The following is a 72089-nucleotide window of genomic DNA, read 5'->3' as shown; positions in this document are numbered from 1 at the left end:
ATTGGCACTCAGTGAATTGAGGGATAACACCAAATGCATCAGTGGCAGTATAGGGGACCTTGGACATGTGAGAGAAACCTGCAAAATTGACAGATGGAGACCCAAACTTGTTACCACTACCACTGCTATGAGTATGACTACATGATTCAGGGGAATTATTGAAATTTTCTCTGTTATAGGAGCCTGCATTAGATTGCCCTTGCTAGTGTCACTGTCCTTGGCATATGATCTTGCATGTGAACTCGTTTTCTTCTTGAATTTGTAGTCTGGAGGATAGCCAACCAACCTGTAACAAATTGCTTTTATGTGGCCTGTGAGGTGACAATGATCACAGTAAAGATAATTTTTTCTACTCTTGTATAAGGAACTGTTTCCCTGATAGTTAGTGTGTATGTTAGAGCTGCCTTTGCCACTAAACAAAGCTATCCCTTCAGCAATTTCGGAACTGTGAGAAGGAGAATTCAGAGATCTTCTACTTTCCTTATTGATGCTCATATCACATGCTTTATTAATCGAAGGAGTGGGAAGCATCATCATGATGTGGTTACTGGACCGTGAATAAGACTCATTGAGACCCATGAGAAGTTGAAGAAGACGTTGATACTCGAAGTGTTCCACATATTTCTTAGACTCAAACACAATTACAGCCAGGACAAGGCATTAACACATCAAATTAAGCCCATTGTTCTCTTAGTTTGGAGAAATAGGTCGAAACAGATGAAATTCCTTGAGTAAGGGTAGAGATTTGTTTATGAAGGAAGAAGACTCGAGTTCCATTCACTTTATCAAATCTCTCTCGAAGATCAATCCACACCATACTGGCACTCGTAGCATATACAATCCCACTAAGTAATTCAGTACATACAAAATTCATAATCCATGAAAGGACTATTGCACTACATTTCTCCCACAAATCATGGAGGGAGACATCAAATTTCTCCTTAGGATATCAACCATTAACGAATCCTAATTTGCTTTTACCTAACAGACTAATTCGCATTGAACTACTCCATAATGCATAATTTTCTTGGCATGTCGAAATTAGGGAACTACCTAGTGTGTCATTGGGCTGAAGAAACAAAGGATGATGTTGATCGATTGTTGCCACAATAGGGATGACTTCAACTCTAATGTCCAAAATCGCAGATGAACCAGTATTCACCATTGTTGAGGATGCTGAATTTCTCAAATAGGAAGATTGGAATAGAATTGCCTATTTATGAAGCTTCTACTATGCAAAGATAAGTGTTGAGACAAGACACAAGACTCCTCAAAAGAACTACTACGAACAACTCATAAAACTGGAGTTCTACGGAAGATAGGAGGTCTTACTCAAAAGCTGATGAGTGGATGAAGTGATCTCAACAGCCTCTTGTTGAGGATCCTAAGAACCTGTATCTGCATCATTAATGGACGTAGGTCGAATGACATCGGTACATTGAATGTACGAGTATGTAATATAGTTGAATAACAAATAATTGAATGAAAAGACTGCAATAGATATAGATATATACTCAGCTGAATGTGAATAAATAAAGAAGTGAATCATTAAAACTTTACAAAAATACTTACTCATCTCTGAACTCAACATATTAAGTGATATAATAAAAATACACTTTTAACTCTATTTGGGAGATTCTCTAACTGACAATCGTCACTATGAGCTACGTCATGATACATCGTCTCGCCCACACTGCCAGAACTATCATATACCATGCCGGGGTATAGAACTTCTCAACTAAGTGGATCCACTAAGCAATAAGGATTCATCTAAAAAGTATAATCTTGTACTCATGTTGGCAAGACATGGTTTATGAGGATTTTGAGTTGTCTGAACTCATCCCCATATCGGTGCTCAATACTACTCCCAATAATATATATACTCATGCTCAAATGTATAAAACATACTCTTTCTCTGGTTTGAGATAATTGCTCAAACTATCCTCTTGAAAGAGGTAACTACTTTGTACTAAATCTTTCTGAAAACTCTTTCAATTTTCTCAAAATAATACTCTCTTTCTTCACGTAAGAAATGAAACATTTGTGAAATACTTAGCTCCCCTATACTCTTGCTCAAATCTTGGTTAAAACTCTTTCTCAAACTTCTCTTTACTTTCTCAAAAAACTCAGTTTAAAACAAAAATGTTGGCTTTAAAAGATTCTCAAAATTTATAACTCAAAATAGGGTCCATGCTTAAATATAGACATGAACGAATCAATTCAAGGATCTCAATAACAATATAGAAAACTCAATACTCATAACTCAACAATACTACTCATCTCAAGAATACTCAATTCAGAGGGTTCATGCTGAAATATAAACATGAACGAATCAACTCAAGAATCTTAATGCATAATATATAGAAATTCAAGAATTAGGATTTAAATTTGAAAATGAATCAGGAACTCAAGAACTCAAAATCAACTCATCTCAAGAATATTCAAATCTAGGGATAGAACCCTAGATTACTTTTTTACTGATTTGAAAGTAAATGTAGGGCGTGAGGAAGAACTAATCCAAGACTATGATAGCCTTACATACCTGGAAGAACAAAGTTTTTGAAGAATCTTGAAGAAGAACTTGATTAGAAGCCTTGAAACCCTAGCTTGAAGGAGAACAATCAAGAAAACCTTTCTTGAGATTCTTGAATTTGTTTCTTGAAAACTCTATGGCCAAGAATTATGGTTTTCATTAATGATTAATAATTGTATGAATTTGAGTTGAAAAGAATGATTTTTTTGGAGAAGAACTTACCTTGAAGAAGAATCTTGAAAAAGATTGGAAGAATCTTGAATGGAAGTCTTCTTGTAATACTCCGGAAATTAGTAGACCTAGCTAGAGCTTGATGTTAGGGTTAGAGCCTTGAATATATCATCCCGTACCTTAAAATTTATGTATTAGTGTTAGAACGTCAAGGTCTAAACCCCAAGGACCAACCCTAGGTCCTTGAGGAAAAGCCTCAAAGAGGCTGCCTAACAGTGACCCACGGAGGGCACCCACACCTCGTGGGTCAGCCCACGCCCCGTAGATGGGAGTCGTGGGTCTAGCCTGCCAAACCAGCTCCCAGAACCAGCCCCAGACCCCGACTCACGCTTTACCAGCATGGGCCGTGGATCCATCCACGGTTCGTAGGTGAGGGGATCGTGGGTCACACTTGGATGGTGTCTTTTGGGAATTAGTTGAGGGGTAGTTTAGGGTTTTCCATTTTAATTAACAATTAAGTGACATCATTTTGTATTATTTTAGACTAACTATATAAGTGTTTTAAGCCCTAAAACTAAGTCATCTAAATCATAACTACCAACTTCCCAAATCAAAATCAATTTCCCCCAAAATCTTCTCTCTAGAACTCCAAGGAAGAAGAAGAAGAAAAAGATAAAGCTAGGGTTTGAAGTAGAGGCCTTTTCCACTCAATTTCGTAAGGATTCTTTATTGAGGTATGGTAGTCCTTGATCCATGGATAGTTTTCATCCATGGAGTCCCTCCAAACTCTATTTCAAACATTGTAATTTCCCAAAAAACTTGGGTTTTACTCCAAGTCATAGATTCCTTTTCAAAAACCTTTCAATTGATTTAATTACTTTATATTATGATTGAATTGTTGTTTTTTTTTATGGTTTTATGATGAAATCTCCCAAGAATCCATGAAATCCCATATTTCCCAAATTATGTGATGTGGGTGATTTGATGAATGAAGAATACTATGAGATCGTGCTTATAGTAATTTAGTTAGTTGAATCATGTTATTATCCATATCTAATGTTGTAAATCTAGATGTATTGGATGGAAGATGATCATTGACCCAAGAAGGCTAAAACATGAGAATTATACATAATGTAGACTCATGGTATATGCTTTATGAACATGATTATAATTTAATTGTTGTGTTGATTGAAAGTTCATTCTCATAAACACATAATGAACATGATGTGAAAGTTTTACTCACAATATGACGATTCTAAGGTTGAAAGTCCATTCTCACCTATTGAATCTATGAGTTATTTTACGAATTGTGTTGGATGGGGAGTTAAGGCACTCTTCCATGCAAGTAAATTCAATTCAAGACTAAACATGTAATTGTGGGAAGTAATTCTTAGCACCGAGTGGATATTGAATATGAGATAGAGGCTCTCCCGTTAAGAAAGGTCGAGTTTCTAAATTTAATCTCATGAGATGGAAGCTCCCCCGCTAAGAAAGGTTGGGGTTACTAGTAACAATCTCCTTATCTCATAACTATGTGCCCTCATAGGTCTTTAGCTAGTGGATCCACCTAAAAGCTAATACATTTTAGTTCTACCTTAGTCAAGTAGGACACCTCTTTCGGTGTAGGGCATGACACCAGATTCCATGTTAAGCTCACATGGTCTATGTCGGTTAAGGCTTATTCCCAATGTAATAAAGAATATGAATTATTAACTATGATTGCTCAAGAAGCTTTACTTAGCATGGGTAGGATTATGGGATCTTGCTTATGCATGGCACAAATAGACTTTGAGGGTATTCGTAGAATGTTTCCATTATGTTTGTGATGATCTATATATTGAATATGCTCATGACTTATGCCTTCAAACTAATTTTTCATGATGAATCTCAAACTTGGTAAAGTGCATGCTCTTCAACTAAAATGTCCCTTTTTAGCATATTTTCATGGTTTTGTGCATGACTATCATACTTAGTGCAATTTTTGTACTAACCCATATTTTCTACATTTTCTCCTAAGTGTGGGTTCCGGTTCTTAAGGCGATTAGCTCTTGGTTCAAGCTTGGATTGACTACTCTCCTCGCTTGTGGTGAGTCCTCATGATTCGAGGACAAGACTTTTCAATTAAAGTTTCTTTTTAGTACTTTCTCTTTTCGGATTATGTTATTGGGGCTATGATCCAAGCCTTTCGGGGTTCTACATGCCTTGTTACGTCTAGGGGTATCCTTGGGTCGTGAAAAACTTGGTAATCAGAGCAAGGTTCAGAATGATTCTAGGATTATGTCTCATAAGCCACATCTAGTAGAGTCTTGTTCATGAGTGTGAAGCATGCCATATTTATTAATGAGAGAATATAAGATGTAACACCTCGCAATTTATAATAACTAGGAAGAAGATAATAATTGGAAATAGTCATTTTTGGAAAAAATGAAAATCTGAAAATTTGTTTAAGTTAGGAAAAGTTGAGTTTTGGTCAACTTCAAACGACCATAACTCCTAGCTCAGGATGAGTTAGGTGAAGTTCCAGATATGGTTGGAATGATCTTTCCAACGCTTTCAAGTTTGCGCGATTCCGAGTTTGTATGGGTAAGTTATTCCCTTTGGAAGTTGGGCTGTTGGATTAAGGAAAGTCTAATCCGGATTTTTGAAGGGTAGATTAGTCTTTTCCTTACCCAATTAATTTCATTCGTTTTAATGAATTAATGAAGGGTCAAATCAGAAGGAGATCATTTTAGTCAATTGGAAAATACGCTAGGGCTTGGAGAAAAGAGAAAATAAGGGAAAGGAGAAGAGGAAAAGCAAGAATTCGCCAAAAATGATCGATTTTGGTTGTGGATTCGCCAAGGAATTGGTCTTACAAAGTATGTGAGTCTTTCATAGCGTTGGGTTCGTTCACCCACGTGCCAATCATGTTTAGTTCAACAAAATTTGTCCCTAAAAGAGTTTGAAAGTTGATGTTCTTGACATGTATTCTTGAATTTGAATGTTGTTCTTGAATTGGGATGAATTGAGGAGTTTCTGAGATCTTTGAGTCAGATTATAGAGTTGTTTTGAGTTAGGTTCTTGAGTACATATGCTGGGTATTGGAATCTAAAATGAATTTGAGAAAGATATTCGAGTTTAGGCGAATTGGGGCAGTAAAACGGAGAAGGAAAAAGTCCAGCGTGATCTGGCATGCAAGCTCGCGTCGTGGACTTGCTCCCCCAGTGACCAAAAAGTTTCTCCTCGTCGTGATTAAGACGCGGAATCCTCTGTCTCAAAATTTAATTTCACAAGTAATTATTTAAAACACCTCCGCGTCGCGGACTTGTTCCAAGACAGTGATTTCGTGACTTTTCTCATGTTTAGCTATCTAAAATCATTCCTAAACATCATGAGACCTTTTCTATCACAAATCACAATCCTTGAATCCATAATTCAATTCAAGGACCAGTTAAGAGTCAAGTCAAGAGCAGTTAAGATCAAAGTCAAGAGAAGTCAAGAGTCAAGTTAAGAGAAGTTCATAAAGTTTTCCAAAAGTCTTTTGCAAACGTTTTAACCTTGTTTTAAGACTTAAGTTTTGAGTTCAGTAAAGAGTAAAGTTGAAGTTTATTTCTTCAAAAGTATATGGGGACTAATTATTCCCAAAGAGATTTAAAATGTTTTCACATTTAAATAAGAACGGAAACTGAGATTTCGAAAGAGCCTTCGAGCTAGTTTTCATAAAAGAGTAATCGCTTTCTAAATGAAGCAAGAGGGGAAACTTTGATTTTTAAGATTGCCTTTGAGCACTAATCTCAAATCATAGAATAAGTATGTTTTTAAACATAAGAGCTAATATTATTATATTTTTGGGAGTAGTATTAAGCACCGATATGAGGGAAAATTCAGACAACTCACAGCCCCCATAAACTATGTAACCATCATGGGTAGAAAAGGGTCATACTTTTTAGATGATTCCTTTAGTATTTTTTTAGCATAGACTAGTGGATTCACTTAGTAGTTCAGGTCCTATGCCCTTGACAAGGTATATGATGTTATGGCAGCGTGAGGGAAATCGTTGTGCGATCACAATAACTCTTACGTGATGGTTGTCGATTAGAGAAACTCCCACAACAATACTTTGTATTTTTATAAACATCATTTTATTTGTATTTTTACATACATCTCAGAGTTATTTGTGTCTTTTCATACACACAGAATTGACAACATGTTTTAAACAACTTTTCTTTATATTGCTTTTGTTTTAAACTACTTTATATTGAAATGAGTTCAGTTATGTTGAGTTGAGTTGAGTTAAGTTGAGCCAGATAAGTCTTTCAGATTCTTTTCAAGCCTATGTTGTGTTTAGCATTCCAACTCACATACTCGTACATTCAATGTACTGATGCCAGTTAGCCTACATCATATTATGATGCAGATACAGGTAACTAGGATCGGCATCCGGTGCACCGTTGATCCAGTTGAGCACTTCAGAGTCAGTGGTGAGCCTCATTGCATTCAGGAGGACTCTTTTATTGCTTTTAGTTCTTTTCAGTATTTCATTCGTTAGGATGATCGGGGATTCTGTCCTGACATTCATCTCAGTTGTTTTAGAGGCTTCATAGACAGCCAGATGTTAGTTCTTTAGTCTTTTCATTGTCATTATTCCATGTTGAGACTTGAGTTTGCCTTAATGGCCAGTTGAATGTTCTTTTATAACATTCTAGTTTATTATATAAACTTATTTTGTTGAGTTTAAGTCTTCCACTGAGTTAGTAAGCCAGACCAAGGGTTCGCTTGAGGCCAGTAATGGTCTTTGAGTGCCAGTCCCCCCTGGGTGTAGGCTCGGGAAGTTAAATGTTGAGGAACAAGAGTTACCAAATGCACTTGAAGTGCAACCTCAAGGAGAAGTCACCAATGCTGAATTCAGAGAAGCAATAGGCTGAGTCAAGCTGTGACTAACCAGGTTGGACAACAAAGAGGGGCTGACACTTCGAGGATCCGCGAGTTCTTAAGGATGAATCCTCCAAGTTTCACTGGTTCAAGCACTACTGAGGATTCGAAGAACTTCATTGAGGAGCTGAAAAAGGTATTTGATGTGATGCATGTCGCTGATACTGAGAGAGTTGAGCTAGCTGCATATCAACTGAAGAATGTCGCTAGGACTTGGTTTGATCAGTGGAAAGAGGGTAGAGCTGAGGATGAACCACTTGTGAGTTGGGCCTGTTTTGAGGAAGCTTTCTTGGGGAGATTCTTTACCTGAGAATTGAAAGAGGCCAAGGTACGTGAGTTCCTTACACTTAAGAAAGATTCTTTGAGTGTTTATGAATATGGGTTGAAGTTCACCCAATTGTCCCGTTATGCTCTGGAAATGGTTGCTGACATGAGGAGTAGAATGAGCTTGTTTGTTGTTGGGTTGGCTCACCTGTCGAGTAAAGAAGGTAGTGCCGCAATGCTGATAAGTGACATGGATATCTCAAGGTTGATGGTCTATGTGCAGCAGGTAGAGGAAGAGAAGCTGAGGGATAGAGAGGAATTCAAGAACAAGAGGCTAATACATGGAATGAGTCCGGGCAGCAGAAGAGTAATTCCAACCGGTCATCCTTCCAATATGAACAGAAGGGACCTGCTCTATCATCTGCTAGAATTCCTGCACCTAAGAACAAATGTGAGTACAATAATCAGAACTTTAGAGCTAAACCTGTTTATTCTCAGGGTAGCGTGGAACAAGGGGGTAGTAAGCCTCCTGCATACGCCAAGTGTGGTAGGAACCACTCAAGTATTTGTCGTGAGGGATCCACTGGTTGTTTCAAGTGTGGTCAGACTGGGCATTTCATATGAGAGTGTCCAAAGAACAAGCAGGGAAATAGTAATGGGGGCAATAGAGCCCAGTCTTCTTTAGTTGCTCCACCAGACAAAGCTGCACCTAGAGGGGCTACTTCTGGTACTGGAGGAGGAACAAACCGTTTATATGCTATCAACAGTCGCCAAGAGCAAAAGGATTCACCAGATGTTGTCATTATATGATCCAAGTCATTGACTTTACTGCTTACGCTTTGCTAGATCCAGGAGCGAGTTTGTCTTTTGTAACTCCATATGTTGCAATGGACTTTGATGTTATTCCTGATCAACTTAGTGAACCATTTAGTGTCTCTACGCCTGCTGGTGAGTCTATTCCAGCAAAGAGAGTCTATCATGATTGTCCCATTTTCGTCAATCACAAGAGTACCATGGTTGATTTAATTGAGTTAGACATGGTAGATTTTGATGTCATTCTTGGTATAGACTGGCTTCATGCCTGTTATGCCTCAGTTGATTGTAGAACTCGAGTAGTCAAGTTTCAGTTTCCAAATGAACCAGTCTTAGAGTGGAAAAACAGTTCAGCGGTGCCTAAGGGTTGTTTTATTTCATACCTTAAGGCAAGGAAGTTAGTTTCTAAGGGGTGTGTCTATCACTTAGTCCGAGTTAATGACTCTAGTGTTGAGACACCTCCTATCTAGTCAGTCCCAGTAGTAAAAAAGTTTCCAGAAGTCTTTCATGATGATCTTTCCGGAGTCCCTCCTGAGAGAGAAATAGACTTCGGTATAGATATTCTTCCAGATACTCGTCTTATATCTATTCCGCCATATAGAATGGCACCACCAGAATTTAAAGAACTTAAAGTGCAGTTAAAAGAGTTTTCAAACCTTATTTAGGTATGTTTGTTATCATCTTCATTGATGACATACTAATTTATTCAAGGAATAAAGAAGATCATGCTAGTCATCTCTGAATAGTTCTTCAGACTTTGAAAGATAGAGAGTTGTATGCCAAGTTCTCTAAGTATGAGTTTTGGCTTGAGTATGTGGCATTCTTAGGCCATATTGTGTCTGGAGAAGGAATTAAAATTGATACTCAGAAAATTGAGGCAGTACAAAATTGACCTAGACCCACATCTCCAATTGATATTAGGAGTTTCTTGGGTTTGGCTGGCTATTATAGAAGGTTTGTAGAGGGATTCTCGTCTATTTCGTCCCATTTGACCAACTCAGAAAACAATGAAGTTTCAATGGTCTGAAGCTTGTGAGAAAAATTTACAGAAATTGAAATAGAGGTTGATTACTGCCCCAGTTTTAACCTTACCAGAAGGTGCTCAAGGTTTTTTGGTGTACTGTGATGCATCTAGAGTTGGTTTGGGTTGTGTCTTAATGCAGAATGACAAAGTTATAGCTTATGCCTCCAAACAGTTGAAAGTTCATGAGAAGAACTACCCAACCCGTGACTTAGAGTTGGCTGATGTAGTATTTGCTTTGAAGATATGACGTCATTACTTGTATGGTGTGCATGTTGATGTATTCACTGATCACAAGAGTCTTCAATATGTGATCACTCAGAAAGAGATTAATCTTAGACAAAAGAGGTGGTTAGAATTACTCAAGGATTATGACATGAGTATTCTTTATCACCTAGGTAAGGCTAATGTTGTTGTTGATGCTTTAAGCAGGTTGTTTATGGGTAGTACCGCCCATGTTGAGGAAGAAAAGAGGGATTAGCAAAAGATGTGCATAGACTTGCACGATTAGGAGTCCGACTAATAGATTCCACAGAAGGAGGAGTAGTGGTGATGAATGGGGCTGAATCATCATTAGTGTCAAAAGTGAAAGAAAAGCAAGACCAAGATCCCATTTTGCTTGAATTGAAGGCAAATGTTCATAAGCAAAAAGTATTAGCTTTTGAACAAGGGGGAGATGGTGTATTGAGATATCAAAGTGGGTTGTTTGTACCAATGGTGGATGGACTCCGAGAGAGGATCATGAAGGAAGCTCATAGCTCCAGATATTCCATTTATCCGAGTTTCACAAAGATGTATCGTGATTTGAAAGAGGTGTATTGGTGGAATAGCATGAAGAAGGGCATTGCAGAATTTGTCGCTAAGTGTCCAAATTGCGAACAAGTGAAAGTAAAGCACCAAAGGCCCAGTGGTTTGGCTTAGAATATAGAACTTCCAGAATGGAACTGGGAGATGATCAATATGGATTTCATCACAGGTTTACCAAGGTCACGCAGGCAGAATTATTCTATTTGGGTGATTGTCGATAGAATGACAAAATCAACCCACTTTTTGCCGGTAAAGACTACTCACTCAGCAGAAGATTATGCTAAGTTTAATATTCATGAGGTAGTAAGACTTCATGGAGTCCCAGTCTCCATTATTTCAGATAGAAGTGCACAATTTACTGCACAATTTTGGAAATCTTTTCAGAAAGGCTTGGGTTCAAGGGTGAACTTAAGTACTGTCTTTCATCCTCAGACAGATGGGCAAGCAGAGCGCACTTTCCAGACATTAGAAGATATGTTGAAGGCCTGTGTGATTGATTTCAAAGGTAACTGGGATGATCACCTACCTCTCATTGAGTTTACTTACAACAACAGTTACCACTCTAACATCCAAATGGCTCCTTATGAAGCTCTTTATGGGAAAAGATGCAGATCTCCTATTGGATGGTTTGAAGTTGGTGAAGCTGGGTTGATAGGACCAAATTTAGTTCACCAAGCTATGGAGAAGGTGAAAGTGATTCAAGAGAGGTTGAAAACGACACAGAGTCGATAGAAATCCTACACGGATGTTATAAGAAGGGAGTTAGAGTTCGAAGTAGATGATTTGGTATATCTCAAAGTTTTACCCATGAAGGGGGTTATGAGGTTTGGTAATTAAGAAGGGGAAGCTTAGTCCCCAATATATTAGACCTTATAGAATAACCAAGAGGATTGGCAAAGTAGCTTATGAGCTGGAGCTACAACAAGAGTTAGCAGCGGTTCATTCGGTATTTCACGTCTCCATGTTTAAGAAGTGCATGGGTGATCCTTCATTGATCATACCAACTGAAAATATTGGGATCAAGGATAGCTTATCTTATGAGGATATTCATGTTCAGATTCTAGATCGCTAAGTTCGCAAGTTGAGGACTAAGGAAGTAGCATCAGTTAAAGTCCTTTGGAGAAACCAATTTGTTGAGCAAGCTACTTGGGAAGCTGAGGAGGATATGAATAAAATATATCTACATCTCTTTGAATGCGGAGAAAGTGCAGACCCAAGTACTAATTCCCTTCTTAGTACTCTTTAAATTATGAGTGAGCATATTGTTTGTTTGCATTTGCTTGTTGGGGGTTTTGAACTTGATGTTACCACCCTTAGCCTAGTAGCAGTAATCTCATTCGAGGACAAATGTTCCCAAGGGGAAGATATTGTAACACCTCGCAAGTTGAAATAACTAGGAAGAAGCTAATAATTGGAAATAGTCATTTTTGGAAAGAACGAAAATCTGGAAATTTGCTTGAGTTAGGAAAAGTTGAGTTTTGGTCAACTTCAAACGGCCATAACTCCTAACTCAGGATGATTTAGGTGCAGTTCCAGATATCGTTGGAAATCTCTTGGAATGATCTTTCCAACGCCGCCAAGTTTGCGCGATTCGGAGTTTGTATGGGTAAGTTATTCCCTTTGGAAGTTGGGTTGTTGGATTAAGGAAAGTCTAATTCGGATTTTTGAAGGGTAGATTAGTCCTTTCCTTACCAAATTAATTTAATTCGTTTTAGTGAATTAATTAAGGGTCAAATCAGAAGGAGATCATTTTAGTCAATTGGAAAATACGCTATGGCTTGCAGAAAAGAGAAAAAAATGGAAAGGAGAAGAGGAAAAGCAAGAATTCACCAAAAATTATCGATTTTGGTTGTGGATTCGCCAAGGAATTGGTCTTACAAGGTATGTGAGTCTTTCATAGCACTGGGTTTGTTCACCCACGCGCCAAGCATGTTTAGTTCAACAAAATTTGTCCCTAAAAGAGTTTGAAAGTTGATGTTCTTTACATGTATTCTTGAATTTGAATGTTGTTCTTGAATTGGGATGAATTGAGGAGTTTTTGAGATCTTTGAGTCGAATTATAGAGTTGTTTTGAGTTAGGTTCTTGAGTAGATATGATGGGTATTGAAATCTAAAATGAATTTGAGAAAGATATTCGAGTTTAGGCGAATTGGGGGTGTAAAACAGAAAAGGAAAAAGTCGAGCGTGATCTGGCATGCAAGTCTGCGTCACAGACTTGCTCCCCAGTGACCAAAAAGTTTATCCGCGTCGCGGTTAAGATGTGGACTCCTCTATCTCAAAATTTAATTTCGCGAGTAATTATTTAAAACACCTCCGCATCGCGGACTTGTTCCAAGACGGTGATTTCGTGACTTTTCTCATGTTTAGCTATCTAAAATCAATCCTAAATATCATAAGACCTTTCCTATAACAAATCACAATCCTTGAATCCATAATTCAATTCAAGGACCAATTAAGAGTCAAGTCAAGAGCAGTTAGGATCAAAGTCAAGAGAAGTCAAGTGTCAAGTTAAGAGAAGTTCATAAAGTTTTCCAAAAGTCTTTTGCAAACGTTTTAACCTTGTTTTAAGACTTAAGTTTTGAGTTCAGTAAAGAGCAAAGTTGAAGTTCATTTCTTCAAAAGTATATGGTGACTAAGTATTACCAAAGAGATTTAAAATGTTTTCACATTTAAATAAGAACGAAAACTGAGATTTCCAAAGAGCCTTCGGGCTAGTTTTCATAAAAGAGTAATCGCTTTTTAATGAAGCAAGAGGGGAAACTTTGATTTCCAAGATAGCCTTTGAGCTAAGTTTTTGAGCACTAATCTCAAATCACAGAATAAGTATGTTTTTAAACATAAGAGCTAATATTATTATATTTTTGGGAGTAGTATTGAGCATAGATATGGGGGAGAGTTCAAGCAACTCACAGCCCCCACAAACCATGTAGCCATCATGGGTAGAAAAGGGTCGGACGTTTTAGATGATTCTTTTAGTGCTTTTTTAGCATAGACTAGTGGATTCACTTAGTAGTTTCGATCATATGCCCTTGGTAAGGTATAAGATGCTCTGGCAGCGTGAGGGAAATCGTTGTATCATCACAATAGCTCATACGTGATGGTTGTCGGTTAGAGAAACTCCCACAGCAGTACTTTGTATTTTTATATACATCAGTTTATTTTTATTTTTACATACATCTCAGAGTTATTTGTGTCTTTGCATACACAGAGTTGACATCATGTTTAAAATATCTTTTCTTTATATTGCACTTGTTTTAAACTGCTTTATATTGAAATGAGTTCAGTTATGTTGAGTTGAGTTGAGCCAGGTAAGTCCTTCAGTTTCTTTCAGATTCTTTTCGAGTCTATGTTGTGTTTAGCATTCCAACTCGCATACTTGTACATTCAATGTACTGATTCTTGTTGGCCTACATCGTATTATGATGCAGATACATGAAGTTAGGATCAGGATCCTGTGCACCATTGATCTAGTTGAGCACTTCAGATTCAGTGGTGAGCCTCTTTGCATTCCGGAGGACTCCTTTATTGCTTTTAGTTCTTTCCAGTATTTCATTCATTAGGATGATCTGGGGTCCTGTCCCGACATCCATCCCAGTTGTTTTAGAGGCTTCATAGACACTCAGATGTTAGTTCTTTAGTCTTTTCATTGTCATTATTCCATGTTGAGACTTGAGTTTTCCTTAATGGCCAGTTGAATGTTCTTTTATAACATTCTAGTTTATTATATAAACTTATTTTATTGATTTTAAGTCTTTCGCTTAGTTAGTAAGCCAGGCCAAGGGTTCGCTTGAGGCCAGCAATGGTCTTCGAGTGTCAGTCTCGCCCAGGGTATAGGCTCGGGGTGTGACATAAGATGTTAGGAAATTTCACTTTCTTCATTACTCTTAAGTCGTGCCTTAGTGTTTAACTCTATAAATAGTCACTCTCATAATCCTTATCTTGTGTCTTCAGGAAATGAATACACGAAAGGCTAACGCAAGAAGAGGGGATGGTGATAATGTGAATGAGGAAGCTCTTTAAGGTAATCAAGTTCCTCAAGTCAACCAAGCTCCGATTGATCCTCCGGCTATGACAGATGTGGAAGTTAGGTCGGCTTTTCTAATGTTGACCCAAGCCAAGACGACTCAAGCTCAAGTCGTGACAACTCAAGCCCAAGCCATGACGACCCAAACCAATAGAGATGTTAGTCCTTGTGTGAACCCTAATTTGAAATCCACGGCTTATAGATTGAGAGATTTTGCTAGGATGAACCCTCCCGAGATTCTTGGTTCCAAAGTGGAAGAGGATCCCCAAAGGTTCATCGATGAGGTTTGCAAAGTGCTTGATGCTATGGAGGTGTCTTCGGAGGAGAAGGCGGAGCTAGCAACCTACCAACCTACCAACTAAAGAATATGGCTCAAGTTTGGTATGAACAATGGAAAGGTGAAGACCCGTAGGAGCAGTCCCAATAGGATGGGATTCGTTTAAATCGGAGTTTTTTGATAGATTCTTTCCCCTAGAGTTGAGGGAACGAAAAATTCAAGAGTTCAAAAACCTTCGACAAGAGGGTATGAGTGTGAAAGAGTATGCTCTAATGTTCACCCAACTATCCAAGTATGCTCCAACCATGGTGGCGGACTAAAGGGCTAGAATGAATAAGTTTGTGATGGGAGTGTCCGACTTGGTAGTCAATGAATGTCGTTTGGTAATGCTTATCCCAAGTATGAATATTTCAAGTCTTATGGTCCATGCCGAACAAATTGAGGCGCAAAAACTCAAGAAAATGAATAGGGAGGTGAAAAGAGCTAAAACTGGTGATGGGAACTTCTCCAATACTAAGTACGATGGGCAAGGTCGACAAAGGTTCAAACAAAGGTTCATTTAGTACTTCCCCAATGCTCAACAAGGATAGGGTGTCTAAACATACGCCTCAAGGAGGTTATGATAAGGGAACTACTATGGCAAAGCCTACTTGTGCCAAATATGGAAAGAAACATGATGGTAAATGCCTAGCCGGTTTGGGGGTGTGTTATGGTTGCGGTAAGAGTGGTCATCAGTTGAAAAATTGCCCAACCCTTACGGCCAAGGAGAGAGAAGATAAGCAAACTCCTCTACGCGGTTCAAACTCCAATGCTCAAAAGCAAAACCGCTTCTATGCTCTTCGATCCTGAGAATACCAAGAGAGTTTCCCGGATATGGCGACCGGTATGTTAAAAGTCTTTTCTATTAATGTATATACTTTGTTAGATCTCGGTGCTACTTTGTCCTTTGTGACACCTTTTATGGCCATGAAGTTTGAAATACTCCCCAAAGTGTTATTAGAGTCTTTTTCGATTTCTACCGCAGTTGGTGAGTCGGTAGTGGGTAAGAAAGTTTATAGAAGTTATCCCATCTCTTTGTCTCATAAAGTCACTTTGGTGGATTTAGTGGAGTTATACATGTTAGATTTTGATGTGATTTTGGGTATGGATTGGTTGCATGCATGTTATGCCTCTATAGATTGTAGGACTCGGGTGGTCAAATTCCAATTTCCAAATGAGCCAATTTTAGAGTGGAAAGGAGGGAATTCTATCCCTAGAGATCAATTTGTTTCTTGCCTAAAATCTAGGAAAATGATCTCGAAAGGGTGCATTTACCATCTTGTTAGGGTGAGGGATGTTGAGTCTGAAACCCCTTCTCTAGAGTCGGTTTCGGTAGTGAATGAGTTTTCGAAAGTTTTCCCCGATGATTTACCTGGTATTTCTCCCGAACGGAAAATACATTTTTGCATTGATTTTTTACCGAATACGCAACCTATCTTCATTCCTCCTTATAGAATGGCTTCGGCCGAGTTAAAAGAGTTAAAAGAACAACTAAGGGATTTATTAGACAAGGGTTTTATCCGACCGAATATCTCTCCTTGGGGTGCTCCGGTGTTGTTTGTTAGAAAGAAAGATAGGTCTCTTAGAATGTGCATTGATTATTGCCAATTAAACAAAGTGACCATAAAGAATAAATATCCCCTTCCGAGAATTGATGACTTGTTTGATCAACTCCAAGGGGTTAGCTATTTCTCCAAAATTGACCTTCGTTCAGGTTATCACCAACTAAGGGTGAGAGAGGATGATATAACCAAGACGACTTTCCGAACTAGGTATGGGAACTATGAGTTCCTTGTAATGTCATTTGGCCTAACTAATGCACCGATGACATTTATGGACCTAATGAATAGGGTGTTTAGGCAATTCCTCGATATGTTTGTGATCGTGTTTATTGATAATATTGTGATCTATTCAAGGGGTGAGAATGAATATGTGGACCATTTGAGGATTGTGTTGCAAGTCCTTAAAGACCACCAACTATTTGCAAAGTTTAGTAAGTGTGAGTTTTGGTTAAGGTCCATAGCTTTCCTTGGTCACATAGTGTCAAGCAAGGGTATTGAGGTAGATCTTAAGAACACGGATGTAGTCAACAGTTGGCCTAGACCTCTAACTCCTTTCAATATTAGAAGTTTTTTGGGTTTGGTCGGTTACTATAGGAGGTTTGTTGAGGGGTTTTCCTCCATTGCTTCTCCGTTGACGGCTTTGACTCAAAAGAAAGCTAAGTTTGAGTGGTCGGAGGCTTGTGACAAAAAGCTTCAAAGAGTTGAAGGATAGACTTACTTTCACTCCGGTGTTGACCTTACTGGAAGGTACCGATGGTTTTGTTGTATATTGTGACGCCTCTAGAGTGAGGTTGGGATGTGTGCTCATGCAACATGGTAAGGTGATTGCCTATGATTCAAGGCAACTTAAAGTCCATGAGAAGAATTATCCGACCCATGATCTTGAATTAGCGGCGATAGTATTTGCCTTGAAAATATGGAGGCATTACTTGTATGAGGTCCATGTGGATGTTTTCACCGATCACAAAAGTCTTCAATATGTGTTTAGCCAAAAAGACTTGAATCTCTGACAAAGAAGATGATTAGAACATTTGAAGGACTGTGACATGAGTGTCCTTTACCACCCTGAAAAAGCTAATGTTGTAGCGGATGCACTTAGTAGATTATCCATGGGTAGTGTGGCTCATGTAGAAGATGAGAAGAAAGAATTAGTTCGTGAGGTGCATAGATTGGCCCGGCTAGGTGTCCAACTAGTGGATTCCACCAAGGGTGGTTTCACAGTTTATAATGGCTCTGAATCATCCTTAGTGGTGGATGTGAAGTCTAAACAAGACCTTGATCCTATATTAGTTAAATTGAAAGAATTTGTACTCAACAAGTCTATTGAGACTTTCTCCCAAGGGGGAGATGGGGTACTTAGGTACCAAGGTCGATTATGTGTTCCGGATATGGATGGGTTAAGGGATAAAATTTTAGAGGAGACTCATAGTTCTCGGTATTCTATTCATTTGAGAGCCACCAAGATGTACTGTGATTTACAGGAAGTCTATTGGTGGAATGGTATGAAAACGGATATTGCGGGATTTATAGCCAAATGTCCTAATTGTCAACAAGCTAAGGTTGAGCACCAAAGGCCGGGAGGCTTTTTGCAAGATATGCCAATTCCTACTTGAAGTGGGAAGAGGTGAATATGGATTTTATTGTGGGTTTGCCTTGTACTCGAAGGCAACATAATTCTATTTGGGTCATTGTTGATAGGATGACCAAATCAGCCCGCTTTATTCCCGTCAAGGTTTCCCTTTCAACGAAAGACTATGCCAATTTGTATATAAGACAGATAGTGAAGTTACATGGAGTTCCTTTATCTATTATTTCAGATCGGGGTACTCAATTTACTTCACACTTTTGGAAGTCATTCCAAAAATGGCTTGGTACTAAGGTGAAGCTTAGCACCACTTTTCACCCTTAAATGGATGGTCAAGCGAAACGCACCATTCAAACTTTAGAGGACATGTTTAGGGTGTGTGTTATAGATTTTAAGGGTAATTGGGACGACCACTTGCCATTAATAGAGTTTGCCTACAATAATAGTCACCACTCAAGTATCAGTATGGCTCCTTTTGAAGCCTTGTATGGTAGGAGATGTAGGTCTCCGGTTGGTTGTTTGAGGTAGGTGATGTTGCTCTTATTGGTCCTGAATCGATTTATGAGGCTATTGAGAAAGTTCGGCTCATTAGAGAGAGGTTGAGAACAGCTCAAAGTAGACAAAAGTCTTATGTTAATGTGAAGAGAAGGGATCCAAAATTTGAAGATAATGATTGGGTCTATTTGAAAATCTCACCTATGAAAGGTGTGATGAGGTTTGGCAAGAACGGGAAACTTAGTCCCCGATATGTGGGCCCATATCAAATCCTGAAGTGTATTGGGAAAGTTGCCTATGAATTGGACTTGCCAAATGAGTTGGCACCGTTCATCCGGTATTTCATGTTTCTATGCGAAAGAAGTTTATTGGAGATCCAGTATCCATTATCCCCCTAGAAGGGTTAGGAGTTAATGAAAGTCTTTCCTATAAAGAGGTCCCAGTAGAGATCTTTGACCGTCAAGTCAAGAGATTGAGAAACAAGGAAATAGCTTCTGTAAAGGTTTTGTGGAGAAATCATTTAGTTGAGGGTGCTACTTGGGAGGCCTAGGTCGACATGAAGTCACGATATCCTCATCTCTTTCCTTCTACTCATATTCAAGCTTGAGATAATTAGTTCATCTTGAGTTTTAGTGCTTGGGAGTCATGTGTGTTATATGAGCTTTTCATGATTTCCTTATGTTATGTATGTTCCTTGTGAAAATTCATGTTAATGAGAAAATAAGTTTTCATGATTTATGTTCCTCATGTTGTTGTGCATTTAGTATGAATTGCCTATTTGACTTCATGAGATGTGCTGATGAACATGCTTTGGTATGCTTTTGAGAGTAATTGCATATTGGCTCCATGATGTTGTTTTAAGCATTATATTAGTTGGAGAAGTTAGTTTCTCCTATGAATATGAGAAATATTGAGTTTTATGCATATTTGGGTTGTTAGATGTAGTTCCTACTCCCTTGTGTTGCATTGATTATATTTTGAGATTGAGTTGATGTTTCCTCCTTTGAATTGTGCATTATTTTTATGTTTCATGCATGATGGGCTGCTAGTCTTGAATCTTTATTTATGTAAGGTGTCTAGATCATCATTCGAGGACGAATGTTTCCAAGGGGGAGATATTGTAATACTCCGGAAATTAGTAGACCTAGCTAGAGCTTGACGTTAGGGTTAGAGCCTTGAATGTACCATCTTGTACATTAAAATTCATGTATTAGTGGGTAGAACGTCAAGGTCTAAACCCCAAGGACCAACACTAGATTCTTGAGGAAAAGCCTCAAAGAGGCTGCCTGGCAGTGACCCACGGAGGGAACCCACGCCTCGTGGGTCAGCCCATGCCCCGTAGATGGGAGTCGTGGGTCTAGCCTGCCAAACTAGCTCCCAGAACCAGCCCCAGACCCTGACCCACGCTTCACCAGCATGGGCCATGGGTCCATCCACGGTTCGTAGGTGAGGGGGTTGTGGGTCACACCTGGAAGGTAGTTTTTGGGAATTAGTTAAGGGGTAGTTTAGGGTTTTCCATTTTAATTAACAATTAAGTGACGTCGTTTTGTATTATTTTAGACTAACTATATAAGTGTTTTAAGCCCTAAAACTAAGTCATCTAAATTATAACTACCAACTTCCCAAATCAAAATCAATTTCCCCCAAAATCTTCTCTCTAGAACTCCAAGGAAGAAGAAGATAAAGCTAGGGTTTGAAATAGAGGCCTTTTCCACTCAATTTCGTAAGGATTCTTTATTGAGGTATGGTAGTCCTTGATCCATGGATAGTTTTCATCCATAGAGTCCCTCCAAACTCTATTTCAAACATTGTACTTTCCCAAAAAAAGTTGGGTTTTACCCCAAGTCATAGATTCATTTTCAAAAACCTTTCAATTGATTTAATTACTTTATATTATGATTGAATTGTTGTTTTGTTATGATTTTATGATGAAATCTCTCAAGAATCCATGAAATCCCATATTTCCCAAATTATGGCTTTGTGATGTGGGTGATTTGATTAATGAAGAATACTATGAGATCGTGCTTGTAGTAATTTATTTAGTTGAATCATGTTATTATCCATATATAATGTTGTAAATCTAGATGTATTGGATGGAAGATGATCATTGACCCAAGAAGGGTAAAACGTGGGAATTACACATAATGTAGAATCATGGTATATGCTTTATGAACATGATTATAATTTAATTGTTGTGTTGATTGAAAGTTATATCGATACGCGGTATGGCCCACAATTTCTTTGCAAGTGGTGAAATCCTTTATAGGAGGACTCTTGATTTAGGTCTTCTCAGATATGTTGATGTTAGTTAAGCTGCAAAACTTCTAGAACAAATACATGTCAGAGTTTGTGGTACTCACATGAATGGACTCACTTTGGCGAGAAAGATCCTCCGGGCCGGTTATTTCTGGATGACTATGGAGCATGATTTTTGCAAGTTTATGCAGAAATGTCATAAATGTCAAGTGCATGGCGATTTGATTCGAGTCCCGCCTCACGAACTCAATGTTATGAGTTTGCCTTGGCCTTTCATAGCTTGGGGCATGGGTGTCATTGGTCCAATAGAGTGAGCCATCTTGAACAGAAACATATTCATTTTGGTTGCCATTGACTACTTCACCAAGTGGGTGGAAGCAGCTTCATATAAGTCGGTGACCAAGATGGTTGTAGCTGATTTTGTTCGCAACAATTTGATATGTAGGTTTGGAGTGCCAGAATAAATCATTACTGATAATGGAGGGAATCTCAATAGTCACTTGATAAAAGAGATATGTGAACAATTCAAGATTACTCACCGAAACTCAATCTCCTATCGTCCCCAAATGAATAGAGTTGTAGAAGCCTCCAACAAGGACATAAAGAAGGTTTTGAGGAAAACGATTGATAATCGCAGATGTTGGCATGAGATGTTGACGTATGCTTTGTTGGGTTACCAAACGACTGTCAGAACATCAGTTAGAGCTACTCCATATTTGCTAGTATATGGAACAAAATCAATTATACATGCAGAAGTTGAAATACCTTCATTGAGAATCATCCAAGAAGCTTAATTGAGTGATGTTGAATGGGTTCGTAAGAGGATTGATCAGTTAACATTAATTGATGAGAAGAAAATTGTTGTTGTTTGTCATGGACAACTGTATCAACAGAGAATGATTTGTGCTTTCCACAAGAAAGTAAGAGTCGGGATATTTGAAATCGGTCAGTTGGTTCTCAAACGCATTTTCCCTCACTAGGATGAGTACAAAGGGAAATTTGCACTAAATTATCAAGGACACTACATGGTTCGGTAAGTATTATCTGGAGGTGCCTTGGTCCTGTCAGAGAGGGATGGCACCGAATGGCCAAAGCCGATCAACTCAGATGTTGTCAAGAGATACTACGCGTGAAGTTTCAATTTGTATTTCTATTATTTCCTTGTAATCATTATATTTGCTTGTAATTACATTGTTTAGAATCTATCCCTATGTAATGAACTACGCCTGACCTGAGATATGTAAGCGGCCTATGTCGGCCTCGGTCACCCCCATTTTATCCCTTTTAATGTTTTCTTTTGTATCTGAACTACGTTCGACCTAAATTCTCAAGAATGAGATACGTAGGCGGCCTATGTCAGCCTCGGTCGGTTCCCTATTTCAATCTCTTATTTTTGTTAATCTTTGAGGGGAAGCTACGTTTGACCTGATTCCTGCCTCAACGGGATACGTAGGCACCACAAATGCTCGGTCATATCTCCCGTAAGATTTTTATTTCTCTTTACAATAGAAACTGAGACAGAATTTTTGAGAGGGACTAAAAAATTCTCAAGAAGAAGATTTTCTCCAACAAGTCATGACTGGAGTTACTTTGAGATTTGCAACTAGGACAAATTTTTTGAAAGAATCTCAAAAATTCTTCTGTGATTTACTCACCAACAGTTTAAGATACACCAAGACAATTAACTGGGACAGAAATTTTTAATAATGACCTCAAAAATTTCAATAAGGTTCGTTGGAAGCTGGAACAACTTTGAATACTTCCCAGCAAGCAATTAGATAGGCTTTGAGGCATCAACTTCAAAAACATTCACTAAGCTTAACGTGACATGACACTTGTCAGTGATCTTTTCCAAATATTATATTTTGAAAATTTATTTTCCTTAAAAACCTTCTTTCATGCTTCAATTATATTGCATAAAAATTTCTTGCTTATCTATCAAGAAGCGGGAGATCGGAGAAATTATCGGAGATATCAAGACAAGAAACAGACAACCGAAGGAATCGACACATATCTGTTCATTTTAAACTAACAATTTTTCTGTGGATGCAGGAAACATTTTATGCTGCTTATATCAAAGATTTGAGAATATGACTAACATTATTTCATTCAATTCCCAACAAGGCGAAGTTCATAATGAACGTGACACTATGTTCAGAGATGAAACAAATGAAAACCCCGAGGAAAGACATTTTACTGTTTTCCATCAACTAAAGAAACTTGGAGGACATCATCTGCATCATATTCTCAGACATGATAATATTACTATCCGAAGAGTCATTTATATCATATTGTCGAATGAGATGATACCATTACTCTGAGGGTCATTTTTATTTTTGTTGTCGATTAGGACAATATCGCCACCCAGAAGATACCTCGAAGATCATCTATGTGCTCGGTGAAGCATTATCTTTGTTCGGTACCAGAGAGGAGTCACAAAGAGAAAGAGTCATGCATTGCATGAGAAGGAAATCATGCATTGCAAGAGGAAGAAGTCATGCATTGCGAAAGAAGGAAATCATGCATAGCAAGAGAAAGAAGTCATGCATAGCAAGAGAAGGAAATCATGCATAGCAAGAGAAAGAGGTCATGCATCGCAGAGAAGTCATGCATAGCAAGAGAAAGAGGTCATGCATAACAAGAGAAAGAAGTCATGTATAGCAAGAAAAGGAAGTCATGCATCGCAAGAGAAAGATTCATACATAGAAAGAGAAGAGTCATACATCGCAAGAGAAAGATTCATGCATAACAAGAGAAAGAATCATACATTACAAGAGAAAAGAGTCAAGCATCGCAAGAGAAAGGGGTCACGCATCGCAAGAGAAGAAGTTATGCATCGCAAGAGAAAAATTTACCCGTCACAAGAAGATCAATATCGACTGCATCATCTTTCTTTGCAAAAATGACATCAAGAGAATCATCAACAATGACATCAAGTGAATTGCTAACATATTACATCAACCTATTTTATTAATTTGACATCAAAGAAAAAAAGAGTACATTGAGGATTATATTGCAAATATGGGTCACAAGCTTTATTTGCTTTACGTCAAACTGGAGGAAGATGACATCAAAGGTCCGAGGAGAGCAATTAAGTGTCAACACGGTGATGACGACATCAAAAGGATGCAGCACAACGTGGAAATTTTTCTTAGCAGCGAACTGGGACATAGCCCAAAAAGGAGTGTCAAACTCTTAGGGCACGAGTAGAAGAGCGACTTCCACCACGATCAAACCACACCCCTATCAAAAGGCATGTGGGTTTTTCCTCAAGTTTATCGGCTTCAGTTTCACATTCGAAAATTTTTAGGTTCACCGGAAGCAACTTTCCAATCCGAGTGACAATGCACCAACAACTTTTGAAATTATGCATGTACAAGTTCTTAATTATGGGTGTGAAGTGCACCACATTCATGACTAAGAGGTTGCAAGCCTTTTTTTCATACTCGACTTATTTGTTGTTCTTCCCAACCGAAGGTCATCTAGCATACTAAATTTTCTTTTCAACCGACTGAGTAGAACTACAAGCAGCCTGATTCCCTAAGTTAAGGGATATGAAGGTGGGATCAGTGTTGAAAACTCGGTTGTACTCCAACATTCGCTCTTAAATCTTACTCCCAAGCGTTCCGATTTCTCCATAATTCGGTATCGGGATGACTTTTGAATTCTTTCAAAATCATGCATCAAATCAAGCATATAGCCTGAGATATGTAGGAAACCCATTTCCAAGGTTCGGCCATAATTCCTAAAGTCCGTACAAAAGCCCTTTTTCTGAAAGATGAATATGTGGTCAATCAAAATTGGATTCGTCAATTTCATTCGCCTCGAATTTCTTTCATCAATCCAAGTCAAACGAAGGACAGTTGTTGACACCCAATTTTGGACCTCCACAATATAAATTAATCATTCCGAGCTTCCTCAATTTCAAACGATTTAAAATAATTAGTTTTATAAAATTTCAAAAAAATAAAAAAAACAAAAAATAATAATAATATAGTTGCAAGTTATTTAAAATAGTTTTGTCACTTTTTATAATTTTTCATAATCATGTATATAATTAGTATATTTTATGATTATTTGAAAATTGTCTCAAAAAGATTTAGTTAAATATTTGGTTAATTAGTTTAGTTATATAATAGTTTATATTTCAAATTATTTAGTTTATATTTGAGTTACCTATTTTTTTCGTTAATATTAGGAAGCTCGTTGACTGATTATATTAATTCGTCTTACTTATTTATTAGTCGGGTTTGCTAAGTAAATTCAATTTGGCTATGTTCACATTTTAATGGACCAATTGCAATTCACTTGGCCCATTTCTATCACTTTCTCAATTATTCCTCCAATCCATTCATTAAGCAATTCCCAGCAACCCCTTTCCAAATTCAGTCAATCCAACCCCTAAAATGACCTGACCCGACTCATTCTTTATTTCCTAGAAGATCCAGAATTTTCCAACGTTTAAAGCAACATTACAGCAACAACAACACCAATTCCTCCACCAACCCAGCCCAATCTTTCTCACAAAATACCCAGCCCAAAAATACATTACACTACAGTACCCACCCTACCCCTACTCGTTCTTCTTCACGCGTACAACCCAGAACATTCTCAGCGACAATAACTTCTTCAAATCCCAACGGCGTCTTCACGCTCAGCCTCCAAACTCCGTCAAAATACACGGGAGAGCAACGAAAACTTCACGCCTTGTGTGCATACAACAAAGCTAGCACAATTTCTTAGTCGTCTTCCTCCAATGTCCCTCTCAATTTGTACGACTCCAGCAGGAGCAGTTCGTGTGCTCGTCCTTGGGGCGTGAGAGTGCTCCACGTCATTGCTTAAGGACGAGGAAGTCGATCCCAGCCGTCCATCCCCCTTTCCTCTTCCGGAATGGTTTGAACCTTTAGGAAGAGATGTATCCCTTGAATTGTGAAAGGTTTTGGAATTCAAATTTGTGGGACTTGAATCCAAAATTGCCCTCGTCCCTTTTCCCTCAAACGTAAACCTAGATTTTCCCCTATATATACTTCCCCTCCCTCCATTGTTAAGGGTTGGAATTTTATTTAGCAAAAAATACAAAGAAAGGCTTGAGTATTAGTGTTTAAAACATAAGCTAAACACATTTCGAAGGCAGGCGATACAATAGTTTTTTTTTGTGTTTAGGTTCAATTTTTTTGCTCAAATTTCTTATCCACTGTTCGTGTTCGATTGTTTGTGGTAGGAAGATCGGCTCTTTGCCCGTACCGTCTCTGTTTTGCTACCTCGAAAAATGTAAAACTCCTTCTCTGATTTGAACTCCTCTATTTTTTTGGTGCCCGATTTGTAAATGGAAGTTGCTCTATCTATTACTTTGCTTCTTTGTTTTCGAATGTCTTGAGTTTTTCTTTGTGATTAATCACTAATGCTTAATGGTGCCCTGTTCGTTTTTCTTAGTTGAGCATGTTTAGTCGTTGTGAAGCATGAAGCGTGTTATTCCGATTGTCGTTGTTTTTGTTTGCAAGTGTTAGCCAAAATCATGAGATTAGCTCATATGGAGTTCTAATGTTGGTACATCTTTTTCTCATTTGCACTATTTTTTCCAATATGTCTTGTTTGGAGATTATAGATTGCATTATGCAATTGTGTATTTAGGTGTTTTGATTGTAATTTGTATTTTTCAGGTAACATGTTTGCAAACTCGTTTACGTCCAAATTTTGAAAAGAAATTCATGTTACTCGTCTTTTGGTCCATTTTTTGCTCGATGTTTTTAGTTTTTAGAATGTAGCTAAGAATATATTTGTCTTATTTTATTTCTAAGCATGGCTAGTTTTGTTTAATGTTGTTTAAACTGCCCGTACTTGGAAATTTAAGTTATTATCTTAGTTATCCTTCGTCTTTGTATCTATTTCATGATAAAATGTACTTGTAATTTTTATAGCGTCACGTGAATGTGGCTTTAAGTTTGGCTTAATTGTTAGGTGTTTCCTCATACTGTCTTCCCGAATGATATCTGTTCGTTAGGAACTGTTGAATGTCAATGCTTAATAGTAGTTTGCATGTTTCTTGGTTGGTTTGAAATTTTTGGGAGTAATTGAAAAAAATCAGTAGCATTATTTAGTGGTTGTTTTACCTATTATTTAGTCTAAATCTAGCTTTGCATAATAGATTGGTCTTCTTTTTTTGTATTTTATTTCTTTTAGCTCAAGCCTGCAATCTTTTTTTTTATATGTAGTCTCTCATCTATTGTTGCTAAGTTGTGCAAATCCTTAGTTGTCCTTATTGTGAATTTACCCATTCAATGTGTTAAAATTAGTTTCTTATCTTTTTTTTTTTTTTACTGTTTTAAAGAGCATTATGATGTTTACTTATCTAATTTCATTCAACTTGTCGGCAAGCTTGTTTTCTTCTTTATTTTGAACCTGCCGATTAATTGCTACGTATCCAACTTTAATTTATTCGCTTTGCCTATTTGAAATATGTTTAACTGTATTCCCTTGAATGCATTGCGATTTTATAATTGAGGAGTCCTATTATCATTTCGATTTTATTATTATTGGAGGCTAATTCTTTATTCTCATTTTTGTTGCATGTGAAATCCGTTTGAGGTCCATATGGAATCTATTTTATCTCCCCGCATTTTCCTGTTGGGCCATGAAGGCCCAAAATTCTCTTGTCGAGTCAGCCAAGCCATAAAAATCGATGAACATGTCTCGGAGTTGAAGTAATTTGATGCAGAGGAGAGTTGAAGTAATTTGGCCCACTCTTTATATAAAAAAGAGATTGTATTTTGTTATTTTGGGCCTAAGCCCATCATTTCACTTATTACTACCTTGTTAGAATTTAGAACAGGTGGAAGATGGACCTAAGGCCCAAAGATGTAAATTTTGAAATTTAGTCTAGGATAGGTACAAAAAAGGGGCAAGAATTGAGCCGAAGGCCCAAAATGAAAATAGGCCCAAGTACTGGCCCAGGCGGACATATCCAGACTTGGGCCCAAATTCTCGTTCCCTGCCTATTTAACTGCAATTATGTGTTTTATTTGTTAAAATTGATTTCAAGGTTTTAAAAATTCAATTCCCCAATAAGAGTGCATTTCGAGTAAACACTTATATTTGTTCTAAAATTAAACAAAGTTATCACTACTTCAAGAATATTTATGAGTTATGTTGGCCTAAATAATTTTTTCCTTGCCCTTAAAAATGGTTTATAGTTTTAAACTATTTATTCGCAACTTAGACAAATATGCATATTACTTAAAATTTTAGCCAAATATTAATTTTCGGATAACCGCATATTAGCGGATATTTCGGGTGCTTCAAACCCTTCCCGAAATGCTAATAAGAACCCCGAACCCCTTTTAAAAGTTTTCATTAGATTTTCTGTTTTAGTCTTTTGAAAATAATAGTTTTCTTAATTTCACTTTAAAAATTAAGTGGCGACTCTTTAAAAATCGCATTCTTTTAAAACCCGATAAAACACAGTGTACTTATCAAAGGATTTCTGACGAACAACACCACATGCACTAAAAATGTGTAAAAGATGAGCAAAGATCTTTGGTAGTATGCTGTTTTTTGTAAATCATTCTTCTTACTTTACAGAAGATGCATTTCTGGTTTCTATAGTAGTCTGAATATAATGTATGTCTGTCATGGAAACATCTCTTGAGTCCTAAATAATTTAGGCAATAGTAAAGCATATCTACATACATGACAAAAGTATTACAACTTGTGGATGTATATTGTTGTTGTATCCTATTCTCTGGTTGTTTCTAGTGCTTTTTTTCCTTGAATGGTTTTATTTTTGTTCGGTAGCATTTTTTCACGGACAGTTTAAATGTTGTTTTTGTAATTTTTTTTGTTGGGTTTATGCAGGCTCCTCCTGTGATTGTTTTCTCATCTGCATGTGCAAGGCTAGCAGGTTTGAACTTTACTTCTTCCAAGCGTTTACCTTCGTCTACTCTGTAAAATAACTTGTTTTTTGTTTTACTTATTATTGTTTCTAGATTGTATGTTCCTCACATGAGTAAATCTTGAATGTATTCCCCTAATTTTTTCCATTTGACGTTCTTTTCCATGGTTGAAACCTTGCAGGTGGTGTTGTTCCAGCATTTGCACAGTTATCATCTTCTTCTTACCACACTGCGGTCTCATCTTTCACGTTACCGTCTACAGCCGCACAAGATGAAAACATGGATCTAGAACTTCTTCAACTTTGTAACTCAAACACTGAGAGGAAATGCTTTTACTATCAGGAATCTTGTGCCTTCTGCGGGATCATCTCCTAGTTGGCAACATTCTGTCCTCTCCTGTTTACTAGCTCCGATTGTGTTTAAGTCTGCTTCTGTCTGGTGGAATTAGTCAAGTTGCACGCAAGCTGGTCAGACATCACCAATGTCTACTTTTGCTTCTGTTTGAAGTTTTTTTTTCTTTCCTTAAAGAATATATTACTTGTCCATGAAATGAGTTTGTTTATTTTGTAAATTCCAACCTTAATATTTCAGTGAAGGTAGAAATGTTGCACAGTTGTTTGAGGAAGTCAAGTTCTCATAGCTCAAATAGGCATGTTATTTTTGTTACTAATCTTAATGTATTTGGAATTCCATTATCATGTTCGATTTAGGGATTTCTCATATCAGTTGTCTGCTTATTCTATTCTACAAGCACACTGATTCAAGACGGAGTTTGAGAGTGAAATATGAACTAATAGTGAATGATTCTCGTGGCGAAAACAAGAACACTTGTACTTCTTCATCCACCAGAGAAATTAGATTCTGCATGTTCTGCTATTGTTTCGAGTGACACGAAATCAAATCCATTAATTTAAAGAGAGAAAATTGGTATTCAATGGATATTATTACAATAGAAAACATTTAATGTTGTGGGAGGCATAATAAAACTGAAAAGTAGATCCATGAATCTTGCTTGAAGTAGATGCTTAGTTCTTGTGCATAGAGCTGCATATTTTACGAAGTTGAAAGTCCAGCCTTATTCTTAAGAAACTCCATTTGGAACCTCAGTTACAGTCATCTTGCTAGTTATTCCAATTAACTTTTGAGTTTCCTTATCCATCTCCACGTTATCCTTTTTCATTCTCTCTGCAACTACCATTGGCATCTTACCCGTATTCACATAAGTTCGGAAAAGTGCATTATATATCTCTGTATTCACATACTTAGCGTGTTGAAGGGTAACTAGCAACTGTTCTGCCACCTGAATGTCGCCCTGCTTTTCAACTGCATGAGACATCTCTCGAACCATCTTTGCATCCGGATCCCATTTTGAAACCCTGTAATAGTTTTTTTGAAAAATTCGAGAACTTTATCCATTTTCCTTTTACTTCAAATAACCCCGCGTAAGAAGCTCCCAAGTGGTGCAGCTAAGAGATATGCCTTTCTGCATCATTCAGTTGTGAAAATCGACAGCCTTTTCCATCTCATTTTTGTTAATGTAAGCAACAAGAATTAAATTTGCAGTCCTAGTATCCTTGGTCACAGAAACAACTTCCCATTCAGTGAACAAATTCATTGCTTCTCCAAATTCATCCAACTTCAGTAAAGAAGATATAATACAACTATATTCTGTATCATTCACTTTACGGAAGATTGACTTCATCTCCTTCCATATTCGGAAAACTTCATCCTTGTTCTGTAGATTTGTATGCAAACTAATGAGAGAAGCATATACAGTTTGAGCCTTCCTGGAAATCGTTTTCTCCATTTCTCGCAAAGTTAAATTTTGCTTTATCCTGAAGTGAGATTTTAATGTAGATGTTGGTTAATGTGCTAAATGTTATCCAGTCAGAGTCCAATTTTGCCTTCTTTAGCTCAAGTAACACTTCCTCTGCAGCTTCAACATTATTCTGTGATGCAAAAACTGCCAACTCCAGATTGTATGTGACAATATCAGGAGAGGTATTTTTCTTCAATTCCTGAATCAGGCCTGAAACTTTCTCTAGTTGCCCTTGGGATATGTATAAGGTAAGCATATGATTATAAGGAAGAGGGTACTTCAAGAAACCGCATCGGACATTTTTTCCATCAAAGACTCAGCTTTAGCAGTGTCCTTATGCTGGACGTAGGTGTGGAGAAGGGCAGTATATGTGGTCTGGACCTTCAGTCTATCAGGTAGGTCTTCAAAAAACTTCTCTGCGCTGTTCATACCATGGACTTTTGTAATCAAGTCCAAATAAACTGCATAGTCACCAGATAATAGTTGGATATCATCTTGTACCCTCATCCATTCACAAACCTGTAAACATAACCCCATCAACATTGCAGATTTCAATGCTATTGAAAGTGGCATGTCACCTTGCTTTTTAGAAAACTATGAGACACTTAAAGCAAGAGCAAGGACAATAATTGATTTTAACAAAACTAGAACAAATAGTAGAAAAATAAAATGCATATTTGTATTAAGCTTTTACAACATGCATTCCGCTCATAACTGGTTAGTGGTCACAGTTCATATTAGCAATAATCTAAGGAATTCCAAGAGGCTTGAAGACTCTAGCAATTCCTTCTATAGGGGAGGAAACCCTATAGCAACTGGGGATACTATAAAAAGCAATTACTTTCTCAATCATGCGACACCATTTCTGGGATTGGTAACTCCCTTGTTCAGAATCTAAGGTTGCACCGTGTACAATGACTTCGTATTCAGTAATTTAACCACATAGAATAATTCACTTGAATATTCAACAAAAGAATGGATAATTTACAGTTCCTACCCTAGCCCATCCATCATTTGCAATTTTCATGGCAAAATATAGAAGTTAGGTAGAAAACAGTCAAAGAAAAAGTATTCCAGTGCTGCAATACACTACCATTATAAGCCTAAGAAAGAAATGATTCAAAGTAAATCATGAAACAATTAATGAGAAAAAAGAGAAACCTCAAGGGCATATTTATATCGTTTGTGTTTTCGCAACTCCCGCACGATGCGATTGAGCTCATACTTGCGGACAGGGTGCCCCTCTTCCTTCCACTTGCTTTTAGCAATGACAACACTGCGTTTTGCATAGATCAAGCTCAAAAGCCTCCTCCCTAGCGTGTCTCTGCCACAAGTACTTGTGGCAGTACTGGTGCCACTTTCTAAACTAGTGATAATGCCACTTCCACCTCCTGATCTTGTGGACTTCATTGTTGTCCCATCTTCAGTCGATAAAGGGCGAACAACAACATAAGATCTCCAAACCAAACGGAGCAACATTTTTATTACAGACACACTTTGTATTACCTGCTTTGACAAGAATATCAGACATGAGATAGATATCAAGACAAGCCACATTTAGAACACATTTTCAGATATTTGAGTCTAACAATCTTTGTAACAGCAAATTATACATCAAATGTACTTTTACCATATTTTTATTTTTTATACTGGTCAACTTGCTTACACCTCGACTACTCCACCGGGTACCAATTATTTCCCACCAACAAAGGTACCTAGTAACTTTGTCCACCTAGACTTAGGCATAGGCAGATGGGAAGAAATATATAAGAGGGGAGAAGCACACACCTCATAGTCAACATGCAGCCACAACAATAGGGTTAAATTGAACATTCAATAATCTGAATTTCAGGGTAAATTGGAGGCTTAACATGTGGATTCCTATTTTCCACCATCTCAAACTCTACTTTTTGGTACACTTCCTCTCTTCACTTCTCTTGATTGTTTTTTAGTCTACCGTTGTCAGGTTGGTGATTGTGAATGATCACTCTCATCACTTCATTCATCTAAGTTTGAGCATCAATTACTTTCGGCTTGTTCTTTGGTTCTGCTGGAATTTGACATGAGACCTCATGATTCTCCTCCCACTTAAATGTTCTTCACCACATAGTCTAAATCAACTTATTTGGAGTAATAGTAAATGTACTTTCAGACCTTATATTGATCTATTTCACTTTGAATTTTTAATACTAAATCCATGACCTTAACCACTCTTTCTCATTTCAGCTACAACATTGCCCAATGACTCCCCAGCTAAACATTTTTCTTCCATATAAACTTCAAATTTCCACATTTTTCTGAATTATTGCCATTTTATCATTGTAAGCATAAAACATGATTTTTAAATCTTTTTAAGCACCAAATGAACTTTCCTTTCTTCGCTAATCCAGTACCAACCGGAGATTTTGATACATTTGATTAGCAACCACAAATACATGCTATAAATTTGAACCGAATGAAAGAACTTAGGCATATCAAGGAATTGCAGTCATTAAAAAATAATAAGCAATCATAATTCAGAAGAAAACACACCTACTGTGCGAGTGTTTAGCAAGGTCAATTTACTTGCCGGTGAGAGAATTAGGATTTAGGGTTTAACACTTTAATCTCCGGTGCACAGTTTCAGGCATTATATTTAGTCTTTAAATTTGTTCAAGTCGACCTTCCTCCGGGCTCCGGACTAACAAAATTAGACTTATTTTGACGTGAATCCACATTTAGTCAAATTTTAATATGATATCAAACATCGGATTGGGATATCATACAAAATAAAACTAATTATGACTATCAAAATATACTATTGAGTTAGGTTGAATTTTTAATTTTTGATTTTTAGTGTATAAAAGAAGTAATTTATTGTCGTGGTTTTGTATAGTTGTATATAGATTGAATTCCCCCCCCCTTCTTTTATACATCTTTTAAAAAAAAAAAAAAAAACTCAAGTGTACATTATCGCTATAACCAAAGAAAATGTTCTATTCTAAAAGAAGTAAACCAGTTCTCAAGTAACCCAAATCTTTAACAAATGGTGAGAGAATTATACTTACTAAAGATACACAAACACTTCGTTAAGTTGCAATTTTTTTCTATTTTTCTTCATTATAAAACAAAAATTGACACACACAACATATAACACTTCGGTGCATGGACCGTCGCACCAAGGAGCTCACTTAAGCTTTGATACACATACAGTAATTTAAATATTCAATGAAAAAACATGAATTCACATCAACTTAAATCCTCAAAACCCTCCACACAAATCCATCCTTAAAGGTGGGGTGGGAATAAAGACTACTGCGATAGAAGTGAATATAAAGTGTATGGAAATGCGAAAAATGACATACTGTAAGTAATATGGAATAATCAACACAAATTCCATACCAGTATCAAGAAAATCCGTATACTATTCAAGATTATCATACAGGTTCGTAATAGTACAAGATACCTAAAATAAATGCAACTCATACAACAACTTTAGCCCAAGCTCAAAAGACATAAAAGCATCAATACAAGCATATTCAACTTGTTCATACACCAATTCCTCTGCATCCCAATCACTCATCGTAACATGATACAACTTTTGCATCACTTTCCCAAGAACTTTATGCGCCATTCTCTGCAACCCAATTCTCCCATACACTTCAATTTCATAAACATCCATCGCCAGCTTGTTCAACGCGACTGGGTTCGCCACAAACAACGTTTAATTCTCGTACAATTTCACACAATCGCGGTTAGCACTCACTCCCAAAAAGCTGAAGTTAGGGTTTCTAAGGAAAAGAAGAGAGAATTCGGGATGTAATCTGCGTGAATTAGTTGGAATACGATGTAGCAGTGGCCGACGCAGAGCTGGAGGAGCGCAATAGGCCCGCCACTCGACGTCGAGACCGACGAGGAGTTCGCGGAGTCTTTAACGGTGAATTTGAACTATTTGCCGAATCCATCGATCTACTTCCGAACCTTTCTTTGTAACTGTTACTTCGATTTGGTCTCTGTAGAAAGGAATACTATAGAATGTGGTGTGGGTTCAAGAGATATTGGCCATGCTGATGATATCTTGAGAAGAAGACTGCGAATTTGCCATTGTTGGAGTTGAATTGGGAGTGAAATTGTATGGTGAAATATTAGAATTTTATTGCAAAATTGTGATATTGGAAAGAAAGATAGCGCTCAAATGGTTGTAGTGTGTATGGAGTTTATATAGAATTTGAGATTGTTGAGTTGTATCGGCAGAGAAGGGAGCTTTGCCGCGGTAGTTTGGTTAGAAGCCAGTAATTTCAAAATAAGTTATTTCAAGATAAATTATTTCATCATAATGATAGAAATAGTGAAATAAATAATTCAAGTTAATATCTCCAACCAAACATGAGATAAAATAATCCTACATTCTATTATAGGAATTATTATACTTTATACCCTCCATCAAACGATTTCTAAGTATCTAAATTGTTATTTATTGTGATATATATTAATTTTATATATGTAAATTTTATAAAATTTTGAAGATTTTATGTTTGATATTGGGCAAAATTATAAAATTTAAATTATATCAAATAAATCGTAGAGTATACATTTTCTCCCTTTTTGATCATGTGACTTTATATTTGAATGAAAATAGTATTTTATATTGCATGTTCAACTCACTTAGTACATTCTCTTTTTGTAATGTAGATAGTCGTAGAATGACATAGAGCGAGAAGAAAATAAAAGACAAAATGGTGGTGGAGGTGATGATAAACAGAACTATATGTATTAGAAAGTATCGATCAACACTTATTCGCTGAAAAATGATACTTTTTTTATTATAGGCAATTTTTTTTTAATACATATATAATGATATTGTCTTCCATTAGAAAAGTTTGTTGGGGGAGTCCGAAGGGTAGGGGGTTTTCTTCGAGGCTCGAGAGATGGAATAGATAAGTCCCGACAAGTTTGAAATTTGCCGCGGATTTACTTTTTATATTTTAACAACTTTTTAGTAAAAATCTAATTACTTATGATGAAAATGGTGATGAGGAGAGACAAATAGGAAGAAGAAGAAAAAAGTTAAAATTCAAAATTAGGGGATAGTCAAATATATCTTAAACTAATTATGCTAAAAGTTTAAATTTGTCTTCGTTTGAAAATGTTTATCCATAATTATATGACCTATGATTTTATTGGGGGCAAAAATTTTACCATTAAAAAATAAAAATAAAGTTATTTTATTTGATATAGTTTAAAATTATATCTAATATCAACTAGCAATGATAAAATGCCTTTGAACTCCATGATTAACGCAAAGACAAATTATTTCATTTAACATAATTTAGGAACAATTCTAATGACTTACGTCATGAATATAAGAGCAATTTTTTTACATGCATATGCCGCTGGAAAAAACAACTAATTATGTTCTATCTATTTTTCTAGTTGAATGATTTATCCTTTTCTTTTATTATTATTTTTATCAAGATTTATCCCCCCCCCCCCCCCCCGGCCCCTCCTAACTCAAATTTCCAGCTAGGCCCAAATAGTACTTTGACGTTTTATAAATACTATAATATAATATGATAGGTGAGATTTAAGGAAAATAAAGTGTATTTATATTCTATATCTATTTCGTATCAGTGAGAATGTTGTTTTTTATAGACCACCCGCTTAGATAAATCATTTCAAAATAGCTTGAAGAAAGAAATACATAAATAAAACTAATAATAACAATAAAATAATGTGAATCAAAGAGTACGAGTTCAATATAACTTAAAAACTTTAATCAAAATGTGTAAATTTACAATTCAAATAACACCAAGGAACTAGTAGTGTTCATTCACAATCCTTATATGTAGGCCTATGTACCGGTCAGTTCAATTTGATTTTGATGTTTATCGATTTAACTTATTGATTATTGATTTGTAGATATTCTAAATTGTTATAGAACCACAAAGACATCACTTTATCATTATCAATTTAATTGTTAAAAATGTACACATTCTTTTAAAATTGAAGATCACTTAGAATTAATGAGACTACTCAAATGAACTATGCAAATGAATTATATTTTGCTAAAAAATAAACATAACACCTTGTAAAATAACAAATAGTTCGAGATAGTTAAAAATAAAAGTATGAATCTAAATCACAAGTCAAAAATCCTATATAGGAATGATATAAATAAAATTTATTAATTTACTATTGGTTAGTCAAGAAAAATCCTCAAATCATTGAGAATCGATAATTGGATATAAAAAAAATCAAAATTATTACTAAACGAAAAAATGAATAGCCTATTATAGATAAGTCAATATTTTTTAATTCGAACTATTAGTTTTGATTCGATTTTGAACATATCTACATATTCTACCTCTATTTATGAAAAACAAAAAAAGTAAGGGGGTCAAATCCATAAAACCCCAAAAGCATGGGATAAAAAAAGAAAATATTATAAAAGTAAGCACAAAATGAGGACCGTACGATTAATAAGATCAACGGTGAGATACAACCAAGTGTTACCCAGTCGGAAAAATAACAAATTTGCTCATTTCCCCACAATCTCCTCCTAACAACGCCGCTTTCCCGATTCCGGTAAGTAGGGTTTAGCCTTTTTTCATTTCGAACACATATCAAATCAATCGGGGAATTTTGACTGCTTAATTCAGGTACTCTTTTAGTTTGCTTCTTCGTTATTTTCTGTATTTTGTTAATATTGACATACTCATTTTGTATCTGTTTTGCTGTTTGTATTGGAATTTAATCGATAATAGTATGATTGTTGTTCGAAACAAGGTTGCATTCTATTGTGGTTTGCATATTTTAGAATTTGAACCTAGGTTCTCTTTGAACGATAGTGTTTTGTACTGTTTATGACTTTATGGTATTGATTGTTCTGCTGTTGATTTATTTGTAACAGTTGCTTAAAACTGCATTTCATGCATCTGCATAGAAACAACATGACTTTCGAAGAATTCAGGAAATATTCATGTCTCAATCTACGTATAACTAAAAAAATCATAAGAGAGCTATAGTGCCTAAAGTGTTCTCGGTGCAGGAATTAGATTGTCAACTTTTATATAAGCGGAACTTTGAGGCTGGATATCATGTATTCCATTTTATGTTTGAGTGGCTAGCCAGAAGAAAATGAAGAAGTTAAGAAGTATAATGTGGTGTGACTGAAAGCTTATGAATTACAGATATGTAGTAAATAATCCTTGAAGGTTTGTTGATGGGAAATAATAAATTTGATACTGTGTGATTAGAGTTTAGATTAAATTCAGATGACAATTTTTATTAGACAAAAACACAACATGAAGTACAATAACAGAAAGTTTAATTCAGGCCTGGAGCATTTGTTTATCACCACTAACTTTTAGTGTAGACTTACATTACAGCTTTTTTTTAAAGCTGGTTTGTTAATAATACAAATTACTTCTGTTAAAAAAGGTTTAGTTTAGACCGGGATAGCAATAGCAGGGGAGAAGGGAAAGGTACTTCAATCAGCTCAATTTGATTGAAACTTTGATGTTATCCTTGATATAGCAGTGAGCAGCCCAAACTCAATTTTGAAACCAAACACAGATTGATCTACTGTCTTTGTTTCTGTTTCCAAATATTCCCAGTGCCAATATAGGGTGTGTTTGGTATGAAGGAAAATGTTTTCCATGGAAAATGTTTTCCTAGAAAATGTTTTCTTGGAAAACAAGTTGGATTTTGACTTATTTTCCCATGTTTGGTTGGTGAGTAGAAAATATTTTTCGAAAAAGATTTTTCTGTGTTTGATTTATGAATGAAAAATGTTTTTGAAAAATTTCTTTTATTTTTACTAGAGTAGAATAAAAAGTTAAAAATTAAAATTTTAAAGTTAAAAATATTTTTTAAAAACAAACTTAAATTTTTTTTTGGGGGGTGGGGGGGCTGGTAGGGGTTGGGTGGGTGGGGGGTCAAGGGTAGGGATGAAAAAATGAAATTTTGAAGTCGAAAATATATTTTAAAAACAAACTTAAACTTTTTTTTTTTTGGGGGGGGGGCGGGGGGGGCTGGTAGGGGGTGCGTGGGTGGGGGGGTCGAGGGTAGGGGTGCAAAAATGAAATTTTGAAGTCGAAAATATTTTTTAAAAATAAACTTAAACTTTTTTTTTTGGGGGGGGGGGGGGGGCTGGTAGGGAGTGCGTGGGTGGGTGGGGGGTCAAAGGGTAGGGGTGAAAAAATGAAATTTTGAAGTCGAAAATATTTTTTAAAAATAAACTTAAACTTTTTTTTTTTTGGGGGGGGGGGGGGGCTGGTAGGGAGTGGGTGGGGGCGTGGGGGGGTCAAGGGTAGGGGTGAAAAAATGAAATTTTGAAGTCGAAAATATATTTTAAAAACAAACTTAAACTTTTTTTTTTTTTGGGGGGGGGGGCTGGTAGGGGGTGGGTGGGTGGGGGGGTCGAGGGTAGGGGTGCAAAAATGAAATTTTGAAGTCGAAAATATTTTTTAAAAATAAACTTAAAACTTTTTTTTTTTTGGGGGGGGGGGGGGGTGAGGGGTCAAGGGTAGGGATGAAAAAATTGAAATTTTGAAGTCGAAAATATGATTTAATATTTTTGGGGAGTGGGGGGGCTGGTAGGGGGTGGGTGGGGAATGGGTAGGGGAGTCGAGAGAAAGGGTGAAAATATGAAATAATATTTTATAGAAACAAACTTAAATTTTTTTCTTTTTGAAGGGGGTGGGGGCTGATAGGGGCTGGGGGGTGGGGGCAAGGGTAGGGGGTAAAAAATAAAATATTGAAATTAGAAATATCTTTTAAAAACAATTTTTAATATATTTTTGGGAGGAGTGGTAGTAGGGGGTGGGAGTAGGGTGAGGGTGGGGTAAAAATGTTGAATTTAAAAACAAACTTAAAATTTTTTTTTTTAGGGGAGGGGTGGTTGGGGGGTTGGTTTGAGTGTAGGGACAAAATAAATTGATTTTTTCAACAATTTTTTTTTAAATTGAAAGTTGGAAGAGAGTTTGGAAAATGTTTTCCTTAAGTTTTGAAGGGAAGTCATTTTCCTTAAATTTGAGGAAAATGAGTTGATTTGGAAAACATTTTCCAAAACATTTAACCCAACCAAACATGAGAAAATTAGAAAACACACACCCATAATGTTATGTCCAACACTATGATCTTTTAAGGTTTATGCTTGGCTGTGGGTGATGTAATGGTCATGTAGCTGAGAGGTAAAAGAAATGGAAAGCCGAAAGCCTAGAATGTTCTTCTCAGAAAATCATGTGGACATGTGGAGAGAGAAATATGAGAGTCTTTGAGCTAAATAAATCTCTGTAGGCCACATCTACAGGAATTCGATATGTTTTATGTACATATGGAGCTTATTGGACATTCCCAATGAATAAGTGATTACCTAGAATCTCTATATTGGAACTGCAATCTTTAAGATGTTTTTCTGTACATCTTCTGTATGGATTAATCCCTTCTTCTCAATGATGTACCTTATCTGTAAAAAGTAGGCTGCTTATAGTACAAAAATGCATTTAAGGTTGCTAAATTGATATTGGATATATTACCATAGAGAATTTTGTAGTGAGTTCTGTATGTGTTATTTGTTCTTGTCTGTGTTAGTAACAAATATACTCAACTGGTTTAGCACCAACATTAAGCATCACGGTGTTATTTTAAAGGACTGAGACTAACATTTTAAGCTAGCGTTTGGCCATAGATTTCCAAATATTCTTGGCAAATATTATTTAGGTGAAATTTCACGATGTGTTTGGCCATAGTATTTGGGAAACACATTTCACTTTTTTAGAAAATATGATTTATACCCGTAAGTTTTAAAAACTATCAAAACTAACAATAAGTTTGTATTACAAGTCAATTGGATCTTCGTTGCAACAAATAACAAGTAGTGTCCATGACACTGGAGCAATGTGGTAGTTTTGGAGTGAGTGCACCAAGCATCATTCCATACATCGTGAAGTAGAAAAAACACTTGACTTTGTTACCTTGAACCAGTGTTCTTAAAGGCGAGCGCCTCTCGCCTTTGGCGACAAGGCGAGGCGAGGCGAGGGGTTTGCGCCTATTTCAGGCAAGGCGTGGCGAGATCAAAAAGGCGAGCCAAGGCGAGGGGTGACGTGGAATTGGCGATGCAATAGGCGTCGCCTTTTTCTTCTTTTTTTTTAGAAGTCTGAATTTTAATAATTAAAAAGCCAAATAATCAAATTAGGGTTTTTTTTGGGTATTTTTTCAAACTTATGACGCGACTGCTGCTCCTCATTTCGCGACCGGAGACTTGAAATCAATCCCTCGACTGGAATTAGAGTTCGCGACTACTGCTGCTGCGATTGGAAACTTGAAGTCGACTGTCGCGACTGCTGCTGCTGCGAGTTCGCGTCTGCTGCTGCTGCTCAGCTTGAAAAAGTACAGAGAAGAAGAAGAGGAGGAGTTTTTTCTTGAAAAGTACAGTAAAGTACAGAGAAGAAGAGAGAAGAAGAAGAGGAGGAGTTTTTTCTTGAAAAGTAAAGGAAGTACAGCTTTTTTAGTATCTTTTTTCAAAAAGTAGAGTCTTTTCAACTTTTCTTGAAAAAGAAAACTAGAGACAAAGAGTTTCTCTAGATAAGTGTGTCCTTTTTTATTTATAAAATAAATTATACTTTTAATATTTATTATATTTTCTCTCTTCTTTAACAATTATACTCCTCTTATTTTGTATGTAATTATATCAAAATATGCAATTCATTATTATATATATTTCATAAATATTTTTAGTAATATTTTATTATATATATATATATATATCACTTATTTGGTATTAATTGGCGCCTCGATTCAAAAAGGCGAGCGCCTCGCCGCTGCGTGGCGAGGCAGGCCCTTGTCGCCTTTTGTCGCCTCTCGCCGTCCAAAACACTGCCTTGAACTGAATGTTCATCATTTTCATCAACAATCATATCATCACTTTCATATTCATCGAATATTTCATCACTACTTTGGTGTTCACGGAAAAAAATATGTAATACAACACAAACAACTACTATAGAGGGTGTTTTTGTAAAAAGATAAAAGTTTGGTGTAAAATTTCAATTTTTAAAAGATCTCAAATAATGAGATTTAGCCCAAATACTAGAAAAAACTAGTATTTGGGAATTTGGGATATTTGCCAAAGTATTTGTCAAATAATGACAAATTGTATGACAAATTGTATGGACAAACACTATTTGCCAATTATTTCCCCAAATATTACTTGGGAAATCTATGGCCAAACGGGTCTTAAGCATATAATTCTGCTCAAGTGTTTGTGTTACCTTCATTTTAATTGAACATGTGCACTATTTCTTTACTTGCTATCTTCTAATATGATATTTGTGCTTCCTTCATTCTAATCGAACCTGTGTGCAGAGATTCTGTAGAATTGATGATGACAAATGAACCATCTTCTAGAAGAGACAAAGAATCTTATAACAAAATGAACAAAAATAGTTTTAGTAATATGAGATGTCCACATTGCACCGGTCCTCTTTCTAAGGAGATGGTAAACAATTGATTCTTGTTCTCTTTTTTATTTTTAAAAAAAATTGTGTGTTTTTTCATTGTATTTCTGAGTGTTAATACAATGTTATATGTATGAGTGATTCTCTCATTCCATTGCAGGAGACAAGCGAGTGGACAGTTCCGCCTCTAATCCGGGATAGCTTTTCTATGGTTTGATATCAATGATTTACATTGACACTACTTTATTTTTCCAATTCTTGAATGATAAAATCTGGTTCTCTCTTTATTTTATGGTGCACAATTTGAATAGACCACTGGATTTGACAAATTAAATTGCATATGCATAATGTAAAGCATTAGCAGTAAAGGAAACTTTGAAGAATTCATACTTGAAAAATTGGTTATAGCGGGAACCATTGGTATTTGAAGTTGAATTGTTAAATAAATTTTAATTCTTGAATGTTGAAACATATGACAGTTACATAAAATAAAAATACCAACCAATGTTAGAGATGTTTTAAATGTTATCTGAATCCCTCCCCCCCCCCAATTTAAAAAGTGTTTGATGAAATCGCCAGTAGAAAATCTATAGCATAAATTGGGACAGTTTTAAAATTTTTGCCTTAGCGGTTTGTATTTTATTACACTCCGATTTGTTACTAAATCTGCTTGTCCTAATTCATCTCCCCCCCACCCCCTTCCTTCTTACTTAACTACTTCCCTGATATTTCAGATTGGTTCTGCAGTTGGTGGTACTACAAGTGCATTCTATGGCTTCAACCATGGAACTTAGCAGCAGTATTTTGACCATCTTCCTTAGTTTCTTTTTGTATTTGTATCCTTGCTGCTAACATGCTCTATGTATTTATACCCCTTGCAGAGGTGAAATATTCTGTATTGATTATAATCTGCTTTATATGTAGCAAAACGTATATTGGTGATTCATATAGCCGACTTCAATTAGTTTGAATGAATATGTAATTGTTGACTTGTTGTATAATCTTCTTCATATAGCAACCCAACCATGCTGTAACATGATGAAAGTAACTCTATGAAAATAAAATGGGAAGAATTTTTGCATTAGTCACTCAGTGGTTCTATCACCTAAAACATTTCTCTCTTAGGGCTCAACATGCCATTTGGTTTACCTATATTATCTAATGGAAGATGCCAAAGATATAATTTTGGTTCTGGAACTTTATTTTTGTATATGTGGAATGTCCTTGTTTGCTTCTATATTTGTTTTCTTTACAATGTTCAGAAATTCCTGGGTCACTTAAACGTTCAATCTAAGTTGCAAATGTCTCCTTACCTTTTGAGGAATATGCCTCAAATTTCTGGGATTTCAAAGTTTGACTAATTATAATTACATTTCAAAGCATATCCTTTTCCTTAGTTTGGGAGGAACATGGAATGTCTTATTCTTTTAATGATAATCCAAGAAACTGGAAAATTCCATGTTTTGTTCTGTCTTTTTATAGAAATTGCCTTTGGCATCTCCTAAGCTCCATTTCCAAAGGTTTGGACTTAATTTAGCATCTGGTTGGCCATCTTACGTGATTTGAGGCTAATTAACATCAATTTTTCCTAATTGAGAAATTGCAAATTGATGGGATATCAACATTCTTCTGCTGGTGTTCTTCTTTAAGAAGAGTATTTAAAGAAGCTCACACTTTTAGCTTCATATAACTCCCTCTTAGGCTGTGGCAACTTTCTAATCATTGATAATCAGTTCTTATAAAATCAATTATCGCATAAATCTTGCCTATCACAGAAGAAGAGGAAAGGAACTGTCGAACTCTTAACAATTTAGTTGAACGTTTGCTGTAAATTTCTTTTACTGTTGATGTTCTAATCATCTTATTAGTAGTTAAGTACTATTTAGTGTTTACAGTGTACGTATCAAAGGATTTCTGACGAACAACACCACATGCATTAAAAATGTGTAAAAGATGAGCAAAGATCTTTGGTAGTATGTTGTTTCTTTGTAAATCATTCTTCTTACTTTACAGAAGATGCATTTCTGGTTTCTGAGGATAATGTATGTCTGTCATGGAAGCATCTCTTGAGTCATTGAGCCTTTTTTAATCAAGTTCATATCTGTACTGGAGCCTAAATACTATTTTTTTCCGACTTTATATGGTGGAATTTGTTTTTTTAATAGACATGTCAAATCTGAGATGATTCATTTATGTACAAATACTGTGCATAATTTTTTTTTAATGGACCTGGTATCCACGTTAATGTGAAAATGCTGTCTGAATGACAATCATATTAATGTTAACCAACATGTCTTGTCTCTATCTTATTCCTCTGATTCCTACTTGCAGTGATGCCGATTGTCAGAAGGTGGGTTAAAGGACCTATGTGGTTGCATTTCCTTGTTGGTGTAAGTTACCTTTTTTTTTTTTTTTCTATTTCCTTATATTGCGAGATACAAAGGGTATACTGTACAAAGAGGCTTAGAAGAAGTTTGTAATGAATTCTCAGTTAAGCTTATAGATGCTAGCATACATTGGAACTACTAAGTTTAAATGCACTAGACTTCCATTTTGTAAATTCTATATATTGTCAGCACTACCTTTGAGTCATAAATAATTTAGGCAATAGTAAAGCATATCTACATACATGACAAAAGTATAAATACTTGTGGGATTACAGTGGATATGTTGTTGTTGTACTCCTATTATCTGGTTGTTTTTAGTGTTCTTTTTCCTTGAATGGTTTTATTTTTTAGCTGTAGCTTTTTTCATAAACAGTTTAAATGTTGTTTTTGTAATTTTTTGTGTTGGGTTTATGCAGGCTCCTCCTGTGATTGTTTTCTCATCTGCATGTGCAGGGCTAGCAGGTTTGAACTTTACTTCTTCTAAGCGTTTACCTCCCGTCTATTCTGTAAAATAACTTGCTCTTTGTTTTACCTATTATTGTTTCTAGATTGTATGCTCTTGACATGAGTAAATCATGAATGTATTCCTTTTTTTTTTTTTTTTTTTTTTTTTCCATTTGACATTCTCTTCCATGGTTGAAACCTTGCAGGTGGTGCTGTTCCAGCATTTGCACAGCTAGCATCTTCTTCTTACCATGCTGTGATCTCATCTTCCACATTACCACCTACAGCCTCACAAGATGAAAACATGAGAAAATTTTGAACTTCCTCAACTTTGTAGCTTAAACACTGAGAGGAAATGTTTTTACTATCAGGAATCTTGTGCCTTCTGCGGGATCATCTCCTAGTTCGCGACATTCTGTCCTCTCCTGTTTACTTGCTCCGGTTGTGTTTAAGTCTGCTTTTGTCTAGTGAAATTAGTCAAGTTGCACGTAAGCTGGTCAGACATTACAGATGTCTACTTCTGCTTCTGTCTGATGTTTTTTTTTCTTTCGAGAATATATTACTTGTCCATGTCATTGAGTTTGTTTATTTTGTAAATTCCAATCTTATTATTTCAGTGATGGTAGAAATTTTACACAGTTTTTTGAGGAAGTCGAGTGCGTGATAGTTTTCATAGCTCAAACAGGCATGTTATTTTTGTTACTAATATTTATGTATTCGGAATTCTATTATCATGTTTGATTTAGGGATTTGTTATATCAGTTGTCCGCTTATTCTATTCTACAAGCTACACTGATTCAAGACGGAGTTTGAGAGTGAAATTTGAACAAATAATGAACTATTCTCGTGGCGAAAACAAGAATGTTTGTACTTCTTCATCCACCAGAGAAATTAGAATCAGTTGCACGTCAAACTTTAACTAGTTAAATGGCATGAAGATGTTAAAATTGTGGTGCCTGTCACCTTCAAAGCCTGCGGCAGCCGCTTTATACATATATATCGTCCAGTTTCCTGGTTGTAACTCTGCTGTTAGGTGTAGGATAATGACGTTGTTTTTTGCGAACTTTGACATTTAGATTCTGGAAACTCTGCACTTGATATTTGTTCCCTTAGCAGGAATTTCAGTTCTAATTTCTTTAGCCAGAATCTGATTGTTTCTCATATTCCAGATGCTTTCTACATGATGGATGCCATTACCAACTTGCGCCTCTAGATATGCTGTTGGGGTCCTCATTGGTGATAAGGTAAACAATATGTTGTTGATGGCTTAAATGCATCTTTAACTCCCTCATGAAGTTTGATTGACTAGTAGTTAGTCTTCTGCAGTTTCTGTATGTGCTTATGCATTTTTCAGTTGTTGTCCTTTTTCTTTTTAAAAATCTAATCAGGACCATAACAATGTCATGGATGCCATTACCAACTTGCGCCTCTGGATATGCTGTTGGGGTCCTCATTGGTGATAAGGTAAACAATTTGTTGTTGATGGCTTAAATGCATCTTTAACTCCCTCATGAAGTTTGATTGACTAGTAGTTAGTCTTCTGCAGTTTCTGTATGTGCTTATGCATTTTTCAGTTGTTGTCCTTTTTCTTTTTAAAAATCTAATCAGGACCATAACAATGTCGAGTAGCTACTCTCTCAACTTCCAGTGTGATCAAGTCAATTTTATATCAGCTTCAAGTTGAAGCAAATCATCCGCTGTCAAATCTGACTCTACTGTTATCTAGCGGTCTGGAACTGCTACAATAGTATAGTGCTTCTGGCTCTCTTATTCACCCCAAGTTCTGCCACTAAGGGGTTGTTTGGTTGGGAACAAGTTTTCGAGGGATTCATTATTCTGTGATAAGTTATTCCACCATGTATATGGGATAACTTATCCCATCACTATGGTATAAATGGTGGGATAAATAATCCAAGGACTACCTAATACCTCCAACCAAATGCAGGATAATAATCCTGCATTTTATCCCGGGATTATTATACCTTATACTTCACACCAAACTATTCCTTAGTAGTAAAATGTTGTCACGTTATTCTAGCTATATTCTTTTGTTTCTTATATACATTGGTGTGAATAACTTTAACTAAATTTCTGGGTTTGCTAATAGTGATTTGAAGCTCATTTCTGCAGTCAAAAGTAAAATATTAAAGCTTACTAATGTTCTCCATAGTCACTCTTGCTTCCCGTTTGTTATGCAGTTACACCTCAATCCTGTTCATGCAGTTGTACAACTCCGGCCATCAAAGTGGAATCTTAAGGAAAGTGAGTTGAAGAAGAACGTTATCGCCAACAATGATGAAGAAAGTGTTAACTGAAGACGTCAAGGAGAAAAGGCCCGTGGGACCATCAAAGAAGCAGGTTCATTTCATGATTTTCTCTTTGATGACAGCTCCTAAGCTCAACTTATATGGACCTTGTATATGACCACTTTTCATGTGATATTATGGCACAGATCTTTGGCTAGCACTTAAAATATCATATGTCAAGGACTTCCCATTTCCTGCTTTACTAGGTTTGCCACATTTTTGGATAATAATGATAACGGGAATGCCTAAAGATAGGTCTTCAGTGGTTAAGCAGTCTGCTACTTCAAGTCTTACTTTTTCTTGTATGGTAAATGCCACACCTACCTGCCTTTCCACTTCGCCTCAATTGGTGACTCGAGTCAACCCCAACTTTATTGTTGGAGGTGGAGAATCTTTTGCAACTAGGCTATCCTTCCTTGATGTTGTACAAGCTTTTTGTAAAAGTGTGTTTCTTTTCCCTTGATTTATTCTTGAAACATATACCTTTTGTGTAGAAAAAACCACCTGGGATAGAAAAGGATATTGGAGAGGTATGTGCACCTGTGAACATGTACTCACAAAATTTCTGCTTTTCAGTATGAACTAATAACTCTCCATATTGTTCTTTAGCTTGAGTGGCTGCTGATTTTTCACCTACATGGTTTGAATGACGTTTCTGTTGCAAGTGTTTTCTATTTATATTTGCTCAAGAGCAGTTAGCTTGCTTCACGCAGTTGCAAGTATCATTCCAAACAGTTTCATTGATGCAGATCCTTGTGAAGTTATTAACATCTGTTTTTTTCCCTGTTTTAGCATTGGTTACATCTAAAATACCATGGGGTTAGGAGTGACATTTGAGCCAGATATCTGCAGAAAATGGCCATGGAGGAAGGCTCTCCAGTACCATTTTCAATGAGCCCGTATGTGTGCTAATATGGTTTATTTTTCTTTGCTTGAACGATATTTTTTTTGGGCAAACTGCTGCTGTTCAGGACAACTAAAAGAAGCATTTTCCCTGCCTCACAGCATACATTTATCTACTCTCATTCTAATACCAGTGTTCTTTTCTTATTCGATACGCAGGGTTGATTATTTGAATGCCTTTTGTCCTGGAAGACCAACTGACACCGACAGATTAAAAATTCTTCGAACAAGGTATTGCAGCCACTCTAATTGGTCCTTCACATCGTGTGTTTTGACATTGAAAGGTTTGGAGGAGCTGCTAAGGACAAAAACAAAAAATTTATTTACATCTATGATCATATAGATCGTCTTCTTCTTTATTGTTGGGTGTTATCATCCTCTAGTATTTCACTATTGCTGGACCATTTCACTGCCTGCAAATTATCTTCTTTTCTTTTCCATGGAAATTGCTAATTACTGTAATGCATTTCCTTATTTCTTGCTTTCTTTCTTTGTATTTATTTATTCACTTTTTGCATTCTGTATAATGTTGAGTTGAGGTTTGTGATTATCTTTGATTACTTGTTCATAATCTAGTGTTTTTAGTTAGCAATTGACTTGTCTTTGGTTGATGGACTGGTAATTTCCTACAATGTCAGAGATCAGATTCACATAGTAATTAAGCCTAGTTGCAACATCAATGAATGTAATTCTCATATATTAAATTTGTAGATACATTTTTCTGAGCTGGGGAAAAATCTCTCTAATTAAAGAGGGGGCACAGGAATACTCTGGCTTAGACTCACGGGGAGTAGCGAGAATGTATGAAACTGGAGCAAATAATATTTAATTAGGAGAGAATGTAAACACAAGAAAGGCATGCAAGCTATTAATCACTCAAACATTAAGGTCTAGCTAATCATTGGCAAATGTTGTGCCATGGATCTATTAGTAGCAAGTCTATTATTTTTTCCCCCGACTTTGATGGTTGGACTTGCTCTATATTTTATGTTAAGTACATATTGGTGTTCCCTCTAAGAGACACTTCAAAAACAGTCTAGACTCTAATTTCTCTCGGTCCTGTCAGTGTCATAAAGCCAAAAAAAATTAAAAATCTCTGATCTACTCAGAGGTAGAGCAAAGATTTGAAGCATATGGGTTAAGTATTCTAGTTTGAAGTTATTGGGTTCTTAATTAATAATTTATAATTATTCAATGAACTTTAAAATAATACAGAGTTTGAACCAAAGCTACTGTGATTGACTGAACTTGTAACCGAAACTCTAGCCCCGCCCATGGGTCTGCTGGGGCTATGAAGGTGTAGATACTAACTCCATGAAGTGGTAAGTTAAGCAGGAAAAGGAGGTTACTCAGACTTGAATTGCATGGCACAATTGAAGTGTGCCTTTTACCGAAGAAAACGTGAATCATGTAAATTGTAAAGATAACATAACATAAACACAAACAACTCTATGGATAAATCAGAGGTCCTTACTTTGAGTTTCACCGTCACTATTATCAAAGGAGTTTCGTTCTGTACGAGTTTACCAAGGGTATCTTAATTAAAAAGTCAGTTTTTGGCAGGAGGCCTGAATTCCTTAAAGCTGCAACACCAGCACTAAAATCATTAGCTGTCGAGAGGCCTGACCTGAATGATTGGAAGCTCAAGGAACATCCTGACAAGAAATTTGAAAACCTTTACGGTGATGTTGTGAGAGAGAAGCAAGCTACCTGGGAGTGCTTGGGGAAACAGATCAATGATGTTTTGCCTGGAGGAAGAAACAGGCCTACTATGAAGAATCCTTTAAACCCTAATGCCGACATTCCTGCATAGCCAAGTGGTGATAAGCCCACTTCTAGCTCACTTTTGAGAACATCTATGTCCGAAGAAATTCGAGAAGCTTTGCCAAAGGCGCTTCAAGAAGTTTTTAGAACTTATAAGGTTTGCAGGTGAGATCGCTGAAAATGACTTGTTAAATTTCTGCCTTTGTTGTTTAATATCCAGTGAACAGTGATTTTGGGTATTCATCTTAGTCACACAAATTGTTAGAGTCTGAGAGTAAGTAGGTGTCTGGCCATGGATTTCAAATAATTCACTTTTTTGGAATTTATGAAGTTGGAGTTGGTTATACTTTTTGCAAAGGAGAGAATAGAGCACTTTATTTGATGAAGACCGAGTTGGTAAATAGGTTTGGAGCACTTCTCCAAATTGTGATAAATTCGCATGGCTGAATGATTTCTTGCAGAAACCTGGGTCAATGAGGTGGTTTATTGACCTTGGTTTGATTGCTCTAAAATTGGCGATCATGTCTGGGCTTTCTAAAATTGCTTTTGCTCCCTCCAACTTCTGTCACCTGTTGTCTCCCTAATCTTGTCTCACTAATAAGTAATAACATCACCCTTCGGGGTGGCCCAGTGGTTTGAACTTGGGACTTCCATGTTGGAGGTCTCAAGTTCGAAACCCCTTGCCAGCGAAAGCAAGGGGTTTGCCTTCTGGGTCGAGCTCGTCGCACCAGGCTTGCCTAGTGCGGGTTACCTCTCCTATGTGGTTTGCGAGCTATTGCATAGGAGCGGGGGTTTTACCCTGTGCGCACCCAAAGGGTAGCGGCTGCGGGTTTCCCTTGCCATCAATAATAAGTAATAACATCACCTTTTTAATGGCTTTTGATATTATCCTTTGGATCTTATGGAATGTGTAAATAGGTGGTTTTTTAATCTGCCCTGTAAGTCATTTACCTCTTAACACAATTCTTCCTGATTTCACCCTTCCTCTATTTGATTGTTTCATCCCATGTATGACCAGTTTTCTAAAAGGATGAGATGGTCTAGTTATAGGACACATTTCTTTGCTTTCAAATATTTTAATACGTTTGAGCAGTGTTGATCCATTGTCCCTCAAAGTCCTGTTTATGTTGACTTGTTAGTTGAGGTGAGTTGTGCGAGTATTTAGGTCCAAATTGTCCACTACATGATTCACGCTTCGTCTTTCTTGTATGTGGTATATCTACTTTACTTCTCTATAATGGAAATGGATCATAACATAGAATATATTACATTGTTTTTTTCCTGTCCGCCTCACCTGTCTACGATTTAGAAGGAACAGAGCATTTTTGTTCTTCAAGAGAAAATGTGCATGACTTGTTTATTAGCATGATTTTCTCCATCTAAATTTGTGATCCCTAACGGATTGAGAATCCTCTGTTTACTTTTTGTCAGTTTCCAACAAATCCGCCAAGGTCTGCAAAAACTTGGAGTTCCTAAGTCATATCCTCCAAAGGGAGCTCCAAGGAACGCTATAACTGCATCCATTGATGTTTTTGATGCACCTCAAGAGGAGATACAGGCAGTGATTAATCAGGTTGCTGTAAACATCCATGGTGTGATGTTTTGAAGTCGTCGCCAGATAATCCACAGCATGACACATTGAGGTTAGTAACCATTTCTATTATAAGTAAAACTGCTTGATGAACACCCAAGGCCTGTGACTAATACATAATGTTGGTTCTCAGGAAAGTTGTAATTGATCTTTTTATGGCTGAAGGACCGAGTGCCAAGCAAAAGAAAGCATCTGTAACTGAAGCTGCCAAGTTGCAACTGAATAGGGATATTACCAATGTTGACTTTCTAAAGGTGAGTAGTTCTTTTCTTGTAATGAGAGTTAAGGAATATCTTCTTTTGACATTATTGTAGTTGATGTAGTGATTTCAATTTTGAATTAGTCAATCTGTTGTGAATCAAGATAACTCTATAAGGCTATATGGGCTAGACGTGGTAAATAAGACTGATTCAGTTGATATTATTGGGCCAAGTAAAATGTTGGAGAGTTTTATTTGGGATCTAGGCCCAATTAGCTATTGTTAAAAAGGTCTAGGGATTAGAAAGAAGGGTTATGCAAAAATTATGTGAAGCTTTGGCTTTCTGATCCAAACCTCTCCTCTCTATGGTCTAGTATCTCATCCCCTTCTAGTTACCTTCTTCTATGATAAGCTATCCGTAATTAGTGTGTTATTACTTTGGTGTGTGTATTATCCGCTGTAATTTGTATTCAGAGATAACTATAATTATCAGTGTTTGTATTGGAAATCGGGTTTGTTACACAATCAATGAAATACACCTACTTCGGGTTATTTAAATACTTGCAAGCAATTTGTCTTTGAAGGCATGTTTTGGGGGTCCTTAAAAATAGCGTTTCTCTACATCTCACACTTTTCCGTACTTAAAACCTAATGTTGTGTGGCAACATCACGAAACCGTAGTACAACTAGTTGTGCTCTATCTTACCCAAGTCTACATTGACTCCTACTGATTGTAGGTCTTTGAGCCACCTTCTCTAAGTAATTGTCGGTCTACACTTTTTAGTGTTTTCAATCACCAGAATGTACATATGAACTGATAAGTTGCATGGTAAAGAAGCGTTGGACAGAGTTGCAAGAAAAGGGGATGTCAATAAAGGTGTTGCTTATTTGATTCCCTATAGATTGGTGGGCACAGTTGGTTTGCTTTAGGAATGCCACTTAGAAGAAGGGTCATGCAGATTGGAAGCATTTTCCTGTTGAAACAAAAACAAAGGGCTTTTTCCTGCTAGTTGAAAAGAATTTCCTTTTTCATTTTCCATCGAGTTTCAAGAACTTTTATTTCCTTTCGCCTTCTTTTTATTATTGGATCTATAGTTTGGTAAGTTGCCTGGAATTTTGTATTATGAATGAACTCCAGTGTGAAATTTTGTCGTCGGTCATATTGCAATGGTTTTTCTGAAATTTGTGCAGAAGCTTCATTGCTTTTGTCTAATTCCTGATATATTATAGAAAAGACTTCCTGAATGGTAAACAATTTTCTATGCTTCTGCAGGTTATGAAGGAACTATGCCATTCAGAAAAATCAGCATGGGTTTTGAGAAGTGGCGACGGCAAGCCTGAATAGTCTGCTACCTTTAAATCATGTTGTACAGGTCATGGAAAGTAAGTACATGTTAGTTGCGGAAATTCTCGATAACAAGCAGGAAGAAAGCTTTGCTTGAGGTTCCCCTTTACTCATAATAGTTTAGTTTTCAGGTTATACGAGTTGAGCTTGTTGGTAGGAAACGTTTTGCATTGCAAATCTAGTAGAAAATTTAGGAGATATTACTTTATCAGAAGATATTGTAGAGATTTACTTCTTTCCTTTAGTCACTCAAGGAGTTCTAAGTTGGTTCTAGTTTTATGATGGCCAATGATGCATGTGCATTGAGAAGATTTAAATAGATCATGCATCTAGGCATTTGGGAGAAATCAAGTGCTTCTGGCCTCTAGGGAGTAACAGAAATCAGGAAGAGTGTACATAGTTGTGTATAATATATGGCACCGAAGGATGTGGTCTAGTGGTCAATGAAGTGGTTGAGAACCCTAAGGTCTAAGGTTTAAAACTTAGCGGACACAAAAAATACTAGGTGATTGTTCCTATCTGTCCTAGTCATGGTGGATAGAATTACTTATTACCTATTGATGGTGGGAGGTGATTGATGTCTCGTGGAATTATAGTAGACTATTTTATTTTTAACATATCATAGTAAAATTTGCCGATCAAGCTCCGTCGAGAGACAACACTCGGTCTCCCTATTTCAGAAAGAGTGGTCTAATTTGACTTGGCACAGAGCTTAAGAAAATAAAGAAAATTTTTGCATCTTGTGGTTCTAAATTAAAGTTATGTCAAATGTACGAAATTGCCCATTAATCTTGTTGTCTTAAATATGCCACGTGGAAAACTGAAATTAAAATGTTATTAAAAAAGAAAGAGATCATTCTTTTTGAAACAGATTAAAAAGAAAAGGAGGTCATTCTTTTTAAAACGGAGGGAGTATGTTATAAGGTTATTTTTATCAGAATATATCCACTATAAATAGATAATACAAATTTATGGATGTTTCTAATAATTTTTAAAATTTATGGGTGTAAATAATTTTTTTTTAAAATAGTCAAATAGTCTTGAGAAAACTTGGGTCAAACACATAGGGTAATTTGATCAAAAACTTATCCCAAATATTATTTGCTAATTTTTCTACATCTAAGTCTTGATAAACAAAATTATCCGGCTGTCCCATCAAAGGAAAAGCACTACTAAAGTCTCTTTTTTCTCATTTAAAATAGTGTTACCTTTTACTGCTAATCAGTAATTATAGCACAAATCTAAGTTACAAATGATGGGAACAAATATAAGAGTCCAACTTCTTGGCTTTTGAGCAAATGGTCACACATTATAAAATACTTACAAATTAATTATTTTACACATTAACACATTCAACACACAAAATATGACCGTTACAGGTTCCACATATATATACTTCATTCACTCTATAACTTTCTTCTCTACTTCCACACATATTCTCTCTCAGCTCATCACATTCTTTTCTCAATCATTTAACTACTATTTTAATTTAATTTAATTAATGGCTCTTTTCATTAATTCTTATTTTACTTTCACTATTTTCTTCCTAAATTACTTACTTTTTCATGCAGATTCAGTTCAGTTAGCAGTACTACTCTGTCACCTTCAAATTCCATTAAAAATCGCCCCCGAAAATGGGTCAGGCCATCGGTTACCCGACATATCTCCGTTAACGTTCACAGTTTCGGTGATTATCAATTGGTTCAAGCTGCAGTGGACTCAATTCCTCAAAATAACAATAGCAATCTAAGATGAATTCATAGCATCTTCACTCTCAGAACTAAGAAACACGAGAGGATTTAGCTTCAAAAACTTGGTCAACATTTTATGCTCATTACCAGTCATAACAGAATCCAACAAAGGATGGAAGAAAACATCATTACCTCCAACTCCACCCGTCTTGGGGAAGTGTTAGCAATAGGGGGATGGGCGGGAGCCTAAGTTGCTTGAATAGAGGGAAGCGCTCTAGGACCAGTCAATCCCTTTAAGAACGACATGATCTGTTGAGTTAACACTGGGTCCAAAGGAGGGATACCTGTAGCCTACACCTCTTCCTCTTTGTCCAACCTCCTCAACATTCTCAACATCCCCAACATCAACATTCTCCTCTATCTCTTCATGCTGCGCAGGAGGGTTCTCATTCATAAGAGCATTCTCATCAGGAGCTCCATCCCCAACATGTGCTACTCGTCCACGGCCTCTACCCCTGCCTCGACCGCGACCTCTCGCTGTAGATCCTCAACCGGAGCATTGACGGGAGCTATGGGCTTGGCGCCATTGAATCTAGTATTAACCATCTGCGGACAGAAGAGTGAAGGAGGTTAGATACCAATTTGAATTGACATATACCAATTGGAATCAAGTTATAGCACGAAAGGAGATAAGAGAAAAATAGAGACTTCCTAAAGTCCTAAAGCCTTTCGAAGAAAAGTAAAGGGGTCCCCGTACCGTTCCGCGAGACTCTACTAGACTCGTTTTGGTACATCGAGATCAACGAACTTAGGCTATGATATCAACTTTGTCACGATCCAGATCGTCGTGATTGATACCCACACTAACCATTTAGTGGGAGAACCACTACTACAACCCAACGAAGCAACTAAACCAAAACTAAGACAATTAAGTTACGAAAGCAAGTTAATTAACTACGCAAATGCGAAAATTAAATACCTAGAACCTGAAAGTCAATGTACCAAAACATCTAACAAGATCCATAAGTCTAAACAAGAAGGGTTACAACCCCAAACTAATGAACTATAACTAACTAGAAGGGTCTAAGTCCGAAGTGTAGACATAGACGAAAAAAGAACTCATGGAAGCTCGGAAGAATCGGCTCACCCTTGAATTTGAACGATCACTGATCTTTTAAGCGAGGTATGTCAATAACCGCCTGAAGATGCCTTGTACTCAAACAAAAATAAGAGCAAGTACAGTATCAGTACACAACCACAGTGTACTGGTAAGATCACACGGCTATCCTACTAAGTGCAACATACATAAATTAATACAACAATATAATCACATGCATGAATCGAACATATACAGTATTATCACATGCTCACAATATACATTTTCAACAAGTCATTGGTCCTCTCATGGAACCCAAACTCAAACTGTTAACATACCGGAACGTGGTACCCAATCTAATAGTTGTGCCGAAACGTGGCAACCGATTCAATATTTATGCAGGAACGTGGCAACCGATCCCAATTAGTATACCAGAACGTGGTATCCGATCCCATCAACACAACACAATCACAAGTACATTCTCAATAATCATACAATCAAGAAGTAATTCATGGCATATAGTGATTCATCTATCTCATTTACAACAAGTGTGATCAATAATGCAACATCCGCATACGTACACGTATCATAATGAAGCAAGACAAACGTACATCACACAATCATAGAATCACAACCATCACCTACCTCAAAACAAACTTGAAACCCTAAGAAACTTGATCCTTCCCTTAACGGATTCGTTGCGCTTGTTTTTGGTCTACAAACAATCAATATAATACGGGAATCAATAAACAATCACTAATTACCCGGATTACTAACAATTCTAACAAACCCTAGATCAACTCATGATTTCAATTATCCAGTTTAGGATCGTTTTCACCATAAATTCCAAATCAAAACCCTCCCCCATCGATATTTACCCATTAGATTATGGTCTACAGATCGAAAAATGGATTTGGAGAGTTAAAATCTTACCTTTAGCCTAAAAAATGGTGAAAAACAGTTAAGAAGTCGTATAAGGTCGTCTCCTAGCTCTCAAAGTCAAAAAGTGCAGAATAAAATATTTTTGAGGTTTATTTATGACTTTAACTCGCGTCTGGCCTGCCACAGCGGCACCCAGCCCGCTACAGCGACCCCGCCAGAGCGACCAAAAGCTCCGCCAAGGCGGGTTGCATGAGACATAGAGCTATTTTAATAATTTCAAAATCCCTATTTCACAACACACCCTCAATCAACGACACTCAGAACTACTTGTTCACGCCAAAGTCAGTTTCGGGAGTTCTACTCACCCAAATTCAATTCCGTAAAGTCGTACAAATTTCGTAACGACTTATCTAACTACTCATGCAATCAAAATCATAAATAAGTCACCCGATTGCTGCCAGATTTCCCCACACCTTAATGACTCCGATTTCGTCCAGATCTGGACTAGGTTGGGAAATCCAAGGTTACTACGAAAAAGTTTTCCGACCCCAAATTTTTCTCCGTTGGCTTTTCTATGACGATGAAACCCGGTCGTTACACAAAAATTCTCAAATGGAAAGAGACTTAATTTCTATATAACTAGTCTTTCTACATAATTACAAATGGCTTTGATGCACAGGTTCTTAGGAAGCCCCTTAATTTCTAATTTTCTCCAATTCTGTCTCGTGACATCATAATACAAACATAAAATACCCAACTTTAAATTTGCGATGAATACAATCTCTCCATCACCGAATGTGCAGGGTGATATGACCTTGGGTTGTATGTCCTTCCATGTTGAAGGGAAGTGAATGGTATGGCTCTCCCATTCATCTTTTTTCTGAGTTTGTCCTAAAACCTGCAAGTGGATATGTCCATGTGGTCGTTTTTCATATACCACGACTCTTAGTTTACCCTTCACCTCTATTAACTCGTAATGTCACCCATGAGATTCATCCACCAATGCAATAAATTTGGAATTTTCAGTTTTAACATCAAATGCAGCTATAGCAAGTCCTCTATGGAAAACAAACCTATAGATAACTCCATTGATGCAAATCCTGGGCTTGCAAAAAATAGGAGAGTGAATGCTTTTAGTCTCTCTCCATGACTTGTCTATGCCTAATGTGAAGACCTTGTTTTTTGTGTAAGCTTCTCCAACATATGTTGTTGTCAAAAGAACTTTGTATTTCTTTTCTTCTGGCTCAAAACCTAATGAATAGTGACAGAAACAAAATCTTCATTTAGGTTGGGAAGAAATCTGACTTCTCTTGTACTGGGGTATAAAATTGTAGCAGGTGGTGCATATAATCGTCCTAATGGTGATATATCAAAATATGCTCTTTTATTGTTCAAAACTTGGCTTAGGTGGAAAACAAAGAAAACACTTTTTTCTTTCGCATAAAATCATAACACAAACATACAACTCTTGACTTAATGTTTAGAAAAATTAAACTTAGTAGTTGCAGAGTTTGAAACTTGTGTTGGCTAGCTCTCCGATATTTCTTGGTTATTGAAAAGATAAAATCAAAATGATAATCTGAATCGCATGTTTTGCCACCTCATCCAGAATGATTTGGTTTCGACTTAAGCTATAGTTTTGCTACTTCATTTCCCAACTCAATGGCTCTATGAAGTCTAAAAGCAAACCTGCTTGGAATAGTTATGGCAAACAAAATCCTTACTTGAAATCTTACTTCTTTTGTACAGGGATTGAAAATTGCAGCAAGCAGATAAGGGTTCCCAGATGCAAAATAAACCATTAACGGAGATAGAGACTTTTCCATCAAATTTATCAGTTTGGGAAAGGGAGATAGAAACATTTGCTCAGCCGTGTAGAAAGATATCTTGTTATGGAAAAAATAGCCCTGTTGTGTTATGTATTTATTATGAATGTAATGCATCGTTTGGCCAAAATTCACTTTTAATGCAGAAACTACTCTGAATATCTTTACCCATACATTGTGTGGAATGCTAGCAGCAGAGGTACATACTCATCGATTTTGTTGGACAAATTGTAACGGTTAAAGAGTTGACCATCACGTGCTGTGCAAGATGATAAGGCCATATACGGTATATCGTTCCATGTTGGGACTAAAGCAAATAATTTGATTCGTGATTAGTGAACAAACAAGCACATGGAGACCAGTTCAATTGTATCATGCATTATGCCAAACCCGAAGCCCAGCTTTTGCGATACCCTTGGTTGTTGTAGTTGATAGTGAAGTTAGCCACACTGTTCTCATAAGTGTATGCTGTACAGATGCAATAAAACAGAACAAGCTAGATTTCAGTAGTAATTCAAATTGATGTGTAGATATTTGACAAAAAAACAGAGCAAGCTAAAAATAAAAAGATTTTTTTAAAATTAACAAATCCCATAAACTTTACAATCAGTATATGAAAGTATTAACATATACTAAATGCTACGATCTAAAGCCTCCACATAACTATAAATGCCATAGATGTTGGTCTCCTCAGGAAGACCCTTGATTTCTAATTTTCTCCATCTCGTTGCACTGACATCATAAAACTAGCATAAAGCACCTGACTTAAAGTTGCAGATGAATACAATCTTCCCATCACGCGACGTGCAGGATGATATAGGTCTAGGCACATTGTAATTCCATTTTGAAGGAAATTGAATGACATGTCTCTTCCATTCTCTTTTTGGAGAGTGCTCTAAAATTCACAAGTCGAAGGATGTCTTTACCCTGTGATAATCCACAACTGCAAATTTTCCTTTCACCTTTATCAACCGGTAAGCGCTAACTTAGTAAGATTCATTCCACAATCTAATAATTTCGAGCTTTTCAGATTTAACATCAAATGCTCGGATAGCACATTTGTGAGCCCTAACAAACTGATAGATAACTCCATTAATGCAAATCCTAGGCTCACCATATGGAAGAAAAGGGAAAATGCTTCGAGTCTCTCTCCACGATTCATCTATACCTAAAGTTAAAACCCATTGTTTTATGTACCCTCTTCGTGTTTCTGAAAGAAACACTTTGTACTTGTTCTCTTGTGGCTCAACTCAAAACCTAATAAATAGTCACCATAAGAAGTAACTTTATTTGGGTACGGAAGAAATCTTACTTCTCTTGTAATGGGATTGAAAATCAAAGCAGGTCGCACTGAATATGGTTCCCAAATGCAATCTGATTCGAATATCAGAGAATTACATAATCCGGAAACACACTTGAAACGCATTAATGATTTAACAGGAAGCCATGAGAATATTTCAAACATTATTTCATCAGGAATTGAGAATTTCATCTTCATCTTCTCCATAGTTTTTAATGCTTTCATAAACACTCTTTTTGCCTCTCCATACTTTTATTTCTTTTTGGTTTCTTTGTAGTTAGACTACAACTAGGAATAAGGCTTGTTATTCAAATGCAAAATAATAATTAAAAAAAAACAAAGAACAAACAAGTCAAAATGTCTTCTAGTTTAAACTTGGAAATGAGTATTGCAAATTTCTCAAATGGAAAGAGACTTACTACGTAACTACAAATACCTTCGATGCACTCGTTCATAGGAAGTCCCTTGATTTCTAATGTTCTCCAACTATGTCTCGTGATATCATAACACAAACATAAAATACCTGATTTTACATTCACGATGAATAGAATCTCTCCATCACCAGACGTGCAGGATGATATGACATCGGGTTGTATGTCCTTCCATGTTGAAGGGAAGTGAATGGTATGGCTCTCCCATTCATCTTTTTTCTGAGTTTCTCCTAAAACCCGCAAGTGGATATGTCCATCTAGCCGTTTTTCATATACCAAGATTCCTAGTTTACTCTTCACCTCTATTAACTCATAATGCCACCATTGAGATTCATCCACCAATTCTATAAGTTTGGAATTTTCAGTTTTAGCATCAAATGCAGCTATATAAAATCCGTTATGGAAAACAAAATTATAAATAACTCCATTGATGCAAATGTCGGGCTTCCAAAAAATAGGAAGGGGAATGCTTTTAGTCTGTCTCCATGATTCGTCTATGCCTAAAGTGAAAACCCTGCTTCTTGATCATATTTTGCTATCGAAAGAACTTTATACTTGTTTTCTTTGGGCTCAAAACCTAATGAATAGTGATACAAAGAAAAACCTTCTTTTAGATTGGGAAGAAATTTCACTCTCTTGTACTCAGGTTTAAAATTGTAGCAGGTTGCACAGAGAATGGTTGCCAAAGTAAAAATAAATCGTTAACACTACTCAATACATGAATATGGAAGGGGAGTTCACCAAAACTCTCAATTTGAAGAATAGAGGAAGAGATTTTTCCATCTTCCTTTTGCTGATCAGCGGTGCAATAAAATTTACTTCCGTGCAAAAATAACTTTTTTCCACCGGGACGGGTCAGAGATCGACATCTATGTATATCCATAAAATTTGATTCGAAAGCAAGAGAATTAAAGAATTTGGTAACACACTTGAAACGCATTAAAGACTTAGTAGGAAGCCATGACAATATTTCAATGACTATATCTTGAGGAATTGATGAATTCATCTTCACACTTAGCCTCTAAAAGTTGGACGCCTTTTTTTTTGACATAATGCATAAACATGACCCTTAACTTGACGTTAGTTGACAACTATGACCTTTAACTTTGGGTGTGCATAAGTAGGCACTTAAACTTGTATAAAATTGAGTAAATGGACACATTCGTCCTACATGACACCCTGCATGACAATTTTGTATCCTACATGGCGTCCTACGTGTATTGTGTCATGTAGGACACTTGTGTCTACTTGTTCAATTATATACAAGTTTAAGTGTCTACTTGTGCATATTCAAAGTTGGAGGGCATAGTTGTTTGTTGGCTAAGGGTCATATTTATGTATTATGCTTTTTTTTTAATGTCTAAAACCCTTCACATTTTTTATTTGACTTGTTCATCACAAAAAAATAAAGTATACGTTTTCTATTAGTGTTAGGAGAAGATAAAAAGGAAAATTAGTACTGAGTCATTTTTTAGGAGTTCTATTTTTATTTATGTATTAAAAAAAATAGGAGTATATGTTTTCTATTAGTATTAGGATAAGATAAAGTGAAAATTAGTAATAAGTTGTTTTTTAGGATTTTTCAGAAACTTCTTATTTTTTGCGTAATTTTCCCTCACTAAGTTCATAAAATGTTTTAAAAAGAGTTCATTATATGCAGTGATGAAGTTTTGGTTTATCGATGAAACATTGTGATCATTCCTTGTTATACATATGGTCTAAGTCTCTATAAGGAATTTTAGGTGTAATTAGTTGATGAAATTCAAATTCAAGCTTTTATTCTCATGAAATGTTTGTTACCCTGATTTTGTTTTCATCTGTCTATGTTTATGGAATGTAGAAAAAATTGTCTCAAGCCTGATTATTAGTTAACTATCTCCAAGGGCCGCTATTCGATTGATAAACAACTTGAATCTTTAAGGATTGAAGATCGTTGAGCTTAGATGGAAGGAACTTGATTGTTGCTTTGCTATTTTGGAGCTGATTTGAAGTTTTGATGATTTAACAAATTTCTGGATCTAACAAGGGACTTGGTCGAGGAAAGACTGCGTACATGAAAAATACAGTTGTCTAAAATTTGCCACAACTGCCAACTTTGTTGTGACTGTGCATGTGTTTTCATAGCAACAGGCTCAGCCAATGGCTTGGTCTCAAGGGTTTGTGTCCATTTGATAATAGTCTCTTCTCCAAAGACAACCTAAGTTTTGGCAAACAAAGTTTGTGAATTCCGAAAATTTATAAGCTTACAAAGAAAAAGTTATCTTTAAGGAAGAACACTACTCATACTCAACACGGGACATGATGGAGAGCTAAAGAGTCGTTTGTTGTATTTTGAGCTTTGTGTCTTGTGTTCTTATATTGTAAATCTACTCCTAAGTTATAAGGGATAGTAGTTTGGTTGCTTGTCTAAGTCTTTAGGTCAAGTCGTATTAACTAGAGTTAGTTAGTCGAATCATCTATGTTTTAGTCATGCTTCATTACATCATTGTTTTGATGTTCTCTTGGGCAGAGTTGCCTAGGAGTGTCAACTAGAGTTAGTTGATGTGTGGGTGCAGTAGTAGAGTAGCTGCTTGTTTATGCTCCTATCCTTGAGATCTGAGTTACGTTGATGGCTAGAGTTAGCCTTGTTGGGTTCTTGAAGTCTAGATCAACTAGAATTAGTTGGTTAGTGAACATTAGAGTTATTGCTTAGTTTTCTTTGCAGTAGAGTTCCTATAGTAAGGGGGAAGGGATTAAGAGTTTTTTTTAAGCAAATTTATACCACTAGACAGTGGTCTAGTGGTCTTTTATTAATAATAAACATAAAAAATATTCTCAATAGGAATAAGTACAAGCAAGGGAGGCTAGGCCTTACCTTACCAATTCTAATGAGTTACCTATCCTCTACGGAAGGGATTAAGAGTTCAATTCCTAGGCTACAAGAAGTTATAATATGAAGTTTTGCTCGGTTTTGAGTGAAATGGAGTTTGGGTTGAAATCATGTGAGTACAGGTAGTGGTTTTCACCTCCCTTGAGCAAGGGGGGTTCCACGTAAAATTCTTGTGTTTGATTTACTTTGAGTTATTTATTTTTGACACTATTATTCTGTCGAGAGACCTAGTCCAGTAATCACTAGTGGACGCATTCATTCTAACATGCTTCAATTTTTTTTTTCTTACTATTTATAATTGTGGTGTTCGTGCCAGCTTGCATGCACCTTGCCTAATTCCACAAGAGAGTACATGTTAACTCCACCAGCACAAGTATCAGGTAACTCTTGGTACCTTAGATGGATGAGAAAAAATTCGTCACCCAGTAATTTTACCTCCACTCAGCTGACATTCGAACGTGAGACACTTGTTGATTCTGCATCTAACTTGGGTGTTTAGTTCTTGATGTATTTCTTTATGCACCCAACAAGCTACTTCTTGTCTAAAGAAGGTTGCTCCGGAAGCCTTGAATCTTTATATAAAGCATTTTCAGGTCCAATATGTTGCTGGAGATGCAAATAAAAGTGATAGTTTATGATGTTTCATGAAGTGTTTGTTACCCTATGATTAAAGAAGTGACTTTTCTTCCTTTGATCAGACTACCAAATTTTGTTTACATTTGTCTATGGTATGCAAACTTAGATACTTTCTTTACAAATGTTACAACTACATCAAAACAAAAATTCATGATTATTCATTAGGAAAATAACCTTATTAGACATACATTTATACCATATATACTAATTCTACATATACTTTTAAATAGTTATGCATCTTACCACTAATTAAGAATTTCCTACTATGTATTGAGGAAGATACATCTACATACAGATACAACTGTAAAATAGGGAGAGAGGCGAGCGAGATGGGAGGGAGGCGAGCAAGATTATCATGTATCCCATATATATACAAATCACACTAGATACACACCAGATGGAATGAAGGCGAACGAAATTTGTTACGTATTCCTAATATATACAAATTCATTTGGATACAATCACATATTACACCTAATTTTTACCCCATGTATCTCGTGATACACATCTTTGAACTCACCAAAATCTGATAAGATTCGTAATATTGTAAATTAGAGTATAACTAAGTAATTAGCTCCTAAACTAGTGAGATTTTTACAAGTTTCCTTTTTTTCATTTTGTACAGGTTGGGGAAGTGTGTGGAACTTTGGAGATGATGTTAACTATTGTGTTGTTGGGCTAAAAACAACTCAATATTTGTAAGGATTAACCTAACAAGTGTCAAATTTCTCACTTGGTTAAAATTCATTTTTTTATTTATCATCATATATTACTTAATTTGTTTTCTTCACATTATTTTGATATTTCAGCTTAAATACTTCTTTGATGAATTTTTGCAACAAATAAAATAATTATTCGCTATTAATGTAATATTTCTTGAAATGTCAGAAGACATGCATATTTTATATAGTGAAAGAATTTCATATTTCAATTATTTAGCTTTAATTTAACACACATTTTACAAGAAAATTTAAATTCAAGATACCTTTTTAAAAGTTGTTCATGGACAATAATGTTCTCACGTCATTTTTTTTTACTAATTTACTTTTCCCTTTCTTTTTATTAACTTTTTCTTTTGCCATCTTTATAAAATGATGTTTATATTTTTGCCCAACTTTAATTTTTATTTTATTTTTAAAAAAATAGTGCATGATTGAAGGGGGGAAATAGTCATTCAAATTTATTTTATTTTTTGTGGTGGTTTGAGGTGGGAGTTGGGGTAGGGCGTAATATAAAGAAAAAAATTGTGTGTAGGGCAGTAGGGCTATTAAGATAGTCACAATAAAAACTTCTTTCTTTGACATCTTTGTCTAAAATAATGTAACAACAAAATAGATGGGTTATTACAAGTGATAGAACTTTATGTTGTAGCTTTTATTTGAATATTTGTATGCATTAACTTGAGAATGTGAACAATTGATAACATTGAAGCATTCTTTTGTTAAAATTTATTAATAACATGTCAATTGAACACAAATCTATCTCTATTCCGCCTTATAGAATGGCACCAACAGAGTTGAAAGAGTTGAAAAAGCAGTTGAAAGATCTTCTAGAGAAGGGTTTCATTCGACCGAGTGTCTCACCTTGGGGTGCTCCAGTTTTGTTTGTGAGAAAGAAAGATGGTTCCCTTAGGATGTGTATAGATTACCGCCAGTTGAATAAGGTTACCATCAAGAATAAGTACCCTCTTCCGAGGATTGATGATCTTTTCGATCAGCTCCAGGGTGCCACTTGTTTTTCGAAGATTGACCTCAGATCAGGTTATCACCAGTTAAGAGTAAGGGAACGTGATATTCCAAAGACAGCTTTCAGAACCAGATACGGTCATTATGAGTTTTTAGTCATGTCTTTTGGTTTGACCAATGCGCCGGCTGCTTTCATGGACCTGATGAATAGAGTCTTCAAACCTTATTTAGATATGTTTGTTATTATCTTTATTGATGACATACTAATCTATTCAAGGAATGAAGAAGATCATGCTAACCATCTTAGAATAGTTCTTCAGACTTTGAAAGACAAGGAGTTGTATGCCAAGTTCTCTAAGTGTGAGTTTTGGCTTAAGTCTGTGGCGTTCCTAGGTCATATTGTGTCCAGTGATGGAATTAAAGTTGATACTCGGAAAATTAAGGCAGTGCAGAATTGGCCTAGACCCACATCTCCAACTGAAATTAGGAGTTTCTTGGGTTTAGCTGGTTATTATAGAAGGTTTGTTGAGGGGTTCTCGTCTATTGCATCTCCTTTGACAAAGTTGACTCAGAAGGCCGCGAAATTTCAATGGTCTGAAGCTTGTGAGAAAAGCTTTCAGGAATTGAAGAAGAGATTGATTACAGCTCCAGTTTTGACACTACCAGAAGGTACTCAAGGTTTTATGGTGTATTGTGATGCATCTAGAGTTGGTTTGGGTTGTGTCTTAATGCAGAATGGCAAAGTTATCGCTTATGCCTCCAGACAGTTGAAGGTTCATGAGAAGAACTACCCAACCCATGACTTAGAGCTAGCTGCTGTAGTATTTGCTTTGAAGTTATGGCGTCACTACTTGTATGGTGTGCATGTCGACATATTCACTGATCACAAAAGCCTTCAATATGTGCTTACTCAGAAAGAGCTTAATCTCAGACAGAGGAGGTGGTTAGAGTTACTCAAGGATTATGACCTGAGTATTCTTTACCACCCAGGTAAGGCTAATGTTGTTGCTGATTCTTTGAGCAGGTTGTCTATGGGTAGCACCGCCCATATTGAAGAAGGAAGGAGAGAGTTGGCAAAAGATGTGCACAGACTGGCATGTCTGGGAGTCAGATTCACAGATTCCGCAGAAGGAGGAATTGCAGTGACGAGCAAGGCCGAGTCATCGTTGATGTCAGAAGTGAAAGAGAAGCAAGATCAAGATCCCATTTTGCTTGAGTTGAAGGCAAATGTTCAAAAGCAAAGAGTATTAGCATTTGAACAAGGGGGAGATGGCGTTTTGAGATATCAAAGTAGATTGTGCGTACCTATGGTAGATGGACTCCAAGAAAGGGTTATGGAGGAAGCTCATAGCTCCAGATATTCCGTTCACCCGGGTTCCACGAAGATGTACCGTGACTTGAGAGAATTTTATTGGTGGAAGGGCATGAAGAAGGGCATTGCAGAGTTCGTTGCTAAGTGTCCAAATTGCCAACAAGTGAAAGTTGAACACCAAAGGCCCGGTGGTTTGGCTCAGAATATAGAGCTTCCGGAATGGAAGTGGGAGATGATTAATATGGATTTCATCACAGGGTTGCCAAGGTCTCGCAGACAGCATGATTCTATTTGGGTGATTGTCGATAGAATGACAAAGTCAGCCCATTTTCTACCGGTAAAGACTACCCATTCGGCAGAAGATTATGCCAAGTTGTACATTCAAGAGATAGTGAGACTTCATGGAGTGCCAATCTCCATTATTTCAGATAGAGGTGCACAGTTTACTGCACAGTTCTGGAAATCTTTTCAGAAGGGTTTGGGTTCAAAGGTGAGCTTAAGTACTGCATTTCATCCTCAAACTGATGGGCAAGCAGAGCGCACTATTCAGACCTTAGAAGATATGTTGAGAGCTTATGTGATCGATTTCAAAGGCAACTGGGATGATCACCTACCTCTCATTGAGTTTGCCTACAACAACAGTTATCATTCTAGCATCCAGATGGCTCCATACGAAGCTCTATATGGGAGAAGATGTAGATCTCCTATTGGATGGTTCGAAGTTGGTGAAGCACGGTTGATAGGACTAGATTTAGTTCACCAAGCTATGGAGAAGGTGAAAGTGATTCAAGAGAGGTTGAAAACGGCACAGAGTCGCCAGAAATCCTACACTGATGTTAGGAGAAGGGCGTTAGAGTTTGAAGTAGATGATTGGGTATATTTGAAGGTTTCACCCATGAAGGGGGTTATGAGGTTTGGTAAGAAGGGGAAACTTAGTCCCCGGTATATCGAACCTTATCGCATAGTCCAGAGGGTCGGCAGTGTGGCTTACGAGTTAGAGCTACCACAAGCGCTAGCAGCGGTCCATCTGGTATTTCACATCTCTATGTTGAAAAAGTGCATAGGTGATCCTTCATTGATCCTACCGACTGAAAGTGTTAAGATCAAGGATAACTTATCTTATGAGGAGGTGCCGGTTCAGATTTTAGATCGCCAAGTTCGTAGGTTGAGAACGAAAGATGTGGCATCAGTCAAGGTCCTTTGGAGGAACCAATTTGTTGAGGAATCCACTTGGGAAGCCGAAGAAGACATGAAGAAGAGATATCCTCATCTTTTTGAATCCGGAGGGAATGCGGATTAAGGTATTAATTTCCTTCTTAGTGCTCTTTAATATATAATGGGCATGTTGTTGTTGTTGTTGTTGTTGTTTGCATGATTGCTTGTTGGGGGTTTGAGTTTGATGTTACACCCTTAGTTTTGTAAAAGTAACCTCATTCGAGGACGAATGTTCCCAAGGGGGAGATATTGTAACATCCGGCAATGTGAAATAATTGAAGAGGCTTAGAATTGGAAATTTTCATTTTTTGGAAAGGATTTGAAAATCTGGAAAATTTTGGCTAAGTATGGAAAAGGTGAGTTTTTGGCCAACTTTGATCAGTCGTAACTTCTAGCTCATGACGAGTTAGAAGTATTTCCAGTTATGGTTGCATAGCCCTCGGAACGATCTTTCCAACGCCGCCGAGTTTGCTCAATTCCGAGTTCGTATGAGCGAGTTATGGCCTTTGAAAGTTGGGCAGTTGACAAGGAAATCCGTCCGGGAATCATTAAGGGCATTTTAGTCTTTTCCCTAGCCAATTCTTTTGGGATTATATTGTTGTATAGGGCTGATCTTTGGATCATTTTGTTCCATTCTAAGAGAGTGAAGGCTAGGGCTTGAGAGTGAAGAAGAGAAGAAGAAGAGAAGAAGAGGAGAAGAAGAAGAGGAAAATCGAGGAGATCAACAAGTTCCACCAAGATCATTGTGGATTTTCGTCGGGGGTGATCCCTAACAAGGTATGTGAGCTTTTAGTGTTGGGTGATCCTTTCCCCCACACACTTAACCCCTTTTATTCATTAAGAAAGGATTGGCTTTGTTGTTAAAGTTGTTAGTTGTGGTTGTTGTTGAAATTATTGTTGGTATTGTTGTTGATTGAAATGTTGAGATTCTTGATGATTTGGGACTTGTTTCCGGTTGGGGTTTTGAGTTGAAATCTATTGAATGTTGAGGGATTTCATGTTTCTAAGTGATTGGGGCTGGAACCCTTGAAGTTAGAAAGTTTAGAGTTGGTAACGTGAAGGAGAAAGTCGGGCAGCTTGCGAGGAGCACGTCCGCGTCGCGGACTTGTTCCCTCTATGAACAAAATCTGCTCCGCGTCGCGGACAGGACGCAGACTCCACTGTTTTCAGAATTTATGTTCGAAGATTTTCTTTAGTTTGGCTGTCCCAAATCATTCCCAAATCATTCCTAAACACCACGAGGTCCTTCCAAATACCAATCAAGTCCTTGAATCCATAATTAAATTCAAGAAAGTTAGGATCAAGTCAAGTGAAGTTAGAAGTCAAGTGGAGTTAGAGCCAAGCTTAGAAGTTAAGCAAGTCAAAGCAAGTCCTTAAAGCTTTTCAAGAGTCGTTATGGAACGTCTTAACGTCGTTTCAAGTCTCAAGTTAAGTTAAGAGTTTCAAGTCAAGTCAAAAGTAAAGAGTTTAAGTAAAGTAAGGAGTAAAGAGTCGAGTCCATTTCTCCAAAGTTATTAGGGAACTATGTACTTCCCAAAGAAGTTCTAAATGTTTTTACATTTAAGTAAGAAAGGAGCCATGTTTTCCAAAAGAGCCTTTGGGCTAAGTTTTGAGTAATCGTCTCAAACAAAGAAAGAAGTTATTTTAAAAGCATGAGCCAAAGTATTTTTGGGAGTAGTATTGAGCACCGAATTGGGGACACGAGTTCATATTAACTCAACTCTCCATAAGAACCATGCGCCAACATGGGACTTGACGTATCATTCTTTTTAGATGATCACGTAAGATTAGGCTAGTGGATCCACTAAGCAAAAGTAAGGTCCTATATCGATGGCAAGGTATAGGATGGTCCTTTGGCAACGTGAGGTAAAACGTTGTATCATCACTAAGGCTCGTAGTGGTGGTTGTCGGTTAAAGAACCTCCCACAAAAGTTGTATTATGTTTATAAAAGAAAAGTTGAGTTTGTTATCATTTTATCCTTAACGATCTAAGTTGTTTACATTCTTTTACAAGCTTTATATGTATGGCTCGTGTCTTATTGCTTTACTTTGAGTCCAGTTACGTATATGAGTCGTTCAGAGTCAAGGTAAGTGATCTCTTGTTCTCCTTTCAAGCTTAAGGTGTGGTTCAGCTTTTCCAGCTCACATATTCGTACATTCCATATACTGATGTCAGTTGGCCTGCATCGTCTTATGATGCAGATACAGGTACCCCGGATCAGCATCCTGCACGTCGTTGACCCAGCTGAGCACTCCAGAGTCAGTGGTGAGCCTCCTTGCATTCCGGAGGACTCAATTATTTTGTGTACTTAGTTTTGTTCTATTAGGATGTGCGGGGTCTGTCCCCACATCCATCTCAGTATATTAGAGGCTTCAATAGACAGTCAAACAGTCAGTCAGTCAGTTAGTTTTGAGTCTCTCATCCATGTATATGTATATATATGTAAATATTCTATTTTGAGACTCGAGTTGCCCTTTGGGCCATATTTTTATTAGTTAAGTTGTTTATGTCTTTGCATGACATTGAGTTATTCTGTTGAGTTAAGTTTCCGCGGAGGTAAGAAAGCCAGGCCAAGGGTTCGCCTGGGGCCAGCAATGGTCTCCAGGTGCCGGTCCCGCCCAGGGTGTAGGCTCGGGGCGTGACAAATATTTTAATAAATATTTGAACTGAGCATGATATTTTTTGTTTAAACAAATTATCATTCTTTTGTTAAAAATGAATTTTCCAACAAACACAGGTGAATTGCTTACATGTGTTATTTTGGAAGGAGAAAAAAAGTGGGAGGAAATTGTAAAAGTGATTCTTGATTGTTCGGAGAAAGCAATCAAAAACACTTTTCATTTGAATTAGTCAAACACATATTGTGTTTTTCTGTCACGACCCGAGCCTACACCCTGGACGTGGCCGACACTCGAGAACCATTGTTGGTCCCCAAGCGAACCCTCATCCTGGCTGGCTACAAGCGGAAGACTACTCAACATTGAATAACTCAAATGAATACTTTAACTCAGATAATTGCTTAGAATATTTAAGGAAAACATTAACTAGCCAAAGTGGCATCTCAAGTCTCAGACATCAATAAATGAAATGAACAAGACTAATGAACTATATATAACTATCTATCTATGAGGCCTCTACAAATTGCGATGGACGTCGGGACAAGACCCACAACATCCTAATAAAACTAGATGAATAAAGTAAACAAGGGATCCTCCGGAAAGCAAGGAGGCTCACCACAACTCTGAAGTTTAACTGAATCAACGAAGCGTCTGGTGCTAATCCTGGTTACCTGTATCCGCATCATAAAAGATGTAGGTCAAATGGCGTCAGTACATGGAATTTACGAGCATGCGAGAGGAAATCTAAACAAGACATAAGCTTGAACTGGAACTGAAAAAAACACTTACCTCGTCTCACCTCAACTCAAATCTCAATATAAAGCAGTAATAAAAATCCAATATAAAGAAAAACTTTAAAACATGTAGATAACAACTTAGTGTATTGAGAGACACAATAATAACTTAGTTTTGTATATGAAAATACAAGTAACTCTGTGGGAGATTCTCTAACCGACAACCATCACTATGAATTATATGATGATACAACGTCTCGCCTACACTGCCAGAACTGTCCTATACTTTGCCGGGGTATAGAACTCCTCAACTAAGTGGATCCACTAAGCTATGCTTAAAAGCAATAAAGAATCATCTAAAAAATATGATCCTCTCTACCCACATTGGCTACATGGTTTATGGAGACTTGAGTTATCTGAACTCGTCCACATACCGGTGCTCAATACTACTCCCAAAATATAACTAGCTCATATGTTTAAAAATATAACTCTTTCTGTGGTTTGAGATTATTACTCAAAAAGTCTTTCTCTTAAAAGAGATGGTACTCAGAACTGCTTATGAAAACTCTTTTGGAAATCGGTGTTTACTCTCTTCTTAAATGTAAAAACATTTACTCTTAAGAATACTTAGTTCTCATATATCATTTTCAAGAAAAATGAACTCGACTCTACTCTTCCTCAAACTCAATGCTCTAGTCTTAAAACAAGCTTAAAACAATTGTAAAATGACTTTTTGAAAAGACTCGAAGAACTCTCAAGACTTGACTCTTAGCTCTACCTTGAATTTGAACTATGGATTCAAGGTTATGATTCATGTTATGAATGATTTCTAGATGTTTAGAAGCAGTTTAGAGTAGTTAGAATCAAAGGAGAGTAAAGGTACCCTTTGAAAGAACTTAGACGGGCTAAACGACGGAGAAAAGGTGGGGACAGGCCACCATGGCGCATTC

General features: G+C 36.7%; 1 protein-coding gene and 2 pseudogenes across 1 annotated transcript; 2 read left to right on the top strand and 1 right to left on the bottom strand.

Moving 5' to 3' along the window:
* Window positions 1–29728: 29728 nt before the first annotated feature.
* LOC125809803 (pentatricopeptide repeat-containing protein At4g02820, mitochondrial-like) lies at window positions 29729–31945 on the bottom strand (annotated as a pseudogene).
* A 9867-nt stretch (window positions 31946–41812) lies between these two features.
* LOC125809815 (uncharacterized) lies at window positions 41813–45386 on the top strand. Its single transcript, XM_049489397.1, has 6 exons — window positions 41813–41945; window positions 42065–42115; window positions 42639–42690; window positions 44236–44294; window positions 44708–44753; window positions 44942–45386. Exons 1-6 carry the CDS (start codon window positions 41829–41831, stop codon window positions 45052–45054), a joined length of 438 nt encoding a protein of 145 aa, XP_049345354.1. The 5' UTR covers window positions 41813–41828; the 3' UTR covers window positions 45055–45386.
* On the top strand, window positions 45091–52936 carry LOC125809826 (uncharacterized; annotated as a pseudogene).
* The last annotated feature ends 19153 nt before the right edge of the window (window positions 52937–72089 follow it).

Source organism: Solanum verrucosum, unplaced genomic scaffold (assembly GCF_900185275.1).
Source record: "Solanum verrucosum unplaced genomic scaffold, falcon-dt-bn FXZP01000474.1, whole genome shotgun sequence".
NCBI classification, from domain to species: Eukaryota; Viridiplantae; Streptophyta; class Magnoliopsida; order Solanales; family Solanaceae; genus Solanum; species Solanum verrucosum.
Note: the sequence above shows the minus strand (reverse complement) of the source record. Positions and strands in the feature narration are given on the sequence as shown.

Coding starts and splice junctions, on each gene's coding strand:
- LOC125809815 (XM_049489397.1), top strand. CDS start 41,829: ATGATGACAAATGAACCATCTTCTAGAAGAGACAAAGAATCTTATAAC. Junction 42,116..42,638: donor TCCGGGATAGCTTTTCTATG/GTTTGATATCAA, acceptor CTGATATTTCAG/ATTGGTTCTGCAGTTGGTGG. Junction 44,754..44,941: donor TGCATGTGCAGGGCTAGCAG/GTTTGAACTTTA, acceptor GAAACCTTGCAG/GTGGTGCTGTTCCAGCATTT.